The sequence below is a fragment of the Adiantum capillus-veneris genome, chromosome 15 (genome assembly GCF_014529385.1).
Source record: "Adiantum capillus-veneris isolate H3 chromosome 15, ASM1452938v2, whole genome shotgun sequence".
Classification (NCBI taxonomy): domain Eukaryota; kingdom Viridiplantae; phylum Streptophyta; class Polypodiopsida; order Polypodiales; family Pteridaceae; genus Adiantum; species Adiantum capillus-veneris.
The window spans coordinates 32,500,413-32,572,501 of record NC_140945.1 but is presented as its reverse complement, the minus strand read 5'-3'; the positions used below and the strand labels follow the sequence as shown (position 1 = coordinate 32,572,501).

Sequence of the window (72,089 nt, the reverse complement as noted above, 5' to 3'; positions counted from 1 at the left end):
GAGTAACAGAGGATCATTGTCCCTTGAAAGTAATGTCGATCGTTACAACATCTCCCATCTTGAAAGCTTGAATGCCCAACTTGGTGGCCACCTCCATTGATATGAAGTTGTGAGTAGAGCCAAGGTCAAACAAGATGAAGGCATCGTGCTCTCTTACCTTTCCCCAAGCATAGGAGAGAGGTGCACCTTTGCAATGAGCATCCTCTTTTGGAGCTTCGATGGTGGAAGCCCCAGGATTCTCATTGCGAACATTCTTTTTGGGGCAAGAACGATAACCATATCCTTGCTCCCCACACTTAAAATACTTATGGTCCTTGCGAAAAGCTTCAAGCTCTTTAGGAGAGAGTTTTTTTTTGCCTTTGTAAACTCCCTTCTCCTTGGACCGATTGTTGTTGTTGTTGTTGTTGTTGGAAGTGCCTTGGGAAGAATTTTGGGCGTTGATTTTTCCCTTGGCATCACCTTTGTCCTTATTTTCCATGGGCTTGACATTTTGTCTAGCCCCTTGTTGGAAGTTGATGCACAAAGCAACCATGGTGTGGTGGATTACTTCAGTGATAGAACCAGGCCGTTGAGAGTTGACATACTCGGCCATCTCTTTAGGTAATCCAACACAAAACTGTTGCTTTTGCTCGGCAAAGTCTATCTTTTGATAGACAGAAGCCTTGGGATGTAAATCCCAAAACTTGTCTACATACTTGTGGATAGACTCATGAGAAAGAAGCTTCAAGCTGCACCATTCGGTAAGCACTTTGTCCTTTGCATCGCTTGCAAGGAATTGCTTCATGATGAAAACTAGTAGAGTTTTCCATATCTTTGGGGCTTCACTATTGCTACGAAGGCTAGCCCACCATCGACGAGATGATTTTTTGGAAGTGCATAGCTACATGGTGTAGCTTGAAGGACTCTGTGAAGCCCTTGTCTCCAAAGGCTGCATCAAATTGCTGGATGAAGGCCGACACTTTGTCAGTAGCACCAAAGGTGCCATCATAGGTGAGAAAAGAGATATTCTTTCCTCCCTCTTTGAACTTCTTTAGCTTTTGTGTCCTTCGCCATGCAGGGTATGATTTGTGATGTCCTTACCTCCTGTATTCTCTAGGATATTAGCCATAGATTTCATCGAAAGAGGAGGAAGGTGAAGAAGAAGGAGAAGAGGGTGACCTCTTTCTTGCCCTTTTCTTCCTTTGTTTCCTCTTTTCCCTTTCACAATGACGAGGAGAAGGACTGTGTGTTGATCTTTTCCTCTTGGGAGGAGTTGGCAATCGTCTAGACCGCCGTCTTCGTGGAGCCACATCTTCGGAGGAACTTAAAGTTTCATTGCTTTCTTGCTCTTTGGATTCCTCCTCTCGTATAGGAGAGAGTCTTATTTTGGGGGTCTCTTCAAGAGGCCTCCTAAGCTCTCTCTCCTCTTGGAGAGGAAGGGAAATCCAATAAGCGCGAAGTTGTTGAGTAACTTTGGCTTGCGAAGCATGGTTGCCCATAGCTTGCTTCAACCTAGTAACGAGATAATTGACAAACATGGGGGCATCATTATTAGCACCTTCATGTGCAAAATCAAAGCTATCAATGTTCATTCTGTTAGGAAATATGTCGTACCTAAGTAGATAATTGAGTAGATTACTTAATGGAGAGAGATAATTTTTACACACAAGAGATTACAGAGTAGAGAGAGAGAGAGAGAGAGAGAGAGAGAGAGAGAGAGAGAGAGAGAGAGAGAGAGAGAGAGAGAGAGAGAGAAGAGAGAGAGTACACATGATATACGTGGTTCACCCAATGTGGGCTACGTCCACGGGAAAGCATCCACTCAATGGCTTTAGTACTTCAAAACAAGAAGTAGGTTACAAAGGGATTATACCTTTTTGGAGCTCCCACCTTGCTTCACGCTCACCACCTCACACCCACCTTGTTGCATCGACTTCACACTATGAAATGTGTGTAGCAATGGCCTCCTTTTATAGGCCAAAAGGGCTGCCCTTTCTCAAGAGAGGTAGCCATGGGAAAGCATCCACTCAATGGCTTTAGTACTTCAAAACAAGAAGTAGGTTACAAAGGGATTATACCCTTTTGGAGCTCCCACCTTGCTTCACGCTCACCACCTCACACCCACCTTGTTGCATCGACTTCACACTATGAAATGTGTGTAGCAATGGCCTCCTTTTATAGGCCAAAAGGGCTGCCCTTTCTCAAGAGAGGTAGCCATGTGTAGCCGCCCTTGTGTAGATAAGTCCAAATCGGACCCTCCAATCCGCCCATGTGTGGCCGCCCTTGAGAAGACAAGTCCTCCTTTGGAATCGGCCACCGGCCCACTGGCCATTGACATCCGACCACCGGCCACCGGCCATTGACTACCGACCACCGGCCAACTGGCCAACCGACTGATCGTTTTCCGACCACTTTCCGACCGCCATCTCCGACCGCTATCAGGCCATAATATTTTGGTGAAAATGAATATTCCAATTTTGATTTTCGGCGAGTGATTTTATTTTCGGGCGAGTTATTTTTCTTCACGCACGATGGCTTCTCCTCATAATGGGGGCCTTACAAATGTGCGTTTTTAACACAAAAAATTAGAAGGGGTAAATCACGCTCCATACTTAACAATCTCCCACTTGGAGACTGATCTCCAAACCAAACCTGTGAGACTGCTTTCCATCCTGGATTCTTATCCTTGAATGCCGATTGAAGATGAGCAAAAGCTCAACTTCTCCTTGTTGACCATCTTTGTAAATATGTCTGGAGGATTTTCACTTGTATGCACCTTTCCTAGCTTTAGCTGTCCCTCTTCCAAAAGAGTGCGTATGAAAAGATATCTCACCTCAGTGTGCTTTGTCTTTGAATTAAACTTGATTTTTAAAAAATGAGGTGATTAGCTTGTTGAAGTTTTGTGTGTTTTGTTACCATATACATGTGGTAGTGATGTGTGTGAACACACTTAGAACCACCGTGGCTTTTTTTCCCTCCCTAGGAGGTTTTTCCCCCCATGCATTGTATATACACCCATCACTCTAGGGCTATCTTTTCATTGCACACTAGTAAGTAATACACTCTCTGTTGTGTGCCTTGAGCTTCCTTCATCTTCTCCAAACTATGTGTGTTTTCCTGCAACCCTAATTCCAACAATTGGTATCAGAGAAGGTTGCATCCCCCTAGGCTTAGTCTGCTCATATTTTTTATTTGGCCTCATTTCGGCCTTCGTTTCCACTATAGGCAGTATTGCGCATACTATTTTGTCATTTTGTGCAAAAATTTTGTGAGTGCCATTTTTTGCATAACAGATTCTTTACAGTCTTCTATGGTTTGTGCTATATATCATATGTTGTTCCCACTTTGTTTCTCCTCTTTTCGGGCAATTTTCACATCAGGTTCAACATTTACCATGATCGACAACAACACATATGTGTTCAAGATGTTTGCTGCTGAGGATAGATTGGATGGGGAAAATTACCCTATGTTGGCTTAAATGATGCAACATGTCCTTGTGTCAAAGGGTGTCTGGAATATTGTGTACGACATTGATGTACATCCTGGTTCTGAGGATGTAGGCGATGTTGAGGATGTTGTAGGTTTTGGTGACAGAATTGCTGCTCCAAGAGCTGTTTTGCCTATGGATAAGCAAGCTCGTTGGGATGTAAAAGATGCATAGGCTCATGCATTGATTGCATTGTCTATGAAGCGCACTATTACTCCCCACATTCGTTCAGTGAAATCTGCAAAAACAGGCTTGGGATATTTTGGCTGGTCTTTATGCAAGTCGCAATGAGGGAAAAATTGCATCGCTGCATAAAGTGCTGGAGTCAAAGGTTATGCACGAGGAAGATGATGTGGATACTTTCCTTGCTAGTTTCAAGGATGTCAATGAGTAACTTATTTCTGCAAGAGAAGTCATTTCTGACAGTTCCCTTGTGTAGACTGTCCTTGATGCATTGCCAAATTCTTACCAGACTTTTGCTAGTACTTGGAGACTTATGACCCAAGGAAATCTAGAAGTTGTCAAGTTTGATGCATTATGCACATTGTTGTTGCAAGAGTCACTTTCCAAAAAAAACAGGACTAGACAACATGCAATTGAATAGGCCTTTATTGCTGCTCAAAGAAAAGGTGGTAACAGCAATGTAGCCACTTCTCATGCTTCTCATGCTTCTTCTACGAGTGGTAATTCACATGTTCCTAATGCTTTTGCCGGTAGCAATTCATCTGGTAATTCTTGTGAAAAGGGTAAAAAGAAGATGCATTGCCATTATTGTAAGATAATGATCACTTGATCAAGCAATGTCTGAAATTGAAGGCAAAAGAGGATAAGAAGAAAGAGGTTGGATCAACTACAGGGTCCAATACAAGTGCAACTATTGTAGAGTCTTCTATGAAAGGAGATTGTGATGCTGATGTAGATGCAAAGTGGGCTTTTAGTGCGAAGTGCACTTATGATCCTGCTGTCCATGATGCATGCTTGTCAGTTGCTATAGATTCACATGTGTGGTATTTTGACAGTGGTGCTACAAAGCACATTACCTCACATCATGATTTGTTTACCCCTCTTGAGTTTGTCCCTCATGGGAATTCGATCACTTGTGCCAACAATGCCTCTTATCCGGTTTACGGAGTTGGAAAGATTGTGCTTACTACTGCAAATGGCAGTTCTTTCACACTTGTTGATGCATTGTATGTACCCGGGATCAAGAAGAACCTTTTGTTTGTATCTGCACTTGCTAGACTTGGTCTTGTAGTCAAATTTGTGGATGGCAGATGTACATTACATGATCTGAGTTTTGGTGATGAAATTGTTGCATTATGCATTTTATGCCATGGGCTATATAAGCTCACTTTGTATGGCAAGTGTGAGTAGAATTTTGCAAATGCTATTGTGGATTCAAAGGCTATGTCAGATGCAAAACTTTGGTATACACGGTTTGGGCATTTGAATTTTGCCAGTTCGTTGCGTTTACAGAAATCTGATATGGTTGCTTCTTTGCCGCCTCTTGAAGCACCTGTCAAACATGTTTGTGAAGATTGTATTTTGGGTAAGATGCAGTATTCAAATTTTCCAAAGGATGGTTCAATTAGGGCCACATGCAGGTTGTAGCTTGTGCATAGTGATGTTTGTGGGCCCATGCAAACTCCATCCTTGGACAATTACCTTTACTTCATGACTTTCATTGATGATTACTCTAGGCATGCATGGGTGTATCCGCTTAAGGCGAAGTCCAAAGTGTTTTTGTGCTTCAAGCAATTTCTGGATATGGCTGAAAATGTCTCGAAATGTACTAAGGGCACCCTCCCTTCCGATCGAGGGGGGAGTATATGTCTCATGAATTTAATGCATATATGGCTAGTCGTGGGATAAAACACCAATGTACAGTTTCATATACACCTCAACAAAATGGTGTTGCTGAGAGGAAAAACAAGTCTCTTATGGAAATGGCAAGATGTATGGTCAAAAGTCTACCACATTCGTTTTGGCTTGAGGCTATCATGTGTGCCACTTATGTACTAGCATGGCATGATATAAAGCCTTCTATTGAGCACATGCATGTTTTTGGTTCCTTGGCATATGCTTTGGTGCCACAAACGCAACACAAGAAATTGGATGGTAAGGCTTTCAAATGCATTTTTGTTGGTTATAGTGTTGAAATTAAAGGTTACAGGTTGTATCATCCACAAACAAAGCTTATCTTGGTCTCACAAGATGTTTTGTAGATTCTATTCAGCCCTTGTTGTCATGTACTAGTGACAGTAATGTAAGCTCACAGGACATTTGTATAGCCTATGGGGTTTTTTGAAAATGTTACACATCAGCCTATTATTGATGCAGATGTACATGATGTACTTGATGAGGAAAGGGTTGAGAATGTGTAGGCTAGAGGTATGCCAAAATGGTTGGTGCATACTTTGCATGACAGTAAATTGGATGCACCTTTGTCTAGTTGTACTCGTTTGGGTTCTCGCCATGCATCTTATGCATAAGATTGTTATGCTTTGGCTGTGTTTAGTTCATGTGATGTGAGGAACCTCTATCTTTTGATGAAGCACAAAATTCATAAAATTGGATGGCTGCCATTGAATCAAAATATGAATCATGGACTTTATGTGATTTGCCTCCTGGAAAAAAGCCCATTGGTACAAAGTGGGTTTACAAGTTGAAACGCAAGCCAGATGGTGAGATTGATTGCTATAAGGCTCGACTTGTTGCAAAGGGTTATGCACAACAAAAAGGCATAGATTATGAAGAGACCTTTGCTCCCACTTGTCTTAAGACTACTGTACATTTTCTATGTGCATTGCTAGCTCATTTTGGTTGGGATGTACATGAGTCAGACATTGTTACTACTTTCTTGAATGATGACATATTTGAGGAAGTTTATGTAACACAGCCTCACAATTTTTTCATTAAAGGGCAGGAAGATAAAGTGTGCAAATGTAAGAAAGCTTTGTATGGGTTGACAGAATCTCCTCGTTCTTGGTATGAGAAGGTTGACACTCATTTGGTCAAACGAGGCTTTTGTAACACTCCAACAAAAAGCACATTGTATGTAAAGCATGAGGGTGATGTACTTCTCATTGTGGTTCTCTATGAGGATGATTTGTTGATCACTGGACCAAATGAGAGACATATTGCCGAACCTAAGGCTGATTTGAATGCTACTTTCAAGATAAAAGATTTGGGGCTGTTGCATCATTACTCGGGTATACAATTTAAGCAGTGTGATGGTGGTATCGCCTTGTGTTAGACAAGTTACATAGAGACATTGCTATGTAAGTTTGGACTTGAGGATTAAAAACCTATTTCCACTCCCATGGAAATAGGTTTTCAATTGAATCTTCATGATGTTGGTGGTCCTGCCAATATCACTCTTTACCAAACTGCAATTTGCTGTAACACGAGGCCGGATATTCAGTTTGTGGTCTCATAGGTCAGTAGATTTATGCATTGCCCATGGTCTAAGCATTGGCAAGCTATTAAGAGGATTTTCCACTACTTGAGTGGCAATTTACATCTTGGCTTGTTTTATCCCAAGGGGAGATCATTGCGGCCAGATTTACATGCTTTTTCGAACTCATATTGGGATGGTTGTTTTGACATGTAAGTGTCCACGAGTGGTTTTTGTTTCATGCTCAACAGTTCATGCATATCATGGTTGAGCAAGAAGCAACCTACTATGGCTACTTCCAGTTGTGAGGTTGAGTACAAGGCAGTCTTGACAGCTATGGTTGAGTGCGTATGGCTCATACGCCTTATGGCTGATTTGGGTGTTGGACAAGACACCGCCAACACTATCTACAATGACAGTCAGAGCGCATTGGCAGTTGCCAAGAGCCCAATTTTTCACGATTGCACAAAGCACATTGAGGTGCATTACCACTATGTTAGGGAGAGGCTCTCAGCAGGAGAGTTCAACCTTGCGGATCAAAGGCATTGTCTCGTGAGAAGTTCGAAGCTTTCCGCAAAGCTTTGGGCTTACTCCCCTTTGTGGATTGATCATGTCCTCACGGCATGGCACTTCCCTATACTCTATGTGCCAACTCTCATTCACCGCATCACTCCAAGGGGGGACTTGTTACCATATATATGTGTTAGTGATGTGTGTGAACACACTTAGGATAGCGGGGCCATTCGTTCCCTCACTTGAAGGTTTTTCCCCCCGTGCATTGTATATATGCCCATCACTTCAGGACTATCTATCTTTCCATTGCACACTAAGTAATACACTCTCTGGTGTGTGCCTTGAGCTTCCTTCACTTCTCCAAGCTGTATATGTTTTCCTGCAACCCTAATTCCAACCTGTGTGTGGGCTTGTGTGTGCATGTCCTTTATGTGGTGGGAGCCATCCCAAGAAAAAAGACAAAAGAGTTTTTTTTTTGTTTATTAAACCACTTAAGCCTTGGCCCCGATTTACCCGAATGGCTAATGTTTGTCATTGGTTGGTTGTTTGAGGGATTTTTGCCACATCTCACTTGTAGCCAACCACTCCCCCCACCCATTTCCAATAGGCCGGTCAACATCCCAACACATCATTGAGCTCCCTCTGCCCATCAACACCTACCTGCAAGCTATTACACAAGCGCTAACCCTTCATCTGTTGAACTGGCCCTTACACGCAAGCTCTGCACCTTGTTCACATTGATCCATAGGAACGCGATTCTTGTCCCTTGTTCCACGCTTGTTATATACCGCTGCCCCACACTGAATTTCACCATGCATAGTGCACTACCACAAACATGCCCGACCATCAGACTTGCACATTTTTTTTGAGGTAAGTGGAAGTTAAATTTTAAAAAGAAGGGAAAGGGGTGTCCCTATAGAAGGTGGATAAGGTGACGACAAGTAATACACTAGGGGACAAAGAACATGATTGAGGATGCTCTGCAACTCACCACCCATGTCTAGTACCGACTTGCTCACATTTTTTGGACCTACACTTGCTTCCCTTATGTGTTGCTAAACAACTCATCCATGCTACTATGTTGTCTTCCCTACCAAATAGGATAAATAACAAGCTACCTTCGTTGTCATTTTGTACCCATTGGCATGTTTTTAGCATTTTTGAGAGAGAGAGAAGAAAGAGAGGTTTCCATCATTGAGTAGGCCACAAGAGGAAAAAAGTGAAAATTCCATTGTGACAAAAGTTTTACGAATGGAGAGAACCCTTTAGAGGCATCTTCTTGCATGTTGACTAGGTTGCTCTCTACACGCTGTGCCATCCATAGCCCAACTTTCTTTTCTAGGTTGGGGGGTAGTGTGCCATGTGGACAAAAAGACAAGAGAGGGTGCTTGAGATTTATCCCAATCCTTGGCTGGCTGTCATCTACTGACAATACCTGCATTGACACACCCCACCATGGCTCTAAGAAAAACCTACCATCTATCGCCTAAGCCTCACATCCAACCCACCAACCCATCCTACTACCGTTACATAAACTAAGGTCTTTTAGGTCTAAAGGCTAAGTGATTTGCATGTCGCCCAGCCCACTTACTCATCACTATCCTTCTGATAATCAATTATCTTGATGCCCAACAAATAAGGAGCTACATTGTGAGTTGTTGTGATAGAAGGTGCTTGCTCCACCCACCTCTTTGGGATCACCCTTCTTTCTCACACTCTTTATAAACGCTCCCGGTTCCTTCAAGTGGTACCAAAGTTGGCATAGTTGGGAGGTTGTGAGTTTTGAGTTTGTGGGAAGGCATGTGTGTACAAGAGGATCTCACAGTGCATATTGTGTGAAGATTTAGCAAATGACAGCTTGAGTAGTAAATGTGTTTTATGCAAGAGAAGAAGAGGAGAGATCTGTGGTTTTGTCTTAAGAGTTGTTGATTTTCTCATATCTCTCTCATTTGGACTCGGATTTATATGACCTAAGAGTCTAATCCAAGGTTGTGGCACGCTTTGGCTATGGTTTTTGAAACTTTCATGAATGTGGAACAACCTACAATGACAAAGATTGAATTTTTGGCAATATCTCCCTTGTACTTGGACTCAAATTTTAATAAACGAGCAATCACCATTGAAGTTTTTGGGCAATCCAGATGCATTCTTAGCATCATAATGATGCCATTGTGTATTATAAAAAATGAAGCGATTGATGCACAGTTGGCTTCTTTGAATTGTTTGTACAAATATTATGCGTTTACGGTGTGGCTTTGTGCATTGCCTTATAGTTATGCACATCATTTATGCTCTAATGTTAGAGCCAAACAATGACAATCCTTTGACAATTCATTTGTGATCTCATTGTTTCATGGGTATGTATATCTCACATGTATGGTTGAGGAGAAGATTCACTTAATGTGGGAGTTTACAGTTTGCTTGCATTAGTTGGTGCATGTTTGTGTGCAATATCTGCTAGTTTAGCAAACGTTCATCTTTTTATATCTCTTGGTTTTGTATGTTGACTTTCGATATTGCCTTTGTACATTCATTGCCTTATTGGTGTTTCCATGCAGTTTAGTTTAGGCACGTGCAAAATTTTGAAATGAATATTTTTTAGCCTTTATGAGGGTTGTGGTGAGGCTTTTTGAAGAGTGTGGAAAGATTTGGTACCCACATTGAAGATTCCCTTTGGTATCCTTGCCATTGGTTTTGTATAGATTGGTATAGGTTCTTTGTTTGTTAGCCGTGTCATCTTGTCAGCATTTGTTTGCACTCAATTTAAGTAAGTCTATTCTCAATTTCTTTTACATATTTGTTATCTACTATTTTATGCTGACTCGTATGCCAGAATACTCCTGAAAATCTATTGTATCTCTGAAATATTCTTGAAATGGTTTATCTGTTAGCTTTATGTGTATTTCTATAATGTTTTTGCCTTAAGTATTCTCAAATACTTTGTCAAAATTGAGCCATCCTTTCTTTGTGGGCTTGCCGTTGTTTTGAGCTTGAATATGGTAGCATCAACATCACATAGGGAACTCTTTGACATTGAATGCTATCATTGCATGAAGAAGGGACAAGTGTGAGGATGGCAAGAAAGAAGATCAAAGCAAAGGCAAAGGTTGAAGATGTCAATGCAACAATTAGTGATGACAAGGACACCTTGTTTGCCTCTTCTTTACATGCATGTTACTTGACGAGCAAAGATGACTCATGTACCCAAAATTGGATCTTTGATCTTTGCACATCCATTTCATGTTACTCCTCAGAGAACTTGGCTCTCTACATTTGGTAGGAGCATTTTGTAAATGCATTCAATTTTGCAATGATTTTACTTGTGACATTGTTGATGTAGGAGATATACATTCAAGGCCTGTCAATGGCTTGCTTGCCAATGGCTCTCCACTTGTTCTTAGCAATGTCAGATAAGTGTTGAATCTCACCAATAATCTTACTTTTGATGGGCTATCATATGCTCTTTGACAATGGCATGTTAAAGACTTAAAAGGGATGTTTGGTCTTGGCTAGAGGAGATAAATGTCAAACTTTTAAAAATTACATGTTTCCTACAAAATTCAAGATGATGTTGTAAACCTAGGTTGCATATATTCCATCGAATAATGAAAGAAAAATCGATTTATTCAAAAATAAATGTGTTTTCTTGAATTATACGTGAATAAACAAATAAGGTAGCATTTAATCGATCGATAATCTCAATGAAGTTTATCGATTGGCATTCTCTCTCTCTCTCTCTTCCTCTCTTTCTCTCTCTCTCTCTCTCTCTAACCACGTACAGACACACACACTCTATGAAGTTTATCGATTGGTATTCTCTCTCTCTCTCTCTCTCACTCTCTAGCCATTATAGACACACACACACACACACACACTCTCTCTCTCTCTCTACCTACTTACTCTCTTTCTAGCTTATAGATGCACCCTCTCTCTCTAGCTACATACAACCACACACTCTCTCTAGCTTGCAACCACATACCCTCTCTCTAGTTACATGAATGTGATTAATTACACTTTAGATTGTAAAATTATAAAAAATTTCAAGCCATGTATACTTGTATACCAATTTGACGCATTTCTGGCATGTCCTACTTGCACATGGGGTGTGTAGAATAGATAGATACTACTTGCAAGGTTTGATTCACCATCTGATATGTCCTATCCTAGAGGTAGTTTAGGGGGTTGGGATTGAGAAATTACTATAAGTTGTTCTGATTCGATACAAACTCTTACTCCCATAGTAATTTAGGAAAAAATAAGATAACACACCTTGTATTTGACTCATGGGTCCTACTTGAGGTGTTGTTTTAGGAAACCATAGAGAGCATGTATGTTGTTTGATTTGCCCATGGTGTTTTTTACTTTGCGCAGTGATTTTTAGAATTAGCATAGCTCCAACCTACTATGAGCTATCAAATTACACGCTTCTTGCTGGATTCTGATCCTTGGTATAGCCTTGTTTCTTACAAAGAGAGAAGCGATGTTGCTACTCATAGTGACTTGCTTTTAATGTAACCTTTCCCAATGTTTAGATCTACAATTACTCCCTTGCTCTTACAAAGGGACTAAGAACCCTTGTGTTCAATCTTGGTAGTCGCTTAGGTATTTACAATGAGCAAGATTACATGATGTATCATTGTTTTACTATTTGTGTTTGCTTGGTTTTAGCTTGTAGTGACTTGCTTTCAATGTAATCTTGTCTGAAATTCAGTTCCATGGTTACTCCCTTGCTCTTACAATGGGGCTAAAACCCCATGCGTTCGATCTTGGTAGTGACTTAGTTACTTACAACACACAAGATTACATGCAATGACATTGTTTTATTATTTGTGCTTGCTTGGTTTAGGGTCGTAGTGACTTACTTTCAATGTAATCTTGCTTGGTGTTGGGATCCATAGTTACTCCCTTGCTCTTAGAATGGGGCTAAAACCTCTACGTTCAATCTTGATTGCAACTGAGGTTCTTACAACATGCAAGATTACATACAATGTCATTGTTTTACTATTTGTGTCTGTTTGTGTTTGAGGTAAGCATTTGACCATATTGTATTTGCTTGATCGCATTGTTGTATGGCCATAGTCTATCACATTAGCTTGTAAATTGTAAGCTTTCATTATGTTAACGAGAAATATTTTGTAGTTGCTCACATTTTCTTATATTTATGACTTTGTGAATGGGAAACATTTGATGCAAGTACTCCGTACATCATGTCCAACAAAGTCACAAAATCAGAGTGTCAATTTATAGAGGAGTTCATGTGCATAGAGCTTCATTCTGCTTGAGAGGATAATCTTCAATGCTCATTCGAAGCTTTGCGATTCAAGATCTTTCTCAATGCTATATGCCAGGATGCACATAATGCTTTGCTTTAGAGATGTGGCAAAGCATGTGGCGACATAGAGATTTCCACAGAAGGGTAGCTAACAAACAAGGCCATGCAAATTTTGGGACAAGTAGTGAGGGTTGTTGAGGCCCTTAATCCAGTCGTGAGGACTTGATTAGGCCGTATGGATTGCAAAAAGCTAGTTGGAACTCTTTTCAAAAACCAAAAGAAGAAGGGCAAGCATCCATGCTTTGCAGAAGAGCCTCGTCCTAGTGGAGAGGTGCAAGCACCAGTGGCAGGAATGGACATTGTTCCATCACTGCTAGATACAAGTAGCATTGTGCCTCATGTGCTCCGTATTTGGCACCATGCTTGCATCCAGTTCTTGTAGCTGCCAATGCTAACGAGGGTAGATCTGGTATCATGGTGAAAGTTAAAGTGCTTGAAGATGGATTTAAAGATGACGTCTATGTAGCAAAGACGTTCAAAGGACAAGCTATTGATGCTGCTAAACTTATGGCCTAACATGTGAGCAATATTATGCATGTCACACATGCAGGCATCATTTCACCATTAGGGATTTCCCCCCATCCTTCATGCCCATCAGTTTTGGAATTTTGCTTTTGGAATGGAGGCACCCTCAATGGCTAGCTAAAGAGGTAGAGCAACGAGATTATGTTTTTTTTGAAAATGGAAATACAAAGCCTCTTATATAGGCTCAAAAGAGGATGATATCATGGCTTTTATCACATGGTAACACATCACCATTTGCATCACTTGTCCTAGGTGGAAAAGTTACGTATGCTATCACATGGGTCTACACATGGTTTGTGCCACACATGCATTGATTGGACTAGGGGTAGTGCACACCTTGAGTTGGTGCATAGGCCAAATACCATATGCCCAATATATATGAATGGGGCTCTTATCATCAGTTGGTGCCCTACATAAATACTTGAGATGCCATGTGATATAAGCCAAAGAATTTATGTAGATGGCAGACCATATACACATGGAAACTTAGTTGGCCTAATTAATAGTAGTCAAGGAAGGAATGTAAGAATTTATTTCAAATTTGTGGAATGCAAAAATGGGCATGAACCACAATACATGAGTAGCGATGTTTCAAGATACATTCTTGTAAATGCCATTAGATCATTATGCTGATGATGAACTACTAGTGAACTATGGATTTCATAGACCAAAAAGAGCACCTCCACCTCTACATTGAATATGTAAACATGAAATGTGTCCTTGTGGAGTTTGTATCAAATTTCTAAAATTTATATGTCTATATTTGATACTATTTAGCTTTTTGCTTAATCAATTTGTTTCCTTCTTAACTGATAAGCACTTGTTACAATATATTAAGTTTGATTTCGTATATTGAATGCTTATAATCGTGTCTACGTGATAAGTTCCAGATTATGATATTGAAAACCAAGTGTCCCTACTTTCTCATGGCATCTCATGTATGTCAATTGAGTACATGGCATCTCAAGTATGTCAATTGAGTGCATGAAAATACTTTGTAAGAGTGATCCAAACAGTCATGATAATTTAAATAAACTTTATGGTTTCTATTTTGACAAAAGAATGATGTTTTTGATGACGATGATGGCATGAATGATTTTAGTGACATGTGATAAAGAAAGTTTTCTTAGAGCAGAAGTGCATGAGCAAATCTATGAAAGTTCAAATTTGTTACCGTTAATCACAAGTTTGTGTATTTTGAATCCTCAAAATTGTTATGTTTGGAGTAATGCATTCGTCTCAACACTTTTAAAGTAAATGCCTTCTCAATTGTCAATGTTAATTACGTTATTTTCTAATTTTCTAATACTTAATTTATATTTGGTGTTTCCTCCAAATGTTGTAGGCTACTATCTCAAAATTTTCTACCCTCAAACAACGTCCTTCCTACATTAAAAGGTAAGATGAAAAAGAGGTTGAGCAAACTTGGACTCGAATACAACACCATACATGCATGTCCCAACGATTGTATATACATAGAGACGAATACAAAAATGAAGAGAAATGCCCAATGTGTAAAATATCTCGTTATAAAACTAGGAGTAGACAAATCTCTTGTAAGGTGCTTTGACATTTCTATTGGCATACTATATGCAAAATATGTTTTGAACCTTAGATTTAACAAAACTTATGGAATGGGGAGCAAAGAATGCAAGTACAAATAGGATTATGAGAATTCCCTCAGATTGTTTTGCTTTTAAACATATCAGTTCAAAATTACCAGAGTTTGAAGATGAAATACGATACATTAAGATGGGAATCGACTTGGATGGTGTGAATTTATTCTCCATGCACTCAAGTTGAAAGGGCGGTGGTAATGCGTGGGCTAGTCTCCACCCGAACGTGCTATCTTATAGCCTCCCCCTAGCATACACACTATCTGGCCGTGTCGATGGCCTTGCCCATATGACCCATGTCCTTACATTACCCCCCCTTGGAGAATTGTTTTCGTCCTCGAAAACGAACGCAGAAAAAGGTTTCTTAAGTGCGGAGACATTCTCCCATGTAGAACCTTCTTCAGATCTATCCAGCCATCTTATCAACACCTGTCATCTGACATGATGTCTGGTGCAAAGCTCATGAGAATCCAAAATCTTCTCGGGCTCATGAGGAATGCTTGGCGGTTTGATAAGGTCAACTAACACACTTGTGTCAATGACGTTATCATTCTGTCCTAGCTGTTTTCGTAAACGGCAAACATGAAAAATAGAATGAACTCGTGAGTGCTATGAGAGAGATAACTTTTAGGCCACTTGACCGATACGTTTGAGAATGGTAAACAGTCCACAATAGCGTGGTGAAAGTTTAGCAACTTTTCTTGTCTTCAAACTTTCTGAATGCTGCGGAACTTTGAGGAAAACCTTGTCTCCTCCTTCGAAAGTAGCAAGAAGATGATGCTCATCTGCGTACTTCTTATATCGATCTTGAGCTTGCTTAACATTCAGTCGAGCAACTCAAAGCATGTTAAAATGGTCTTGGAGAAAATCCTTCGCTTGTTATATCTTCTCCTTAGCCAAGCCCACCGTAACGGGTGATCTAGGTTGAAATCCCTATAAAAGCATAAATGGACTAAACCCTGTAGTCACATGCTTTGAAACTATTATAAGCAAATTCCAATATAGGTAAGTAGTCTTCCCAATTGGTTTGCTTCTTGCTAACGTACGCTCATAGCATATCCTCTAGCACTTGATTAACTCTTTCTGTTTGACCATCCATTTTTGGATGATCAATCGTACTTAGATTAAGTTTAGTTTCCAGCTTTTGGAACACAGCTCTCGAGAAGTGATTATCGAACTTTCGATCTCTGTCACTAATGATACTAGCTGGAAGACCGTAGAGTGTATATATATGCTCTACAAATAGCCGTGCTAATTCCGGTGTCTTAACCGTAGTCTTAGTGGGAATGAATCGACCAATCTTTGTGAGACGGTCTACAATTACCCAAATGGCATCATGGCCACGATTTGTAGTAGGTAGTCCTACTACAAAATCCATAGAGATACTCTCCCACTTACCTTGTGGAATCTCTAAAGGATGTAAAAGGCCACCTACCTTGAGGTGCTCTACCTTATTAACTTGGCACTATTGGCAATTTAGTACGTACTCTTGATATCATGATGTAAGATGGGGATAAAATTGCTGTCGAACTAACGCATACGTCTTACGAATACCTGGATGACCAGCACTTGGACTATCGTGACACTCAAATAATATTTGGCACCTAGTGTCTGAGTCCTTTGGCACACATACTCTACCTTTGTGGAGTAAGTAGCCATCATCATGGAAAAATTCTTCCATCGCTTAAGCTCTTCCTGAGTAGCAATGGAGCTCTGTGTGTTGGAGTTTCTATCTGCGCGTGCAGAGACATGTTGATCTGGCTGTTAAGAGGCATGTGAGTGTGAGGGATCTCTTTTTAAAACTGCACTCCACACTTTAGCATATGATTGATCTTGTGCACACCTGCCACATAATGACTCCAAAAATCCACTCTTTAGTTCCATGAAAGCAAGTGAATTAATCTGAGGCATCTGACTTAGTGCATCCACTACTACCTTATATCGCCCCTTGCAATATCGTAGCTTACAATCATAATCTTGAAGGATTTCTGCCCATCTAGATTTAGGGTCCTTCAAGTCTGTTTGAGTAGTAAACCATTTGATACTCTCATGGTCAAAAAATACTTCAAACTCGACACCATATAAATAGTGTCACCACTTTCGTAAAGCGTGAATTATGGCATAGAGCTCTCTCTCATAAACAAAATAATTCTGTTGAGCTCTATCTTACTTTTTACTTTCAAAGGCTATAGGTCTTCCCTCCTGGAGAAGTACCGCAAGGTTGCTTTATCACTAGCATCAGTGTCTACCACAAACGTCTTAAGTGGGTCGACGATTGCTAGGATGGGAGCAGTGGCTATAGCTACCTTGAGCTTTTCGAAACTGCGTTTTTAGGCTTCTTCCCAAGAAAAGGTCTTACCTTTTGCTTTAAGTTGATCCGTCATAGGAACAACAATTTTGGCATAATCATGGATGTACTGTCGATAAAATCCAGCCATGCCTAAAAATATTTGAAGCTCCTCAACCGTGTTGGGATGTGGCCATTGAAGAATGGCAGCGACCTTGTTAGTGTCCATCTTAATGCCAGAATAAGAGATCACATGACCGAGGTAATGCATCTCTGTTTTAAAGAAATCTCACTTGTTTTGCTTAGCATACAACACGTGAGCTCGTAGCTGTTCGAACACTAATCGTAAGTGTTCTATGTGTTCATCTTCAGTCTTACTGTAAATGAGAATGTCATCAAGGAAAACCATAATAAATTTTCCAAGATAGGGACGTAAGACACTATCCATGAGTGTTATAAATGTAGCTGGAGCATTGGTTAGACCAAAAGGCATAACCAAAAATTCAAAATGCCCGAATCGTGTTCTAAAGGCAGTTTTGGAGATTGTAAAAGAATATGCACCTGGTGGTATCCTGAACAAAGATCTATCTTTGTATAGTATCTTGCCCCATGGAGTTGGTAAAAAAACTCACCTACTCTTGGCAGAGGATACTTGTTCTTGATGGTTATGGCATTTAACCCGCGATAATCTGTGCACATGTGCATAGTACCAACTTTCTTTTCTACCAATAGAATTGGTGATGCCGAAGGCGAAGTGCTAGATCTAACGAAACCACGGGCAAGATAGCCAACCAACTGACTCTCAACCTCCTTGGCTGCTTTAGCACTCATACGATAAGGTGGTTTACTCACCGGTTTAGTGCCTAGCAAGACATCTATGCCATGCTGCACATCACGTGTAGGGGGTAAACCCAGTGGTAAATCACTTGAGAACACATCACTATACTCCGTGAGTAAGTGAGTCCGCTTTTGCCGTGCAAAAGGAGAAAGTAAACTAGAGTTATGCTGGGATGGAGAATCTTGTAATTCTTGTGATGTTTGTTTTACAACAATTGCACGTTGCTCTATAGAATTAAAATTGAGAGCACTTTGCTCGTTAGATTTGTTAACACTTTGTTTATCAGTAGAATTCATTGCACTTTGCATACCATTACTAGAATTCACTGCACTTTGCTCTTGAGAATTCACAAGACTTGGAGACAAGCAGTAACACAAAAAGACTTCATCTATTAAATCTACTTTCTGCAAAATAGAAAGCTCGGTTGTACATATAAGAGGTGCAGATAGTATATTTTTCTCACAAAGCAAAATCATGTTTACCATTGGCCATAAAGGATAAGGAGTTGTGTTCATAACTAGTGTGCAATGTGTTTCCTAAACCATGCATGCACTCTCATCCTAAAACTACATCAGCACGGTCCATGTTCATAACTTGGAAGTCAAGGGTCAATGTATGATCTTGAACAATAATCTCAACCCCTTGAACTACCGTGTCACATACTTCTTTATCATTCCCAGACATCTGCTCCACCACATACTTGTGAGAGTAGGGAGTCTGTGTAAGCTTCAATTTCTTGACTAGCTTGTAGTTCAAGAAGTTATGAGTTGCACCATCATCCACTAAAATACGAACACGTTGTCCGTTAATAGTGCCATGCATGCAAATCAAAACATGGGGCCAGAGGTGGGCTGCCACATTGAAGCAGGCACACAACACTTGTGCTTTTCTTCCATATGAAGAACCTCTATAGCATAATATTTAGGAGATGAGTCTAACGTGAGGCGTTGCACCATGTGCATGGCCTTTTTTTTGCCTTGGAAAAGAGGACAATCTTTCTTGTTATGTTAGTCCGAAAGACATCTAAAACACAAATTGTGTTTCTTTGCACGCTCAAAATCAGCAGTGCTGAGAGACCCACGTGAGTATCTTGTGAGTGCTTAGTCTTCTTAGCCTCTTGTGGGCATGGAGAGGTAGATTGTCTCTTATTCCTCTTGGAACGTGTGGGAGATCTACCTCACCATTGGCTCTTAGCCACATTGCTCTTAGCAAAAGTATTCATAGAGTAGGGAACATTTCCTTTCCTCTCTTGGTCATCATCATATCTTTGTTCATGACTGATGGCTTCTTCCAAAATTTTTGGATGTTGGGTCTTGACATGAAGACGACAGTCTTTGTCAAGACCCCTATTGAAACCCCGTATCTTTTGGAATTCATCTAGACCTTCTAGTTTTAATAAGATTTCTCAATGCTTTGAAAGGTACTGTGTGAGAGAGAGGCCAGACATGCGGCATGCATCCCATGCTAACCAATTCTTATCTTCTTCATTGGAGTCCAAAAACTCTTTGGAGAAAGAAGCTTGAAACGCAGCCCAAGACGGAGGACGAGCATCTATTGAAAATGTCATCCACCACTTATAGGCCTTGCCTTTAAGAGATAGACTTGTTTCCACAGCCGTCTTTATATGCGGGGTGTGTCTCAATCTATGGATATCACTCCATTTGTGTAAGAACGTATTGAACGCATCCTTGTTGCGATCACGCTCTTCCCCGTGAAACTCAAGAATGGTGATATTCATAAGTAATGCATTGCTACCTTCTACATCTTCTGCAGCACTTCTCTCTTGGACTCCTTGAGTTGTGCGAGCTTGGTTTCCTTGAACCGTTCCAAATGTGGCTCCTTGAGTCATCTGTGAATTCATAAATTTCACAAGTAACTCCGTAAGATTGGTAACATTTGCATTGAGTGCAGAGAGGTTGCTTTCAAGTACGCTTTGGCGATGTTCCAAAGTCTTGAAAGAAGCCATATCTACAAGCCCATGATCTCCTAGATAATCATCATCATGCATATTAGTGTCAGCAGCACCCGTGGTACCCTGATTTTGATCTACGTGCTCAAAATCAAACATGTGTGTAGGTGGGATATCCTCACTGGCCATGGTAAACACACACTAATGCAAAGAGAGAAAAAAAAAACGACAACTTGTACCTTGTGAAATTGAAGTCTTTGTGTTTTGTATGCTCCGCGATTTGCGTTGCATGCGAACCTCGCCTTGCGAAAATTTGAGTGCTTCACTTGTCGTTCGTTGTAAGAACACCTTTGTTGATTCTTCACAAAAACCCGTCATTTTTGTGAAGGTTTTTGTTCACTTTGAAGCTATCTTCTTGAGGAAAAAAGATTTTTTGGAGGAAAACTTGTCTTCCTCCAAGAAGGAAAAGGAAGGGTGAAGCTAATTCTTGAAGTTTGAAGCTTTCCCTTTCCTTTTAGTTTTCCTTTCAATACAAGTAGTCTACCTTTCCTTATTATAAACAAAAAGGGTCAATAGGTTGATGGTAAAGTGTTGGCCTCTTACCCTCATGGGGTGGGTTCAACCCTCCTTCATGTAAGGATTAAACGGGCCTTCCTATGCGTGCAACCAACGAAAGCCTTCGTAGCCTCAGTGCTGTCGAGTTGTTGGTCGGATTAACCTTGGTCGTGCGTTGTGGATGGCGTAGATGAGACGGACGCTATCACTGTCTGTCCACACGTTACGCACAAGAAAGCGTGCCAGTCTTCTTTTGCTGCACAACGGAGACGTCGCTGTCAGCGAAACGTGGGAGAGAAGCAGAACGCCGCACGCACATGCAACCCGCTTTTCACCTCCTCCTAGAAATAGCTATGATACCAGTGAAAGGGCGATGGTAATGCGTGTGCTAGTCTTCACCCAATCGTGCTATCTTATAGCCTTCCCCTAGCGTATACACTATCCAGCCGTGCAGGTGGCCTTGCCCATAGGACCCATGTCCTTACACAAGTAAATGGTCTACTTGGCGAGTAGTTTGAGTTAACTACAATTTGCCACCCTTTACTAGTTTAAAAAAAGCATTTATTTTATCGGAGATGTCGCTGTCAGCGGAACGTGGGAGAGAAGCAGAATGCCGCACGCACATGCAACTTGCTTTTCGCCTCCTCCTAAAAATAGCTCTGATACCAGTGAAAGGGCTGTGGTAATGCGTGTGCTAGTCTTCATCCAACCGTGCTATCTTATAGCCTCTCCCTAGCGTACACACTATTCGGTCGTGCCGGTGGCCTTGCCCATAGGACCCATGTCCTTACACAAGGAAATATCTACTTGGCGAGTAGTTCGAGTTAACTACAATTTGCCACCCTTTACTAGTTTTAAAAAAAGCATTTATTTTGTCTCTCATAATTTTAGAAAAACATCAAGGCCGGTGGCCTTGCCCATAGGACCCATGTCCTTACACAAGTAAATGGTCTATTTGGCGAGTAGTTCGAGTTAACTACGATTTGCCACCCTTTACTAGTTTTTAAAAAAGCATTTATTTGTCTCTCATAATTTTAGAAAAACGTCAAGTTAAAAACATGAGCCTATATTTGACACCTTTAATTGATGACCTCCGAGAGTTGTGGAGAGACATAGACGTGCTTGATATGTCAAAATAAAAAAATGAAAGAAGATTTGAGTTCTTGGAATTTTAGCATGGATTTTACATGATTTTTTTGCTACAAAATTTGTGTCATTACTGATTTATGTTTAAGTAATACATACAAATATTTTTCATTCATTCTATTTCTTTGTCATCTTGCTAAATATTTTACTATGGAAATAGGGTGCTCAACCAAAGGTGATTGAAAAACATATATACCTGGCACATAGACGATTCTTACCCGAAGATTGTTTACTACGCCAAAGCACACAAACTAGATATTTCATTGAAAAGGTCAAGAATGGACGATGTCCATTACAAATGACACCTACAAATATGTAGCAAAAGTGGACCGAATGCCCCATCATCGATCCAACGTCAGAGCTTGCAATCAATAGATATAATGAGCGATATCGAGGACGATCTATTCTAACTCTCTCTATCTATGTAAAGTTTTTTTTGGAGTATTGGAAGGATTTGAAGATCGCTCATCTTTCTCGATCCTATGCCTACATTCAAAAATATGACCACTCTTTGTGAAAACATCTTACTGGCTTGAAGGACATGAAAGCAGCTCAAAATGACTTAAAAAAGAAAATTACAAACGCAACTTGTTGCCCCATGCTGATGAAGTGACAGGTAAAAAAGAATAATACATGTATCCTCCCCGTACCATTGGTTATCTCTGAAGAGATTGATACGATTAATCATGGAATACGATCTATCTGCACATCCATGGGATATAGTGCCTCATTGAAGAACGTATTCATTGTGGATAACACAAGCCTTTGGAGCTTAAAGACACATGATTGGCATAATTTGATCAAGGCAATTCATTCTTTTAGTATCGCAACAAGTTTTTTTCCCAATCAAATGATGGCTAATTTGATTGTAAATTGATATATGTAGCACGTTCTCCCCCTTTTTATTGATGGTTGCTTAACGAGTGGTATCCGAGATGTTATTTATCATTTAGAAAAGTTAGCACGGTATGTCTATAGCTCATGGATATTTATCTATGTGCTTTTAATAAAAGTTTAACACATTGTCCTTGTAAATTTTTTTACAAATGGATCACGTTTAAGGAATTTGATACATGGTTAATGCTCCAAAAGACAAGGGAATGCATTGAGCTTCTTGGCTTGATAGAGAAAGAGCTACCAACTTCATTTTTTGCTATTCAAGTTCACGTACTCATCCATCTCGTGGATGATATAGAGATTGCAAGTGTTTTTAACCCTTATTAGATGTTTTGAATTGAGAGATTCATGAGAGTTTTGAAGGGGCTTGTTTGCCAAAGAGCACAACTAGAGGGTTCAATGGCCAAGGGTTGGATGCTTGGAGAGTGCATGCATTAACTCTTAGAGTATCTTGAGCGTGTTGACAAAGTTTCTCCTCATAGATGGACAATAGAAGAGTTTCTTACACTTTAAGATGAGATGTTATTTGGCTAGGGCATCCCTACAAGCTCACATCTGCAGAACGCTTGAACATTTCTATGTTTGTTATTTACAACTCACAGTGTATGGAAAGATTTGAGTACCAAGAAGTTTGTAACCTACAAAGAAGACGAAGAGGTGACAAATCTACCAAGAACCTCCATTTATTCTTTCACATTTATCTAAATGTATCAGGGATGGAATTCTAGAAAGGAAAGATATCATTGATGAGCAAAGAGAGATTGGATTTAGTTGTGATAGAAAAATAATAGTTCTTCTATGAATGTATATCTACAAAATTGTTTGAATTTCTCTATAAATGTATATAACGAAGTTGTTTGAATTTCTAATATTAATGGTTCAAGTGTATGTACTAGGTTTTGTATTATCCATGTACAACAACATGTGGATGTATGGATTACATCTTCTAGTCAATAAAATTGATCAATGACACGTAACTCAAGATTCTTGCATTGTTTCCTCTTTTAGACACCAATCACGTGCAAGTACAAGAGATACAAACCCTATCAATGAACGAGCTTGGATATGTGCCAACCATAGTTGGTATGTATGAACTGAACTTCGTGTTTGCAAGTGGGTAATAAGAAATTTTAGATATATAAAAATATTTGACACTATAGACTTTGAAGTTTCTTTTAAGGCATTTTTGATATCTTATATTAAAACAGATTGTATTGGAAATTGATTAGTTTTGTGTTGAGTAGTTTCAATAAATTTTAATGAAAATAATATAGTAGAACAAGGCTAAGTGAGGGTATAGAAAACCCTCACCCTTGTTAAATAGGCACCCCATCAGCCAATGGAGTCCACCTCAGCAGCTTTGAGACCAGCAAATCAATAGCCATCGCCAGCAGGAGGATCCTCAAAGTCTGCATAGAATCGAGTAAGAGAATCCATATTCCACCATAGTATGCAAGGGTATGTAGACAATGGCAGGCAGTTGTATGAGTATTGCCATAGCATTGGCATAGGGGAGATCACCCATATGCAGGGCCAACTTGGGTACAAAGAGATAAATTACCACGCGGCGTTAGAGAAAGAGATAGATATGCATAGAGGGGAAAGGAAAAGGGTAGAGATCAAGAGGAGTAAAAAGTTTGGCCATGACCCAACGCGAGGTGTGCAGGGAAAGGGTACACAAGAATGAGTCAATTATTTGGGAGACCCAAGGTCAATAAATATACTAGGTGGACTTGCAAGGGTGAATTCCCATAGATGTTTAGAAAGTTTAAGGGTTAAATCCCATCACATGCCAAGAATGAAATATGAAAATGGAAATTGCCCACATGAAAATAATATCACCTTTATTATGCTCAACATATGCTAGATCCCATAAAGGGTACACATGTTAGGTGTACTATAAGGGTTAAGTAAGTGCACACCTAGGGCTAAGTCCCACATAGGGTAACCATGTTAGGTGCACTGTAAGGGTTAAATCCCTTCAACTTCAATCTACCCAAAAGATTCAGATCCTTTCGTTGAGACTAAAGCAAGGGTAAAACTTTAAGAAATTTTCACAGGATAAAAGAGCCAATACCTCTATTAAATCAAAAAATTTCATTCAGTAACTGCCAGATAGCAAATTACACACACATGGCAATCACCCAGGCAGTAATGTCCAAGTAAGCCATTATAGGCACTTAAGTCGAGCCCGATAAAATGTTTAGCCAACAAGTGAGTCCTGGTTTTAACAAAAGTAAATCATGCTTGTGTGTGTGTGTGTGTGTGTGAAGGATAAAGCAATCATAGGCAAGTACAGTGACTGTGTGTGTATGTGTGAAAATCCCCTCATATTTGAACCATAGACAATTTCATTAAATAACAATACCTTAAAACAAGAAGTCTCAATATAGTCATCTAAATACAAATTTTGATCTTTGACTATTACAGATAAGCATCTTGTTGTTGTAACTATATTTGTCCATCCCTTGGGATGAGCCTTCACTACACCTACAAGGAGAAGGATCCAGCTGTTACCTGCATCCATACAAAAACATTTAGTTAGAAGTGGCTAGGTTTATGCGTGTTGTAGGTGTCGACAATGGACCTAGTTGGTCATCCATGTCACACTTGTAGTCCTAGTTTATAGCTATACCCTAAGGATTGACAATTAGTTGAATTTTAAGTAAGAAAAGTAGAACTTAAAGTAAGGTAAAGCCTGTGTGTACAATCATAAGTATCTCAAAATTTCCTGAGAAGAGAAGTTTGTTTTTCCTACTGATTATAATGCTTACCGTAATTTGAGGTAAAAGACCCGTATGAACATCCTACAAAAATTTGGCAGCATCTTCTTTGTATTTTGGACCACTTTTCCAAAAAATCCCAGCTTATGCCATCTCTCAATGAGACCCTCCATGGGAGGTCTATGGCTTACCAACATTAGCCTGTATATCAAACTTTCCCTTCTATGTAAATACACTTTGTTTTATTTTAAAATATCTGTACAATAGGATATACATACCTAGAATTCCTTTCCGTATTTGAAGCAAGAGTTATCACAGTCCTTTATATTCTATTACTTTTAGTAGTGCAGTTAAATCATAATAGTGCAGTTAAATCATAAGAGTTATCACAGTCCTTTATATTCTATTACTTTTAGTAGTGCAGTTAAATCATAATAACATTTAGTCTATCCATCACGACAAAGGAAAATCATTTACTTGTTTCCTTGTTCATAGCCAACATTGTCAATTTTGTGCATGCACCCAACAATCATCGACGAACTATCTATCAGTTGAGACTAGATTTATGTGTTTATGATATGAGTCACCGTTTTATTAACAGTTTGAATTAGAGTGAGCAAAATCTCAATAGGTAAGGTAAAAAACAACTACTACTTGCCTGCCCAAAATCAGGCAGCATCTTGTTTGGAATTCGAACCATTTTTTTAAAAAAACCGTATATGCCAGTTCTAACTGAGACCTTCATGAACATTAGCTAGGTGTCAAATACTAAAACTCAATACCATTACCATTCAATGATGTCAAGAAAAAATGTATCATTTTTGAATAAATTGTACAATCAAACTGACATTACAGAAGTTGACATGAAGACGAATGCAGGTAACATAAATGTACTTGAGCAGTGGCTCCTAGACCCTAAGTTCAACGAGCTGGATTCGATCGCTATTGGGGCTCGTTGCATGATCACTGAAAACATCGACTTAACAATCGGTGCAACAAATAGTGCAACATGCACTGTTGATGCCATAACACATAACGTCGAAGGTCAACTTACATGTATCACTGTTCTCATTCTCTGTACTGGGAAAAAGATGGCGCTTCGTCGAACAAAGTAGAAACGACCTTCGGTCAATGACACACGGTTTCACAAATCCATATTCCCCTTGACACTTGCATACGCCATGACTCAACACAAGGCACATGGTGCCAAAATTTCTAGCAAAGTTCTTCTTATCTTTAAAGATGTATTTGCACGGGGGCTTGCATATGTCATGTTATCACGAATCACAGATCGTCAAAATCTCCAAATTCTCAATCTACCAACTCCTGATATATTTCAACATGTTCCACTTCATATTGTACACGAAATTCATTAGGAAAGTTTCGGTGGCCACTTGATCATATGACATAAAATCTAATATCTAACCAACCCAAATGATTTTCTCATATTAAATTGATCACTTAATGTGGGAGAATAAACACGAACAAGTGTTAAGATATAGATATGTGCTTATAGATCTATCTCAACAGGGGGCCAATAGTAAAGGGGCCCAAATGGGAGATGGTCTATCAAGAGCAAGGCTAACCAATGGAGCATAAGACCTTAGGGTTAGCTTCATTGAAGACCTCCAATAATGTGTGTAAAAGTCCTTTGACCTTAGGTAAGCTAGGGCTGAGCTTGAGGTGGGAACCCGGACTAAGCTCGAGGTGCTTGACCTGCTTGAGGTGCTTGTCGTGCTTGAGGTGCTTGACTTGCCGCTTGATTAAGGTCCTTGAGGTGCCTTGACATGCTTGCCTGAGATGCTTTTGGGAATACCCCCTAGTCCAAGTGCTTTGTCATGCTTGATGACTAAGGTGCTTGAGCTCCTAAAGTCAAAAGCATCCCTACAAGAGGGGGGGCGAGCCCTTTTCCTAGGGATTAGAGAGAGAACACACACTCACACTCACAAGGGAAGCCCCAACTTGAAGAGGCAGCAAGGACACATGTCAGGTCCCTACCCATGTTACGTTCATGTGTTGTTTGAAGCCTATTGGCTAGGCTTCAAAGGGGTCCAATGATAAATTACTTGAATTATCTAATTGTTTTTGCATTTATCAAGTCCTCTCTCTCAAAGGGGAAAGGGGGACACTTGTCCCAAGGCTATCCCTGTTGCTTGTAATGGCTTCTGCTTGTGATTGGCTAGGCCTGGAGGGGTCCAATGAGCTTCAAGCATGAGCTACAAGGGGGGGTCGACCCAAGCAAGCTAGGGGGGTGCTTAGGGGGTATACTCACCAACACACACTCACAAGCACTCTCATTGTGTGCTATGCAAAGTGGAAGAGCTCCCTCTCCAAGCAAGTAAAGGTTGAGAGCCTACACCAACACTCTTGGCTATGGAGTGCAAATCCAACCAAGAGCCATGCTTCAATGCTTAAGCTTGCCATCTCCTTCTTCTTCATTACTATGCTATTATGTATGTTAGCAACAAGAGTATGATAAGTGAGGAACTAATTCTTTCTCCTACGAAATGTTTCTTCTTCCTCTTCCCTACCCTCATTCCCTGCTAGCTCTCTCCACCTTCGAAGGTGTTTGAGGTCTTGGGACCGAGGCTTGGTATAGTTAAAGCTTTCTTCAAGTTTAGGTTATGCTATGATGGTGATGCATGAAGCTTTCCATCTTCATTGCTTCACCTAGGTCACAAGGAACACAAAGAATGTATTGTAACAAGTCTCTTTATGGGAGAAATCATAATACAAATGCCTATTGGAGGGGGGACCGGCTCCACATAAATCCGGTCCTCAACTGTTGTCATGTTCTCTAAATTCTCTCTCTTGCAAAAGTATTGTCTATGCCAAGTTAACTAATTGCTATAATTATGTTGCTATCTTCAATTATGTCTACCCGCTATGCTCACAAAATCATTTCTTGAAAGTACTCTCATTAAATTCCGCTACTCTCAAATTGAATAGGCAAATTCCATTACATTGGTATCAGAGCATTTGGTTTCTCTTTTCTTGCTTAAGAAGAGAGGTCCTTAAGTAGCCTATAAATGGTTGATGTTGTTAATTATAATAGAGTAAGTGGAACTGGGATCTAATATCGGTTTTGTTAAGCCCACTATGTGGGGGATGGTGCACACCTCGGGAGCTTTGGACTTAATAATGGAGTCTTTTTAGACTTGCCTACGACTTTACCATTATTGAGCCATAAGAAGTCCGAAAGGAGCTAGCCCTTGGCAACTCTGCTATGTTAGACCTACTCCTCTACTCTCTATAATTAACCACTTTGAGCCGTGGGTGTAGATACTTAAGAGCCGATTTTCAAAGGCTAAGAGGAGTGGCAACTAAGGTTTTGTATTGCCAAAGCATACACTAAGTATAAACATAAATTTTGTTAACATGGCTGACAATAATCAAGAGAGTAGAATGAACATTGATAGCTTTGATTTTGCACATGAAGGTGCTAATGATGATGCTCCCATGTTTGTGAATTATCTCGTCACTAGGTTGCAACAAGCTATGGGCAACCTTGTTTTGCAAGCCGAAGTTACTCAACAACTTCGTGCTTATGGAATTTCCCTTCCTCTCCCAGAGGAGAGAGAGCTTAGGAGGCCTCTTGAAGAGACCCCCAAAAGAAGACTCTCTCCCATTCGAGAGGAGGAATCCAAAGAGAAAGAAAGGAATGATAGTTTAAGTTCTTCTGAAGATGTGGCTCCACGAAGACGGTGGTCTAGACGATCGCCTACTCCTCCCAAGAGGAAAAGAGCAACCTATAGTCCTTCTCCTCATCACTCTGAAAGGCAAGAGAGGAAACAAAGGAAGAAAAGGGCTAGGAAGAGGTCACCCTCTTCTCCTTCTTCTTCACCTTCCTCCTCTTCCGATGAAAGTTATGGCTATTCTCCTAGAGAATACAAGAGGGGAGGACATCGCAAATCATTTCCTACATGGCGAAGGTCACAAAAACTAAAGAAGTTCAAGGAGGGAGGAAAGAGTATCTCTTTTCTCACCTACGATGGCACCTTTGGTGCTACTGACAAAGTGTTGGCCTTCATCCAGCAATTTGATGCGGCCTTTGGGGACGAGGGCTTCACAGAGTCCTCCAAGCTACGCCATGTAGCTATGCACTTCCAAAAATCAGCTTGTCAATGGTGGGCTAGCCTTCGTGGCAAAGGAGAAGCCCCAAAGACATGGAAAACTCTACGAGTTTCCATCATGAAGCAATTTCTTCCAAGTGATACTAAAGATAAAGTTCTTACCGAATGGCGCGGCTTGAAGCTTCTCTCTCATGAGTCTATCAACAAGTATGTAGACAAGTTTTGGGATTTACATCTCAAAGCTACTGTCTTTCAAAAGATAGACTTTGCCGAACAAAGACAACAATTCTGTGCGGGATTACCTGAAGAGATGGCCGAATACATCAACTCTCAACGGCCCAGTACTATTACCGAAGTAATCCACCACACCATGGTTGCTTCATGCATCAATTTCCATCAAGGGGCTAGACGTAATGTCAAGCCCATGGAAAACAAAGATAAAAATGATGCAAAGGGGAAATCCAATGCTCAAAATAATTCCCAAGGCACTTCCAACAATAACAATCGGTCCAAGGAGAAGGGAGTTTACAAAGGTAAAAATAAACTCTCTCCTGAAGAGCTTGAAGCTTTTCGCAAGGACCATAAATGTTTCAAGTGTGGGGTCATTCTTGCCCCAAGAAGAATACTCGCAATGAGACTCCTAGGGCTTCCACCATCGAAGCTCCAAAAGAGGATGCTCATTGCAAAGGATCATCACTCTCCTATGCTTGCGGAAAGGTAAGAGAGCATGATGCCTTCATCTTGTTTGACCCTGGCTCTACTCTCAACTTCATATCAATAGAGTTGGCCACCAAGTTGGGCATTCAAGCTTTTGAGATGGGAGATATAGTAACAGCTCATGCATCTTTCAAGGGACAACAAGCCTCCGTTATTCCCTTGATTGGGAAGTTGAGGCTTCATGTCCAAAGCTATGTCGACAAAGAAGACTTCTTCATCTCTCCTCTCCAACATCAGGATGTTATCCTAGGGGCACCATGGTTTGATCGCATGGCTGCCAACATGAAGTTCCCTGAAAGGAGAATTTACTTCACCTATAGGGGAAAGAACATGTATATAGATGCTAGTGAGCGTGGTCGCACTATTCCACTTGTAAATCCTCTTTCTTTTGATAAATCAATGAAGAGCTCAGTTTTTGCGTACATGATTTATGTCAAAGAGTCTCTAAAAGCTAATAATGTTTCATCAAATGAAAATGATAGGAATCAAGAAGAGTTAGACTTGTCTACTTTTCTAAAAGGATTCCAAGATGTGTTCATCGATGATATCCCTATTGACCTACCTCCAAAACGAGGGGATGATGACCATCGTATGGAGCTCCTTCCAGGAAGCTCACCGCCTAACAAACCTCCTTATCGAGTCTCACAAGCTCAACAAGAGGAGATTATGAGGCAAGTACAGGAATTGGTAGACAAAGGGATGGTGAGGCCTAGTTCCTCTCCCTTTTGTTCTCCAGTCCTTTTAGTGCAAAAGAAAGATGGTACATACCGTATGTGTGTGGACTATCGAGCACTAAACCATATCACTATCAAAAACAGATTTCCCGTGCCTCGCGTAGAAGATCTGTTTGATAAGCTACAAGGCTCTACCTACTTCAGTAGGATTGACCTTAAGAGTGGCTATCATCAAATAAGGATAGTGGATGAAGATATCCTAAAGACCGCGTTTCGCACAACATTTGGTCTTTATGAATATCTAGTCATGCCTTTTGGCTTGACTAATGCACCAGCTACTTTCAATCGTCTCATGGAGAAAATTTTTAGACCATATCGTAAATTCACTGGAGTGTTCTTTGATGATATCATCATCTACTCCAAATCTTTGGAGGAACATAAGCAACATCTCCAAGTGATTTTTCAAGCCTTGAGGGAAAACAAACTTTTTCTCAACCAAAAGAAAAGTGAATTCTTCCTTCAAGAGATTCAATATCTAGGTCATATTATCTCTCACGATGGTATTCGTATGGATCCATCAAAGTTAGAGGTAATAAAATCATGGCCTAACCCAAGGAATCTACATGAGCTAAGAAGCTTTATTGGTATGTGTGCATACTATAGACGCTTCATAGCAAAATTCTCTCAAGTAGCAGGACCACTACACGACTTAACAAAGAAGAACGTTAAGTTTGTATGGACTGCTAAGGAGCAAAATGCTTTTGAAAAACTCAAAGAGAAGCTTACTTCCCAACCAGTCCTCGTGCTTCCGGATCTCTCAAAGCCATTTGAGGTCCAATGTGATGCGTGTGGTGATTGCCTTGGAGCGGTTTTGCTTCAAGAAGGGCATGCCATAGCATATGAGAGCCGAAGGCTCAATAGTGATGAACGAGTCTTGGGCATTTATGAGAAAGAGCTTTTATCTGTTCTACATGCCCTAGATACATGGAAGCACTACCTATTGGGGGCTCCATTTATCCTACGAACCGACCACCAAAGTCTCAAGTATTTCATGACGCAAACCAAACTTTTCGACAAACAAATGAGGTGGGCAAATTTTCTTTCGCAATTTAATTTCCATATTGCTCACATAGCTGGTAAGCACAATCAAGTTGCCGATGCACTTTCACGACGACCAAAAGTTAATGCGGTGTCTATAGCTACTCACAATGATCTATCCTCTATGATAGATGAGTATGCTACTGACTCTGACTTTAGAGACATAATGTCAGCCCTTGCTTTGGGGAAGAAAGAGGAACCATTCACCTTGCAGGATGGTTATCATCTCCACGGCAATAGGCTATGTGTTACCCATTCCCTTCATGAGAAGGTTATGTATGAATCCCATGCTCCTCCATATGCAGGGCATAGAGGTATTCAACCTACTCTCCGAGGAGTAGAGACGTATTTCTATTGGCCTACCATGAAAGTGGACATACAAGAGTATGTTTCAAAATGTGTAGTATGCCAAAAGACCAAGTATGATAGAGGGAAGCAACCTGGATTACTCCAGCCATTGCCTATTCCAAATTCACCATGGGAGAGTATATCCATGGATTTCATCTTTGGATTACCCAAGTCTATCCATGGGAATACAGGAATATGGACAATAGTCGAAAGATTTAGCAAACAAGCACATTTTATTCCTGTCAAAAAGACTATTAAGGCACATCAAATGGCAACTCTCTTCATATCTCAGATTTTCAAGCACCATGGATTACCCACATCCATCGTGTCAGATAGAGATCCGAGAATGACCAGTAATTTCTGGAAAGGTCTCTTTGAAAATCTAGGAAGAAGATTGAATTTCTCTTCGGCCTATCACCCACAAACAGAAGGCCAAAGTGAGATAGCCAATCTTACGATACTCGATCTACTCAAGACTTATGTTACCGAAGTAGATCAACGCTCACAATGGGAAAAGTATTTACCTATAGTAGAGTATGCCTACAATAATACTGTACATACTTCTACGGGGAAAGCACCTTTCGAGATCATAGAGGGAAGACCTAAAAGTCCCTTGCTACTCAAAGTACATGGGAAGATCTTCGCCGCCGATGAATATAGCCACGACCTACAAGAATCTTTTCAAAAGATTAGGGAGGCTATAGCCATCTCTCAACAAAGGCAAAAAGCTGCTGCTGATAAGCACAGAAGAGCCTTAATGTTCAAAGAAAATGATTGGGTCTTACTCAAGTTTCCTAAGGCTCGATTAAGGAAAACGACGGGCAAAAATCCTACGGGCCATCAAAAGTATTATGCTAAATTAGCAAAAAAATACTATGGTCCTTTCCAAATCTTGAAGCCTATCAATGAGACGGCTTATCAACTCAAGTTGCCCAACCATTGGCTTATACACAATGCCTTTCATGTAAGCCTACTTAAGCCCTACAAAGGAGAGCCACCAATTGAACCAATTATTGAAGACCCTCCCGAAGTTGAAGACCAAGAAGAGGTGCTACAACCCGAAGCTGTCCTTCGGCATGAAGACAAGGTACTACGACATGGTAAGATAATCCGACGGTATCTTATTAAGTTCAAAAATTATCCTTTTGAAGATGCTAAATGGATGCAAGGAGTACAACTTAAGGATAGTATGAACCTTGTCAATGCTTACAATGCTACATTAGAGTAAGCAAATGTACAATTCTCTTTTAAATGACTCATGTTTTTGTCTTATAAGACTAATCCTCTTTTTAATTGTGCACAAATTTAACTAGTATGCATGCTTAGAATCATGTTTGTGATGACGACGTCTCTCAAACACCAAGTAGAATTTGTCACTCTACTTTGGGAGAATGAAATGGACTAAAGAGCAGACATTCTTGCGGCAGCTATGTCTCCCAAGCACCAAATGGATTAGTCATCCATCTTGGAAAGATGTCGTAGGGTAAAAAAGGGATCCTCTACCCGCTAAGTATGATTGACTAATGACTAAGCCTTTATCTCTTCTACCTCATAGTCGAGGACGACTATGATTTCAAGAGAGAGGTAATGTCATAAAATCTAATATCTAACCAACCCAAATGATTTTCTCATATTAAATTGATCACTTAATGTGGGAGAATAAACGGGAACAAGTGTTAAGATATAGATATGTGCTTATAGATCTATCTCAACACGGGGCCAATAGTAAAGGGGCCCAAATGGGAGATGGTCTATCAAGAGCAAGGCTAACCAATGGAGCATAAGACCTTAGGGTTAGCTTCATTGAAGACCTCCAATAATGTGTGTAAAAGTCCTTTGACCTTAGGTAAGCTAGGGCTGAGCTTGAGGTGGGAACCCGGCCTAAGCTCGAGGTGCTTGACCTGCTTGAGGTTCTTGTCGTGCTTGAGGTGCTTGATTAAGGTGCTTGAGGTGCTTGACTTACTCCATGCTTGAGGTGCTTGACTTGCTGCTTGATTAAGGTGCTTGAGGTGCCTTGACATGCTTGCCTGAGATGCTTGTGGGAATACCCCCTAGTCCAAGTGCTTTGTCATGCTTGATGACTAAGGTACTTGAGCTCCTAAATTCAAAAGCATCCCTACAAGAGGGGGGGCGAGCCCTTTTCCTAGGGATTAGAGAGAGAACACACACTCACACTCACAAGGGAAGCCCCAGCTTGAAGAGGCAGCAAGGACACATGTCAGGTCCCTACCCATGTTACCTTCATGTGTTGTTTGAAGCCTATTGGCTAGGCTTCAAAGGGGTCCAATGATAAATTACTTGAATTATCTAATTGTTTTTGCATTTATCAAGTCCTCTCTCTCAAAGGGGAAAGGGGGACACTTGTCCCAAGGCTATCCCTGTTGCTTGTAATGGCTTTTGCTTGTGATTGGCTAGGCCTGGAGGGGTCCAATGAGCTTCAAGCATGAGCTACAAGGGGGGGTCGACCCAAGCAAGCTAGGGGGGTGCTTAGGGGGTATACTCACCAACACACACTCACAAGCACTCTCATTGTGTGCTATGCAAAGTGGAAGAGCTCCCTCTCCAAGCAAGTAAAGGTTGAGAGCCTACACCAACACTCTTGGCTATGGAGTGCAAATCCAACCAAGAGCCATGCTTCAATGCTTAAGCTTGCCATCTCCTTCTTCTTCATTACTATGCTATTATGTATGCTAGCAACAAGAGTATGATAAGTGAGGAACTAATTCTTTCTCCTACGAAATGTTTCTTCTTCCTCTTCCCTACCCTCATTCCCTGCTAGCTCTCTCCACCTTCGAAGGTGTTTGAGGTCTTGGGACCGAGGCTTGGTATAGTTAAAGATTTCTTCAAGTTTAGGTTATGCTATGATGGTGATGCATGAAGCTTTCCATCTTCATTGCTTCACCTAGGTCACAAGGAACACAAAGAATGTATTGTAACAAGTCTCTTTATGGGAGAAATCATAATACAAATGCCTATTGGAGGGGGGACCGGCTCCACATAAATCCGGTCCTCAACTGTTGTCATGTTCTCTAAATTCTCTCTCTTGCAAAAGTATTGTCTATGCCAAGTTAACTAATTGCTATAGTTATGTTGCTATCTTCAATTATGTCTACCCGCTATGCTCACAAAATCATTTTTTGAAAGTACTCTCATTAAATTCCGCTACTCTCAAATTGAATAGGCAAATTCTATTACATCATATATTCCAATAGTTCACGAAATTTCCATATGACTTTGTTTTGCAGCATTTGTGCAACAAATACTCTCTACATAAGTAACTAGTATCTCAAGAGTTCTTTCTCTATGTTGATCTTTCGGAATCATTATTAACTTACATTCCACTCTTTATAACATTGTCCTGCGCTCTAATTTCGTCTCAATTCTTATGAACACTTTCTCTCGGTATGAAATCTAATCATGTCACAATTGCAGGCAACGTAGATAACTAGCAGAACAACATGAGCAATTTGAAGGTATACTGCTCTATAAAACATATCACATTATGTTTCTTCAATGTACACAAATGCACATACTAATCACATTTGTATAACCTTGTAGAGACTTGTTAATCTTTTTAAGCAAAAGATCACCTCGAAGAAACACCCCCAACTCGAGCCACGTCAGTATCCGACAGAGAAGCAAATGCACTTGCTTAACCTAGCAACAAGTTGCCGCCCGGATGCTTACATCAAGGGTTTTGCAAACTATACAGAGTTGCGATTGTTAATAGACAGATCTATAAAACACCTCGAACAAAACAAGAGCATGGGTATCAAAAGAGCAACAGGTTAGTTCTATAGACACATCAACATGAGTGTAATTTTACCTTCTTTTCTTCTTGTCATTGCTTTGTTATGTACAATAAACAATAAATAGGCTTTTTTACAAGGAAAAAATCCTTTGTTTATCGTTTCTAATACTCTTTTTTTCCAGGTCTAATGAAAGAGATCATTGACAAACTAAAAATAGAAATTGACGTGCTCGAGGATCTCATGACTGTCGAGGACGGTAATCGTTTACTTCAAATTAAGACACCAATAAAGCCCTACATTCTCGAGATGTTGCACTATGGCTACGATGTTGTGCTCGAGGATCTGTTAGATACAACAAACAATGACCCAAGCAAGATCTTGGCAAGCTTTAAGAAACAGTGCAATGACGAGCCACCATCAATCACAAAGCAAAAGCTGACATGGCAACACAACAAGGATGTTTATAAAGCACGATTCGGAAGTTCTGATCCGTGCAATTTCATCAACATCGACAACCAACCCATAGGTCGCACCACCTTTTTAAAAAATTCACCAAATATCTCACTCACCAAATATATAGAAGGGAGTTTATAAAGGCAAAAATAAACGCTCTCCTGAAGAGCTTGAGCGTTACAAGGATAACCGCTGTTTCAAGTGCGGGGAGCAAGGGCATGCATACCGCGCTTGTCCCCAAAAGAACACTCGCCATGAACCTCCTAGAGCTACCTTGGTCGAAATCCAAGAGGAGGAAATTCACCACAAAGGATCTCCTCTATGCCATGCTTGGGGAAAGGTACTAGAACATGATGCTTTTATTCTCTTTGACCGTGGTTCTACTCACAATTTTATATCTATAGAGTTGGCCACCAAGCTAGGCATACAAGCCTACGAGATGGGAGATGTCCTACCCCCGCAGACGGCGCTTTCAAGGGGCAAGAAGCTTCAGTCACTCCCTTAATCGGGAAACTGAGGCTCCATGTCCAAAGCTATGTGGACAAAGAGGACTTCTTTATCTCTCCTCTCAAGCATGAGGATGTAATCCTAGGGGCACCATGGTTTGATCGCATGGTTGCCAATGTTAAATTCCCTGAAAGGAAAATCTCCTTTAAGTTCAGGAAAGAAGATATGTATATAGATGCTAAGGAAATGGGTAACACTATCCCCATTGTACATACACCAGCTTTCGACAAATCAATAAAGAGCTCTATCCGTGTACATGATTTTTGTTAAAGATTATCAAAATGAACCTAATGTTTTAGCAAAAGAAAATATACACAGTCAAAAGGAATTAGAGTTATCCAATTTTCTCAAGGGGTTTCAAGATGTTTTTATTGACGACATCCCTTGTGAGCTACCTCCTAAACGAGGCAATGATGACCATGCAATTGAATTTCTTCTAAGAAGTTCACCACCTAACAAACCTCCTTACAGAGTTTCTTAAGCTCAACAAGAGGAGATTATGCGGCAAGTGCATGAGTTAGTTGAGAAGGGCATGGTTAGGCCTAGCTCATCTCCATTTTGTTCTCCTGTGCTACTAGTGCAAAAGAAAGACGACACATATCGAATGTGTGTCGACTATAGAGCACGAAATAGGATCACTATCAAAAATAGGTTTCCCGTTCCACGGGTAGAAGACCTATTTGATAAGCTACAAGGGTCCACCTACTTCAGTAGGATTGACCTAAAAAGTGGCTATCATCAAATAAGGATAGTTGATCAAGACATTGTAAAGACCGCATTTCGCACTACGTTTGGTCTTTACGAACACATTGTCATGCCTTTTGGCTTGACCAATGCACCAACCACATTCAACCACTTGATGGAGAAGCTATTTAGGCCTCACCAAACCTTTACTGGAGTGTTCTTTGATGATATCATCATCTACTCTAATTCATTAGACGAACACAAGCAACACCTCCAGGTAATATTTCAAGTTCTAAGAGAGAATAAACTTTATGTTAATCGAAAGAAAAGTGAATTTTTCTTGCAAGAGATTCAATATTTAGGTCACATTATCTCTCAAGATGGCATCCAAATGGATCCATCAAAGTTAGAGGTAAGAAAAGGATGGCCTAAACCAAGAAATCTTCATGAATTAAGAAGCTTTATAGGTATTTGCGCATACTATAGACGCTTCATAGAAAAGTTCTCACTAATAACAGGACCACTACATGACCTAACAAAGAAAAACGTTAGGTACACATGGTCTACCAAAGAGAACAATGCTTTCAAAAAGCTTAAAGAAAAGCTTATCTCTCAACCTGTGCTTACACTACCGGATCTCTCAAAGCCATTTGAAGTCCAATGTGATGCTTGTGGTGATTGCCTTGGAGCTGTTTTGCTTCAAGAAGGGCACGCTATAGGCTATGAAAGGCGAAGGCTTGACCCTGTTGAGCTAGCTCTAGGCATACATGAAAAGGAACTCCTCGCAGTTCTACATGCCTTAGACTCATGGAAGCACTATTTATTGGGGACTCTTCATTCTGTGAACGGATCACCAAAGTCTTAAGTACTTCATGACGAAGACGAAGCTCTCCGACAAGCACATGAGGTGGGCAAATTTCCTTTCGCAATTTCATTTTCACATTGCTCACATTGCTGGCAAGCGTAATCAAGTAGCCGATGCACTCTCAAGACGACCGAGAGTGAATGCAGTTTCCATAGCAACTCAGAATGATCTATCTTCCATGATAGATGAGTATGCTATTGATCCCGACTTTAGAGATGTGATTTCAGCCCTTGCACTAAGGAAGAAAGAGGAAGCATTTACTTTATAAGATGGTTATCTTCTCTACGGCAATAGACTATGCGTTACTAGCTCACTACATGAGAAAGTAATGTATGAATCTCATGCTCCTCCTTATGCAGGGCATAGAGGGATTCAGTCTACCCTTAAGGGGATTGAAACATATTTCTATTGGCCTACCATGAAAGCAAACATACAAGAGTATGTTTCTAAATGTGCTATACGCCAAAAGACGAAATTCGATAGAGGGAAGCAACTTGGATTGCTTCAACCTTTGCCAATCCCTAATTCACCATGGGAGAGCATATCCATGGATTTTATTTTTGGATTGCCTAAGTCTATCCATGGGATATGGGAATATGGACGATAGTAGACAGGTTCAGTAAACAAGCTCATTTTATACCTGTCAAAAAGACTATCAAAGCCCATCAAATGGAAACCCTCTTCATTTCACAAATCTTCAAGTACCATGGCTTGCCAATGTCCATAGTGTTGGATAGAGATCCTAGAATGACCAGTAATTTCTGGAAGGGTCTCTTTGAGAATTTAGGAACAAGGCTAAACTTCTCTTTGGCCTATCACCCATAAACGAATGGCCAAAGTGAAATAGTTAACCTAACAATCCTCGATCTACTAAAATCCTATGTAGCTAAACTTTTCTTTGGCCTATCACCCATAAACGGATGGCCAAAGTGAAATAGTTAACCTAACAATCCTCGATCTACTAAAATCCTATGTAACGGAAGTAGATCAAAGATCCCAATCGGAGAAGTACTTACCCTTAGTGGAGTATGCCTACAATAACACTGTACATACTTCCACGGGAAAGGCTCCTTTTGAGGTAATTGTGGGAAGATAAAAAAGTCTCTTGCTACTTAAGGTGTTAAGTATGGAGCCTGATTTACCCTTGTAATTTTCTGTGGTAAAAGTGCACATTTGTAAGGCCCCCATTATGAGGAGAATCCATTGTGCGTGAAGGAAAATTACTCACCGGAAACCAAAATTTTCATGGACAAGAATCAGGGGCAACTTTAGAGGCCATGGGGGCGGAGGCCCCCGAGACTTTTTTTTGCCGGAATATTCCTTTTTGTCATAATATTATGGCCGGACGGCGGCCGGAAAGTGGTCGGAAAACAACCGGTCGGTTGGCCGGTGGCCGGTAGTCAATGGCCGGTGGTCGAAAGTCAATGGCTGGTGGTCGGTGATCGGAAGTCAATGGCCGGTGGCCGGTGGCCGAATTCAAAAGCGGACTTGTCTTCTCAAGGGCGGCCACACATGAGCGAATTGGAGGGTCCAATTTGGACTTATTCTCACAAGGGTGGCTACACATGGCTGTCTCTCATAAGAGAGGGCAGCCCTTTTAGCCTATAAAAGGAGGCCATTTCTACACACATTTTATAGTGTGAAGTTGATGCAACAAGGTGAGTGTGAGGTGGTGAGAGTGAAGCAAGGCGGGAGCTCCATTAAGGGTATAATCCCTTTGTAAACTACTTCTTGTTTTGAAGTACTAAAGCCATTGAGTGGCTGCTTTCCCGTGGACGTAGCCCACATTGGGTGAACCACGTATATCGTGTGTACTCTCTCTCTCTCTACTCTATAATCTCGTGTATATAAATCTATCTCTCTCCATTAAGTAATCTACTCAATTATCTATTTAGCTACGTCTTATTTCCCAAAGTGTTTGGGTGTGAGGCTTTCATGCACATAGATAGAAGCCTAAGATCAAAGTTAGATGCAAAGTCCAAAAAGTGTTTCTTCATTGGCTATGGAGAAGGAGACTTTGGGTATCGCCTATGGAATCCTAAAGATGGTAAAATCTTAAGGAGTAGGAATGTAATTTTTAACGAATAAAATATGTACAAAGATTACTTGGAAAGAAAACAAACAAAAGAAATAGGTGATGAGTACATGGAGCTTGAGGACGGTGAAGACTCAAGGATTGCAAACGGTTACAATGTGCAACAACGTCAACCAAATGAGGAGCCTCAACCTATTCCCCGAAAATCTACAAGAGCAAGTAGACCTCCAGAAAGGTTTGTTCCTTCCTTCAACCATCTCTTGATCTCAGATTCTGGAGAGCTGGAATCATATGAAGAAGCTATGCAACATGAATCCAAAGAAGAATGGACGAAGAGCATGCAAGTGGAGATGGACTCACTACATCGCAACCAAACATGGGAGTTGGTTGAGTTGCCTAAAGGTAAGCGGGCACTTCAAAACAAATGGGTGTACAAGCTAAAGGAAGAAGAAGGTGGGAAGAAAAGGTACAAGTCTAGGCTTGTGGTAAAAGGTTTTTCTCAAAAGAAAGGTATCGACTTCAATGAAATATTTTCTCCTGTTGTAAAAATGAACTCAATTAGGCTTGTCTTAAGCCTTGTGGCTGCTCATGATCTAAATCTCGAGCAAATGGATGTAAATACGGCATTCCCTCACGGTGACTTAGAGGAGGAAATCTACATGCTTCAACCAAAGGGGTATGAAGTAAAAGGTAAGGAGAAAATGGTTTGCAGATTAAAGAAGAGCTTGTATGGTTTAAAGCAAGCATCAAGACAATGGTACTTGAAGTTTGATCGATGGATGTTGGATCATGGATTCACAAGATGCAACTCGGATCACTGCGTCTACACGGAGAATTTGGGAGATGGGAAATTCATCATCCTAATGTTGTATGTTGATGACATGTTGATTGCAAGTGCTAACATGCAGGACATCAAAGACCTAAAAGAGGAGCTGTCCAAATCTTTTTCAATGAAAGATTTAGGTGCTGCAAAGAGGATACTTGGTATGAAAATATCAAGGGACAGGACGAAGAAAACAATAAAGCTATCTCAAGAAGATTACATCAAGAAGGTACTAGAAAGGTTTGCAATGCAAAACCAGTTTCTACACCTTTGGCTGGTCATTTTAAACTAACGAAGGATATGTGTCCAAAGACACAAGAGGAGATAGCCTATATGTCTAAAGTTCCATATGCTGCAGCGGTAGGTTCTCTAATGTATGCTATGGTTTGGACAAGACCAGACATTGCACATGCAGTGGGAGTTGTGAGTAGGTTCATGGACAACCCAGGTAAAGAGCATTGGCAAGCTGTGAAGTGGATACTTAGGTATCTAAAAGGGACAACAACAAATGCTTTGTATTTTGGAGGAACTGATATTTTTCTAGAAGGGTATGCTGATGCAAATATGGCAGGTGATAAAGATACTCGAAGGAGCACTATTGGCTATGTGTTCACGGTTGGAGGCACAACAGTAAGCTAGGCTTCAAAGCTGCGGAAAGTGGTTTCACTTTCTACCACGGAAGCAGAGTATGTAGCAATGATGGAGGCAAGCAAAGAAATTCTGTGGCTTCACAGATTCTTAGAAGATCTTGGATTCAAACAAGACAATTGTGTCTTGTACAGTGATAGCCAAAGCGCTATCCATCTTGCAAAGAACTTAGTCTTTCATTCAAGGACAAAGCACATTGAGGTGAGATATCACTTCATACGCACTCTTTTGGAAGAGGGACAGCTAAAGCTAGGAAAGGTGCATACAAGTGAAAATCCTGCAGACATGTTTACAAAGGTGGTCAACAAGGAGAAGTTGAGCTTTTGCTCATCTTCAATCGGCATTCAAGGATAAGAAGCTAGAATAGAAAGCAGTCACAGGTTTGGTTTGGAGATCAGTCTCCAAGTGGGAGATTGTTAAGTATGGAGCCTGATTTACCCTTGTAATTTTCTGTGGTAAAAGTGCACATTTGTAAGGCCCCCATTATGAGGAGAAGCCATCGTGCATGAAGGAAAATCACTCACCGGAAACCAAAATTTTCACGGACAAGAATCAGGGGCAACTTTAGAGGCCTCGGGGGCGGAGGCCCCTGAGACTTTTTTTTTCGCCGGAATATTCCCTTTTGCCAGAATATTATGGCCGGACGGCGGCCGAAAAGTGGTCGGAAAACAACCGGTCGGTTGGCCGGTGGCCGGTAGTCAATGGCCGGTGGTCGGAAGTCAATGGCCGGTGGTCGGTGATCGGAAGTCAATGGCCGGTGGCCGGTGGCCGAATTCAAAAGCGGACTTGTCTTCTCAAGGGCGGCCACACATGGGCGAATTGGAGGGTCCGATTTGGACTTATTCGTACAAGGGTGGCTACACATGGCTGTCTCTCATAAGAGAGGGCAGCCCTTTTAGCCTATAAAAGGAGGCCATTTCTACACACATTTTATAGTGTGAAGTTGATGCAACAAGGTGAGTGTGAGGTGGTGAGAGTGAAGCAAGGCGGAAGCTCCATTAAGGGTATAATCCCTTTGTAAACTACTTCTTGTTTTGAAGTACTAAAGCCATTGAGTGGCTGCTTTCTTGTGGACGTAGCCCACATTGGGTGAACCACATATATCGTGTGTACTCTCTCTCTCTCTCTCTCTCTACTCTATAATCTCGTGTATATAAATCTGTCTCTCTCCATTAAGTAATCTACTCAATTATCTATTTAGCTACGTCTTATTTCCTAACATAAGGTACATGGAAAGATCTTCGCTGTAGATGAGTATAGCCGAGACCTACAAGAATCTTTCCAAAAGATTAAGGATGCTATCTCTATCTCACAGCAAAGGCAAAAGGCTGCTGGTGACAAGCACAGAAGATCCCAAGCCTTTAAAGAAAATGATTGGGTCTTACTCAAATTTCCCAAGGCTTGATTAAGGCACACGACGGGCAAGAATCCTACGAGACACCAAAAGTACTATGCTAAGTTAGCAAAAAGGTACTATGGTCCCTTCCAGATTCTTAGGCCAATCAATGAGATGGCCTATCAACTCAAGTTGCCCACCCATTGGCTCATACACAATTCTTTCCATGTGAGCCTACTAAAGCCTTACAAAGGAGAGCCACCTCAAGAACCAACTATTGAAGATCCACCGGAGATCGAGAACCAAGAAGAGGTGCTGCAGCCCGATTCCATTCTCCGACTTGAAGACAAGGTACTACGAAGCGGTAAGACTATCCGAAGATATCTTATTAAGTTTAAAAATTATCCTTTTGAAGATGCTAGATGGATGCAAGGCATACAATTAAAGGATAACCTAAACCTTGTCAATGCTTACAATGCTTCCCTAGAGTAAGCAAATGTAAAAATGTTAAAAGTGAACAAAGTTTTTGTCTTATAAGATTGTCTTTTTCTTTATTGTGCACAAAAAGGAATTAGTATGCATGCTTAGATCAAGTTTGAGGAGACGACGTCTCCCAAACACCAAGTAGAGCTTGTCACTCTACTATGGAAAGATTGATAGGACTAATGTGCAGACATGCTTGCGCGGCAGCTTAGGCTCTCAAGCGCCAAATGGACTAGTCATCCATTCTGGAACGATGTCGTAGGGTAACATAGGGATCCTCTACCCACTAAGAAAAGGACTAATGAATATGCTTTATCTTCTCTACCCCATAGTCGAGCATGACTATGATTTCAAGAGAGAGGTAATGTCATAATAATCAATATCTAATTCTCCTAGATGATTTTCTCATGTTAAACTGATCACTTAATATGGGGAAGTGCCAGGGGAGAGAAAGCTAGAAATTGGTTAAGCTAGCAGACCGGCCACAGTAGGGATCCAAAGGAGGGAAAATAGGGATCCAAAGGGGGGGCCATCTGTAAAAGAGCCATGTGCAACAATGGGCTTAAAAGACCCTAAGGTTCAGCCCATTAAGACTTCCAAAATGCTAAGGTTCCAAAATTCAAAGGTTGTGTCCAAAAGTCAAACATGGGCGAATTGGATGCTTTTTGTGTGTCCCAAAAGTCTTTATCAATCCCTACATAGGAGGGGGCGAGCCTTGCAAGTAGGGGATGAGAGAGAAACACACACACACACACACACACAAGCTCCCTTTACACAAAGGGAATGAGGGACACATGTCAGCTCCCTAGCCCAGATGCCCACAAGGTGTACCCAATTCCTATTGGATGGCCTTGGAGGTGGACCAATGAGAATTAAGCTAGAGTAAATCTAGTTTAATTAATTTAAAAACACTTAATAAAAGAACCAATAAGACTTAAGCTCTCTAGAAGACTATTGGACAGTCTCCCAAGGGGACCAATGAGCATTCAGCAGCCCAATGGCTTGCCTGATTCCTATTGGCCAGTCTTGATGGAAGAAACCATAATACAAATCCTTTTGGAGGGGGGACCGGCTCCATGCAAATCCGGTCCTCAACTATCGTCAATTGCTTAATTTCTCTCTCTTTTGAAGTATTGTTCATGCTATCTAACTAGGTGTTATGCTTTTTGTTGCTCTCTCCACCCAAGCACTCTTGTTATTCTCATTAGGAATCTATTCTAATGAAATGCTCACTATGTTCATGCTATTTTCCGCTACACACAAGTTACTAGACCATTAAATGTTACATTGGTATCAGAGCTCAAGGTTTCTCTTTTCTTGCTCTAGAAGGGAGGTCCTCAAGCTAGCTATAAATGGTTGGTACTATTAATTGCATGTGAGTAAGTAGAATAGGGATTTTTCAGCCTTGAAGTGCGCCTGCCTTTGTGCAGTTAACGGGGCATCACCGTCGAGAGCTATGGTCTTAATAGTGGAGTCCCACGGGGCTTGCCTACGGCTTAACCACTATTGAGCTATTAAAAGCTTGACAGGAGCCGGTGCTGTTTTGGTGTTGAACGACCCTCTCTTCTATTCTTTTCAATTAATGGTGTTCGAGCCACGGGTACAGTAGCTTGAGTGCTTTTTCTAAAGGGGTAAAGAGGAGTAGCAGCTAGGGCTTGAAGTGCCAAAGTACACCTAAAACGTTTACACCTAAAAGCTGTTAGAATGGATGACAATAGTAAAGAGAGTGAAATTAATGTTGATAACTTTGATTTTGCTAAAGAGCAAGCTACTAATGATGCCCCGATGCTTGTTAACTATCTTGTTTCTAAGCTTCAACAAGCCATGGGCAATCCATCCCTCCAAAGTGAAGTGCAACGGCAGCTTCGTGCTCATGGGATTCTCCAAGCTCCCCACCATGACAAGAGAGCACCTAGGAAACCTCCTTGCGAGACTTCCAAAAGAGGTCTCTCTCCAATTCGGGAAGAAGAAGAGGATCCCTATGAAGGGCTCAGAAATTTTCTCCTTGATGACGCATTTCCTTCTCGAAGGACAACTCAAGAGCCTACACCGAAGGAATGAGAAAGAAGTGAGTCTCCGCCGAGGTTCCCACTACCTCGACGGAGATGGCTCCACGAAGACGACGGGCTAAACGCTCTCCATCGCCTCCAAAACGGAGAAGACCATTGCATACTTCTCCACACCATACTTCAAAGAGGGATGACAAAAAGCAAGAGAAGAAAAAGGCGAGAAAGAGGACACCCTCTTCTCCATCTTCTTCATCCTCTTCCTCTTATGAAAGTGATGGTGAAGACAACGAAGATTAAGGCAAGAAAAAGGCGAGAAAGAGGTCACCCTTTTCTCCATCTTCCTCAAATTCTTCATCTTGTGAAGAAAGTGATGGTGCAACCTTTGAACCATCAAAAAGAAGAGGCCATAGGAAATCCTATGCCGCGTGGAAGAGGTCATCCAAGATCAAGAAGTTCAAAGAGGGAGGAAAGAGCATCTCTTTCCTTACCTACGATGACACTTTTGGTGCTACGGACAAAGTCTTGGCCTTTATCCAACAATTCAATGCGGTGTTTGGAGATGAGGGCTTCACGGAGTCCTCTAAGCTACGCCATGTAGCTATGCACTTTCAAAAGTCCGCCAGGCAATGGTGGTCTAGCCTACAGGCCAACCGCGAAGCTCCACAAACATGGAAAGCTTTAAGAGCTTCCATTATAAAGCAGTTTTTGGCCACCGATGCCAAAGACAAAGTACTCACCGAATGGCGAAGCTCAAAGCTCTCTCCTTACGAATCCATTCACAAATATGTAGACAAGTTTTGGGACCTACAACTCAAAGCCACTATCTTCAAAAAGTTGGATTTTGGAGAGTAAAAGCAACAAATTTGTGCGGGCTTAACTGAAGAAATGGCGGAGTATTTCAACTCCCAAAGGCCACGCACCATATCGGCGGTTATACACCATACTATGGTGGCCTCTCGAATCAATTTCCAAACGGGGGCTAAAAGAAATTATAAGCCCACGGAAAACAAGGGTTCCAATGAGCCTAAGGGGAAGGACAGTGTCCAGAAGTCTCCTAAGGGCAACTCCAACAAAGCTAAAGAGAAGGGAGTTTATAAAGGCAAAAATAAACTCTCTCCTGAAGAGCTTGAGCGTTATTGCAAGGATAACCGGTGTTTCAAGTGCAGGGAGCAAGGGCATGCATACCGCGCTTGTCCCCAAAAGAACACTCGCCATGAACCTCCTAGAGCTACCTTGGTCGAAATCGGAAATGCACCACAAAGGATCTCCTCTATGCCGTAACTTCTTCTTTTATTTAGCAGAATCTCCACATATTTCCTTGCTTCCCTGGTCCTTGCTCTTAAGTTTCTCCAAAACGAAGCACGGGTGTTCGAACTCAGACACACAGAGAGTTGGCTTTGTTGCATCCTGTTCAACCACTCAAGTTGGCCTCGTTCGCTGCTCACAAGCAAGAGCTATTTGCTATAAAAAAGTTAACCCTCGTCTACTACTAGTCCTGCTCCTCAACCTACCTATGCGCCATCTCCCTCCTGCACCTCAGCCTATCTGCGTATCCTCGTCTCCTTCTCCTGCTCCTACTTCTGTTGCACATCGTCGTCACCACCTCGCTCTCGTAGCTCAGCTTGAGCTTGACACGCGCGTCATAATCTCCTACCCACCTATTTTAACGGGTCCAAAATTCTCATTAATGGAAACTTTTCAAAAATCATAGAAACGTACTCATATCAATCTCTAATATTTCATTTTGAAAACAACTTTGTATCTATAAATAATAAAAATAACAGTTTTACAATCATTCATAAAATCTCTATTGATTGAAGCACTGAACTATGTCTCCTCTCTAAAAAAAAACAATAGTATTTTCCAGATGTATGTATGCCTTTCACGCAATGCCGTCATTGCCAAGTTAATCACGCTGCTATTTCCTTCAGTGCGCGATGTTAAATGTCAATTTGCATATATTCTATAGATGTTACATACAACGAGGCCCAGCAAGCAAGACTAGTTCAAATTTGAGGTTCCACAAATTACGGGGGTACTTTGGTAATTTTCCCTAAAATGCAACGAAGAGAAGGCGAAGGCGTTGTAAGAGCAGGTGCAGGAGAATACAGCAAGGGCAGATGCACTGGCGATGGAGAAGAACTTTTTAGAGGAAGAGAACCATAAACTGGAGCTTGAGGTAGTGGCAAGCAAGGAGGAGCTAGCAAGCTTGGGGGCAGAGAATGCTATTCTTATTGCAGAGAAGGAGGCTGCGCAGAAGAAAGATCTGCAGGAATCCTTTTCGGAATTTGAAGCCAGGCACAAGAATGTTGTTAATCAATTGGAGGAAACACAAAGGGCTTTCACTTCCGCTGAACAGAATGCAGATGCTCCCAATGTGGAGGCTGCTCGACTCCGTGAGGAGGAGGAGGAGGAGCTCTCTAGCAACATAAAGGCACTGCAAGCTTCAAAAGAAGACGCCCAAAGTTCTGTCAATGAATTGCAAGAGAGGAAGACTTCTCTTGAGGAGAAGCTTGCCTCTAAGGAGAGAGCAGGCTTTGCAGCAGATTGCAACTTGGGAGGCACAAAGGGAGGTTAGGGTTGCACGTGAGAATAGTTTGCAGTCGCAATTGAAACACCTTGAAGATGAGCTTGCCCATGCTCGAGTGGAGCACGAGAATACACATGCAGCAGTGAAGCAGGAAAGAGAGGACAAGGATTGCGCAGAAATGTGCTGGAGGTTGTAAGCTCCAAAAGCAGGGGCCTTGACCTTAGCTTGGATTCTCTGAAGAGCTCGTTGACAAAGCTTGATCGGGTCCAATGTCAGATACTAGGTTGAGATGAGAGGAGAAGGAAGCAGCTTGCAAAGAGAAATCTATACTCAGATCTACAATGGCCTCTCTGTGAAGGCGTACATAGCTCGCCTGTTCTCTCTTGCACTTACATGTGATTGGATAAGAACACACTAAAATGCGATGACACACAGGCATTGCTGTAGTCCCCATAGATTGTGAGCAATCTACGCATCCAATCTCCATACCTTTCTTGATTGTGATTATTGGTATCATCATCATGCCGTGCTCGGAAAAAACCTAGGCTTAGTGTAATCCCACCTACAAATTTTGAGATTTACCTCTTAATTTTAAATTTGAAGGTGAGAAATCCACAAAATTTAGAGAAATGTAGTGTAATTTGACGTAAGAACCTTCAAATTTACCTCTAAATTTTCAATTTGAAGGTGAGAAAACCTACAAAATTTAGAGAACTTAAAGTGTGATTCAAGGTAAAAACCTTCAAATCTAGTCAATCTGCCTCTAAAATTTCTAGTATAGGTTTGCCAAAGTTTTGGAAGAAAATTGTTTTCGAGCACTGTTGGTATGCTGGCATTGCCTCTTGATTTGTCCCACACTTATGATGCAAAAGTTGGAAATGGCATTCATCACTTTGCTCATCAATGGTTTCAGTGTTCCAAGAATTTAAGATGCATGAATTTTGATCTCCTTTGCTTGATTGAGCTTTTCAGTGAGCCTTTATTGGGGATGGGGTGCCGACTTACCATTTTCTTCAATGGGTCGCTCCTTCCTAGCACATTTCTACAATTCTATTGTTAGGTTTGGTTTAACTTGGTTGAGCTTCTCCTTGGAGTAATCTTGCCAATTGGTTTGCAACCCCAACCTAAGGGAGCTCTCTCTCTCTCTCTCTCTCTCTCTCTCTCTCTCTCTCTCTCTCGCGTAGCAGCCCCGAGCAAGGCGAACCGCATTGGACGACTCTAGGAGGCCTTGGACTGAGTCATGGAAGAAAATCGTGACCTCAAGGCTTGCCTTAGCAAACTTGAGGCACGTGAAGCAAAGGGATTGACCACACATGACATCACCAAGGAGATTGACACTAAGATACATGAGGTCTTACAAGAATGTCGGCTACAAGAATCCCTTGGCCTCAAGTTGAAGCAAAGGCCACACACAACATCACCAAAGAGATTGACACTAAGATATAGGCGGTCTTACAAGAACGTCGGCTACAAGAATCCCTTGGCCTCAAAGTCATGATTGGGGGACTTCCCTCACCATGGTGCACCGATGACGAAACCCTCGAAGAAACCATCTCCAAGCTCAACAATATTCTTCAACTAGTTAACATAAAGCCCCAAACCATCTCCTAGATCAACAACACATATAGACAAGTGCTACCTAAGCACTGTATCCTCACCTTCAAGGACAAAGATGACCAGATGTGATTGCTATGCCAATCGTGCCTTCTCAAGAGAGAAAATTTTTGGATCGCCAAAGAATTAACTATGGTTCAACTGAAGGCTAAAACAAGCCAACTCAAGAAGATGCACGAAGCACGCAAACAAGACAAAGGGCAATCTATCGAGGCGGTAAAACCATCATCCAAGAGTTTCAAACTCCCAAACCAGCCTCCCTCGCATCGGACCTCTTAGTTTAGTTCTTGTTCTTTTCTTTTTTCCTAGCCAATGGACCCTCAATCTTTAATTGATATGTACCTGACGCCTCCACTTAAAAGCAACGCTGTAATGTTTTGTTGTCATATGTGACCTCCATATACGAAAAATCAATCTATCTATCTCTCTGTGCAACAAAATGCTTTGTTGAGGATCACCACATTGTCGACTTCTCTCATTTGAGGAGGTTTTCCTCCTGGCATGATACTCTTGGCCATTGGACACAATTTTTTGGCTTTATACCTACTCAATGCCTTCATGCTTTATCTATCCAAGTTTGTACTTACTAGACCATTATTGGGCATCTTGAAGGATCTCAGTGATAGAACCATAGGTCCGTTTGGGTGGAGAGAGAGAGAGAGAGAGAGAGAAATGAAATGAAATGAAATGTTATATTAACGTCTTCAAAAGGCCAAAATGACCTATGAGACCAATCAGTTACAAAATAGTGAATGTAATACCATGTCTGGGTACAAAAGAACTAGAAAAGAACTAGAAGTGGAACAAAATACTACTACTACTACTACAATCTAAAACTACGTGGGTGTAGCAGCTGATACAATAGGTACCCGGTAAACTGGATGTAACAGTGTGTGAAACAAAGATGGAAGAAATGGTGAGGATCCATCCTCATCTGAGAGAGATTTCATTATCATCCTCGGAGGTCACGTACGACCCATGGGACCAAAAAGAGAAAAAAATATAGCCATTTAAGCCCTGCTATATCTCTTGGCTTGAGAGAGAGAGAGAGAGATTTCATTATCATCCTCGGAGGTCACGTACGACCCATGGGACCAAAAAGAGAAAAAAATATAGCCATTTAAGCCCTGCTATATCTCTTGGCTTGCAATTTCGCTCACATCGTTCCGTCTGTAGCTTGCTTCCTAAAGTGGTACCTTCATGAAACATACTGGTCTTGGAAACTCGGAAAATTTGTATTGAAGACATTGCAAGTAAGCGATGAAACAAAAGGGCTGTGGGAGGGAGATACATTCACATGAAGAGGCTAATGGGTATTGTGTCCTTTACCCTGCATCTCTATCACAGAAGACATGTGGATATGCGTACAACACATGGACTCAGCAAACATGTCTGGCTGCATTTCTTTACAGTAACACTTTCCCCCCTTAAAACGCAATTAAGCGGCAAGTACACTCATTGAAGAGCTTGTTTGTAGCATATCTCCGTTGATGACAGAGCCCCCAAATACGCCCCTCTGCTGTTGCTGCGAGGAGAGGTGTGATGCCACCACCATATCCGCTTCCTCCAAAGAATGAGGTCTATAAGATTCTCCTACATCCAGAACATCCTCCTCCTGGGCATTTCCTCCCTCTCTGTCAGTAACCAAGGCATGTGCCTCTTCAACAACTTGGGGGCTGTTATCAACTGCATATAATATTTTCTGAACAGCCATGACTACCTGCATGATAACCAAAAGCTCTTACCTATTTCACCAAAATGGCTCTATACAGCACAAAACTGGAAAGTGGGAAAAGCTGGAAAGATTCTCTTACATTCTTGAAACCACACAGGAGAAATGACATACCGGTAGATTTTCAAGTTCCGGACTTTGACACAAAATCTCGATATCTCTCAGCTTCCCAAAATAGAAGTCCCTTTCCTTCTCTAGGTTGTCTACCGTAAGCTTCAGGGATGCAACCTACAATCACAATGCCCAGAAAAATAACAATCGTAAGAAATGAAATATCAAATCTAACCAAAATGGGTGCCTCGCTTGAAAAGAAAATTATGCAATTCTCCCTCCCTCCCCTCAATAAAAATTGTAAACAAAGAAACACCTCACCTTTCCTTGGATACAAATAAACTACTTCTCTTAACCAATTTTCATTCATGAACCCATACGCCTAATTTCAATGCATTTGCAAATGATCAAACACCAGCCATTGGCAAGTCTTTTTCATACTGCTGCCAGATTGCTGATAATGGATATTATGATCCCTAAATTCAAAGGAATTTTCAGAGTCTCCAAACTGTCCATTTCTCTGTTTGTAAGCCCTTCCCCAGGAACTCAGTGAATAAATCTCCGATATTATTTCAAACTCCAATTTCACTATGTTTATGCAGACTTCTAGTTTATGCCTGTGTCTCAAGATTAAGAATGCTAGTTTTTAATATGAAGCATACCTGCTCATTCAAAACTTGCATTTGTGATGAAGAAGACCAGGTGGAGAATGAGAGTTGTTTTGTGAGTTTGTTTCCTGCAAGTCCCATTGTTCACAGATGCTCATTACAATCTTGGCTACTAATAAAAAGCAAAAATATCACATGAAGATAAAACTAGGATTTTAACTATAGCCCACACACTGCGGTTTTCAGACTTGCATCTTGCAGACATTGCTCGAACTCTATTTCATGACCTTACAAAACGAAACATTCCTGCATTCCCGTAATACCCTTCCGTCTCTTTACACGAGAAACGATACTTTCGACATGCACAGAGAGGCACAAAGAAACTTATTGACAATTACTCTGTACTAAAAGCGCATTTAAAATGCAAACCTTAGTCTTGTCCTGCCTTTAAAATATGTGCTGCTATACCTAAAGAAAATAAATGCCCCATGTTTGTCAAAAAAGAGTGGAGCTATGATCTATCCTGCCTCCAAAAATGTACACCCAGTTGTTAAAGAAAATGGGTAAACCAAGTCTGTGGTAAGCTGAAGGATAATGGGACTGAATCCTGAATCGGACACAGACATGTAATGTTTGCAATGCAGTCTTTTCCGATGTGCTCATCTTTAGAATAATAGACCACTTAAACTGGCTATTGCGGAAATTTCCAACTCGGGACCCATTGCGAAAAAGTTTTGATCAAGTACAACAAATGCTGCCTAATAATGGCCTCAATTATACGGCGGAAAGCAAAACACCTCCTTGACCTCTTTTGTTGTCATTATCTTCGCTTTTCAAGACATTTCTATGACTATCATTGTACCACGTTGGACCCATCTTTACTTTTTCAAGAGTCCATCCTTTTTAAGTCCAGGCAAAACAGACCTCACAACCATGAGGATATAAGCATGATTTTACTCTTAATGCATGCCCATCAATCCTTCTCTCCATCCTGACAAGGGCATGGTACGTTAAGGACGCGATATTTGACACACCTAGCCGAGAAGCAGCCCCCATTCTAATTTTGAGTCGAAACACCTGTCCAGCTAACCTACCAACTACAAAAATCTTTGAAAGACAAACAAAATAATTTCTCTCTGCTCGCTCTATTCTATTTTACCTGTTGAAATAGGACCCCTAGTGGCTTCTTCCACGCGCCGTATTGAAGATGGAGAGGTAGCAGTCCCATTGGCAGTATTTGAAACAGCATCAGTTCGGCGCATAGATGGCAAGGAAGTCAGTTTTGAGATTCCAGAAGCACCCTTTCCTGAGGAAGAAGGCTGGTGAGCTCCACTTCCTGTGATTCCTCTTCTAATCGCTTCCTTGCCTCCTTTGCAAAGTTCTCTTCGGTCTAGAGGATTATAGCTGCTCAAACAACAATTAAGTCAGACAAATTATTTTCTTGCAGCACAAAAGAGCATCTTTGAAAGGATAATGAAACTCTCTTTTTAGTTGGAATATACCAGACCTCATCATGCCAATCAACATAAGCTTACCTGTCATATACACCTCCATTCACTGAGTCACAATAGCGCTTCAGCCACTGCAGAAATTCCAGATTGTCCAAAGGCCGGCCTTTGACTAGTTTATTAACTTCAATGTGCTGTTAAAAATTTTCTTAATCAATGCAAGTATTACGCAAGAAAAAAGAAAAAAGATCAAAAGAATAAGAATGGAGCAGCTTCGTAATCCGGGAAAAAAGTCTCACCTTCTCGAGTCTCAGCTTGGTGAACACGTCTTGAAGAACCTTGTAATTTTGTATCTTGTCATACTCCGTCTTTGCCTCAAAATTGACCTGCATCTCAGCTGAAAGTTTGAGGATATAACCATTGAGTATCCTAGAAAACATGCTGGTATCATAGGTGTACCTTGTGCATCGGCACGACTCCTGGATGGGTCGCATCAATGAGCTGACACTGAACAGCACCAGCTGCTGCCTACAAACCAATCCTCTTAGTTAACAAGGAGCTAAACAATTCGGAACCATGATTTTGACTGACAACATTTGATTTATCTCAACAGTCTCTTTTGCTAGTCTAATTGAGCAAGCCGGACTTGTTTGCAATATATTGGTACACTACAGTATGGTTTTGACTAGGTTTCTAATAGCTATATTCATCCAAAATGCAATGTCATAATTTCCCTTCAATTCCTTTTAGAACAACCAGTGCTTCAAATTTTAAGCTTTCTCAAAAACCTTCACAAAATTGCTTGCCATAATCTTGGAGGATAGGTAATCTAGAATTGAGAAGAGTAAAGTTTTTTACCTGAAAAATCTATATCAGTGATTGATATTGATGTAAGACAACTGCAGAAATTTTGTTTCATAATAAATACCATTAAAAATGTACAAGATTCACAGTACGCACCCCTCTGTTCAGAGTTGTTTCTTTCCAGCTCTCAGAAAACACTCTCAAGAACTTACAGATCGTGTGGCAATAGGATTTCAGAGGACAAAAGGCAATCACCGTTTTGCCACAGAAAAGCTATTAGTAAACCTTCTACAGCCACCTCCACATAACAGCCTAAAGACGGTACATTAGAACCTGTTAAATTTTTTTCACAAACTTTCAACATTTCTCTGCTGCAACAAGAATTCTTGCCAGAGAACATGGTATCATTTTCAAGAGTGGTTACACTTCCACTCAATCTGAAATCACCTGTTGCTTCAAATCAACAACCACGAGGACTCCTCGTGATGGATTCCAAGAAGCATGCAGAGCTTTAAGATAGGTCAAGGGTCAAAAACCTCTCATTTACTTTAATCCGGGAGCTTTTAAAAACTTTCTGTCCAAACCATGTTGGCGAACTTGATTTTGAATTCAATACAAGCAAACCTTGCTCTGCCACATGCACATGGACTCGATGTGCCGCATGGACATGCTACTAGACTCAAAGCCATATCCTCGACTAGAAAACCCTAGGGAAACATGTTCGGATACTTATTCGTGCAAGATCTGCATGCCCCGACAGTTTCATTAGAATAGCCCTCCATTACACAAATAGTTGTATGAGGCACAGTCGGTCAATTGCGTGTATTCATTGGCCCGTCAAATAGGAATCGCAAAGCATGATATGCACAAACATGTGTGTTGCTAAATTAGCTTTATCTGAAAGAAATATGATTCATACAGAATTATTGGAAGTAACTAGGTCCATAAGTGAGAGGGTTTTTTTGCTAGAGACATCAGAGTATAGATATTTCTGTCATTCAGAGAAATGACGAGAGCACTGTGAGCAGGAATATCTGTCAGGCCACCAAGAACGGATACTTCGGATGCGTCACCTCGGATGGGTGACAAAAAGCATCGAGAAGGAATACTCAACCATCTGGGACGAACATGTCTGATGCGTCATGGGATGGGTGACATAGAGCATCGCAAAGGAGTTGTTCCATAAGTTCGGTGAGTAAGGTCAGTTGCATCAGAAAAAGCAAGGCGCCAGCTCTCAGCCCATGCTGCTGCAGATTTCAGCCATGGAGCTCCTGTTGCCGAGGAACCCTATGGCTGCTCAAGTGTATTTGACGATGCCAGGACCGAGTAGACAAGCTCCATCGCCAAGAAGCACCATTGGAGTTTGTTTCCATCGCCATAAGTTTCTGATTATCACTGTTTGCAGCCCATAAACGTCATAGACAATGCTGATCTACGAGAAGGAACCCAAGAATACACCGTTTCAGTGTGTAGATTTTGAAGGAAGGTCCTTTGCAGAGATCTTTTTAGAGGAGTAGCTTTCCAAGTTTCGAGTCTGCACAGGTGATGCTTTCCATGTTTAGATACTTTGATCTATGTCATATGAGTATTTGTTTGCAAGTGCACTCCCTTCGCACCAGGTAGTAGGAGTAGAGGAAGGCAAGAGCCTCCGTAGGAGAAAGCACTTTGAGTAAATAGAGCCAGATCAGCCCAAAAGGGTTCCATGCCCTAAGATTGGGAATAGATCTCCAAATCTAGGAGTTGTAGACGCTCAAATCAGCATCCAAGAGTATGGATTCCCAAGGAAGGACTTTGAGTCTAAAATAGCAGAGTTGATGCTAAGATTTCTACTAAAGAGGACTCTAGGAATAGAGTTGGAATAAAGTTAAAAGGATGCCATGCCCTGAGACTTGAAGGTGAGTTCTCGAGTTGAGAGCCTTGGTTCTCGAGGATTCTAAGTAAGGATCACAGGTTCTTGAGATTAGGGTTCTGCCCTGAGATTAGGAAGCAAAGGCTTTCGAGTTCCATTGAGTTTGAGATCTAAAATGGATGCGGAAATACGTCCGCTTCAAGCACTTGTATGATGACTTCTCCCCATCGACTTGGTCTCACTATTGATGTCAACTATGAGCTACAGAGAGGGTGTTAAAGTTTTGGCATCTCAAGTAAACTGCCCAATGTGATCCCATTGTTTAGTTTGTCTTTTAGGTATTTATTTTACTTATTTGTCAAAGCCTTGGGTAGGGCAATTTACTAAAATTGCTATAAAAGCAACCCCTTGCCTCCATTGTATACACATTCAGTTATTCATTGCCAAGGTTGATTGGTTGATTGTAACAGAATGCGTTATGCAAAAGAAACTCGATGAGGCAGTAGCTCCTCTTTAAATAAGACTACTACTCCTCCTGAACCCCGGCTACCCCGTAGAGATCTCTTGTCTGGTCGACTAGCTGTTTCCCATAAATAACCCTTCACATGTGGCATACGCTATCCCGGTATCTGGTGTGTCTCTGAGTAGAAAACTATGTCTCTGTCTCTAAAGCTGTCTTTAAAGGCACCTACATCTAGCCTATATGATCCATTACAATTCCACGCCGCTATCCGGAGCGTCGCCCCATAGGTCTCGCACCGTCATGCTGAGCGCTTTTCCAAAACCACTACTTTCCCTCCTCTATAAAAGGCGATTTTCCCCTTTTCTCTTGCTGCCCTGATCTCTGGCATCAACTCTTGCATGTGTGCCACTTGTGCCAATGTAAGGTCATCTCCCAGGAAAATACCGGTTTTCTTAAGAGTTGGCCTCTTCTTTAGAAATTCTTTCCTTATTTCTATATTCGGGAAGCGGAGAATAAGTGCCCTATCCTTTACGTTTCCCTTCTCATCGATTCCTTTCTTGCCCACTCTCCATGCACTTGTGTGAGTAGGCTTTGTGATGCCCATGCGTTGTAGCAGTTCCTTCACTTCTTCATCTACATTCTCTTTGTCTTTGACTCGTGTGACCTGTACATGAAGAGCCCGATTCTTCCTTTTCTGCTCTTCCTCAATGGTCATATTAACAATGGTAGAAGTAGGTGTGGTCTTGAGCATCTGGGCCTTCCCTTTCTTCGCATCCTCAATCCATTTCTCTGCTTCATCAACCTTTCTTGTGTCTTAAAAAGACGTTCCGTCCATGAAGATGCCGTTTTCAATTTCTATTCATCTCCTTCTCGTAGAGCTTTCATCTGATCCTTCATGTCCTCGAGCTCCTTCAGCACCAAAGGTTGGTCGTCTCCACTACTACAAATTATCAGGAAAGATGAGCAAGCAAGGTATATGTGGGTGAGAATGAGAGCCGAGACAGGTAGATTTCTATATATCGCTATATGCTACTTCCCTCCAAGTACCTCAGTCTACTCCTCACCTAAAGGACAGTCCCCTTGCTCCATATTGAATAATGACATATGGGAGTTAGAGATGGAGACATCGTTCTCTTAGGAGACTTTAATGCCAGAACGGCCAACTCTCAAGCAGTCTTCTATGATACTTCTGAGGAAATGCTCAGAGAAGTGGATTTATCACAGAGGGGGCTTACTAGAAACTCACAGGATAAAGAACACACTGAATATGGGAGACATCTCATGGAGATGGCAACTATACATGGTTTGGCCATACTTAATGGTATAGAGAATTTCCCGTTATCTGGGGGATTCACATGCTTCTCGCACAGGCATGGGGCCAGTACAGTGGATTATGTCATGACTTCACCAAGCTTTATTTCTAGTATCGAGGACTTTAAGGTGGGACCCAGATCGGTGGGGATTGCAGTGGATCCTGCTCTCTTGACCTTATCAATCTCCTTCCAATACGATGCCTCTCAAGTACAAAGGAAGAAGACACACACAAGATATACTTTCACGCCAGAGACTGATTCAATCTATGTGGAAAAGATCTATAATAGGATGTGGGCAGCCGAGCCAGTACATACTGTAGAGGAGATTACTTCTCAGTTAACCTGAGAGTTTTGCAAGTTCCGACCGAGGGGCCTAGAAGAAAAAAGGAACAGAAGAAATCCCCGACCAACTTACACATCAGCCGCCGCCGCTGAGGGGCCTAAAAACCCTAAAAGTCAAAGAAAACCAGTTTAAAGCACCCGGAAGTGGCCAAAACGAAGTCGAAAAAGTTTATAGATATGATGATGTGGAACCACAAACATCCTGGAATTTGCGGTGGATTTTTAAGGGAAATCCCAAAATTTTAGAAAAGTGTTTTTTTGTTGTCAGCTTTCATATTTGATGCTTTTTGGCTTTCAATATGCGCCTTGGGGCCCTCTCTAGCATTCTTTAGCACGCAGACTGCAAAGGAGGTACTCCTCAACTGTTGTACTGTACGGTGCAGTGGAAGTGAATGTTGAACTTTGCTCAAGATGCGTGCTCCGAACTATGCTCAAGGGTTTCTTTTACTTGTGGAAGGGAGAGCCTTCCGTTCCTTTAGTGAGAGAGTGCAATGGACACAAACAAAGTGGTGAACACTGTGAATAAAGGTGCTGAGACTGAGAGATAGAGAGAGAAGAGTACGGCCACCAGAATGTTGTCAAACCCTCCTCCGAAGGCCCCACTCTCTATGGCGAGAGTGGTCTACTATTAATTGTACAAATCTCTACAATGCTTGGACTTGCCAACGATGTCGACGACGATGAGGACGACGACGAGACGGACTGAAATCTAGAAATGCTAATGACTGAAATCTGCAAATCTTTATCTGCTGAATTCTGACTCTAGGTCGGTGATGACGACGATGCAACGACGACGCGCTGAAAACTCAGATGCTGAAATCTGTGTTTTCCTGGCTGAAAGTGTAAACTGCGCTGGATTTGACCGTGCGGTGAGGATCTGCTTAGCATGAAGGTGAGATCTGCGAGGTTTGGGGGTTCTACTGCGGAAACTGACTGCTGAAAACTGAAAACGCTGAGTCTAGGGCTGATTCCGTCGCGAAGATCTGCAAAAACGCTGAGGCAGATTTGCAAACCAAAAACGGGTCTTGCTGCAAACACGTTGTGGATCTGCTGGTGCAAACCACTAATGCTAGTGTTGATCTGTCCTTTGCTGTCGCCAGGCTGATGCAGATGCAAAAACGTTGGCTGATCTGGGTTCTTGTCCAAAAACGCTAGCTCATCTACTGTGATGCAAAAACACTAGAGAATCTTGGGGTCCTGTTGAGAAGTTGCCTGTGAGCAAGCGCTCTTGCTGCCTCTTCTGCTAGAAAGTGCTAGCGCTAGGTTTCTATATATACAAACTTAGCAAAATTGCCCTACCTAGTTTCCAACAAAAGTCACTTAAAACAATAAGTGAAAAATGTCAAAAATAGGGGAAATAGGTCTATGCACTGTAAAATTGCTCTTGATGGGTTCTGATAGAAATCTGATGGTCATGTTGTGTGCAACTAGAGAATATGCATCTAATCTAAGTGTCTTGGACATGCACGGTCTGCGAACAGACTACAAAAGTGCCAGATCACTTCCTATTCTAGACTGACTTGACTGAACTGAACCATGGTCATGTTGTAGCTTGTCCACGGACACATAGGGTTGGATGTGTAACGTGACATCCCCTCCTTTTCAAATTGAGGTACTAGTACCGAACTGTATGACGTCGAGGGAGATCCCCAACAACATCCGAAATCCTCGAAAGGACTCTTTGTCAACCCACTCTAAGGTGTGGGTCGTGCGATACTTGAACTTCATAAAGGTCTGCAATGCTTGCTTCTTTGGGCCGCGCCGAAAGCGACACAAAGTCATTTGTAGCTCCTTCAATGCTTCAGCTTCGTCTATAGTCATGCGTCTACCTTCTTCAAGAATCTCCGAGGATGAAAATTCATGAAACCACTTCCAACACAAAAGCATGAACATACCCATTCCATGTAAAGTGACTGGAAAGATTCTAGTCTTCCTTAAAGACTGTGCATGCAATGTAGATAAACATATAGATGGAGTGCCAAACCGTTCATGAAACATACGCAAACAATGGGATCGAATCTTGACTTTCTAGTCTAAATCAATCAACTGTGGCAAAACACAATGGAAATGCCTATGCTTGATGCTCAATCTTTCTTGTGCTTTTTCTGAAATTGTGTCGTGCCAAGGAAGAGACATGGAATGTGACTTCCTTGAATGCATACTTTTCAGCTTTTCATGAGAAATCCGCATACATCCGTGCTCATTCATGAGTGAATCGTGCTAAGGTACAATATGGCATGCCTATGAAAAGGGATCTCATAAAGACGCTGACTAAAATACAGGAAACGATCACGAATGAAACACTCGAACAATGCGTGCTGATTAATCATTTGAACACATAGTACTTCCTGTGAGAATTCTTTGGACCTAGGCTCGAGAGCCAAGATTGGTTCTTCGTGTTTGATCGAATCTTCCTGTGGGGGTTCTAAAGGACCTCGACTCGAGAGCCAAGATCGGTTCTTCGTGATTGATCGAATCTGCAATGAGGTTAGCTTCACTAGAGAAAGACTCAACTAACACATCATCCTTGTGAACAATCACATCATCTTCATGCAAATCATCATGCTTGTGAGAATTTACATCTTGATAATGCAAATCATTATGCTCATCATTATCATGCAATTCATCATGCTTGTCATTATCATTCAAATCATTATGCAAATCATGTAATTCCTGTGTCTTGCAAGAGACTGAGAGAGTCTCCTTTTCCCGAATCTCTTGCATCTGTGCCTGCACTTGAGAAAAGAATCGGAACAAGGCGGCTTTCCTTTCGTTGTGCTCATGCTTTATGGCTCCCATTCTTTCTTCGTGTTCACGTTGTATTTCTGCTTTTCTTTCTTCGCATTCTAACTTCCTATCCACAAACATCTGCTCCAAAACCTCCATAGGAGTTAGTGCAATCCTTGGCGTAGATGGGGAAGGGGGAGGGTCGGAAAAAACTCCTCGTGGAGAAAACTCTTCTTTACCACTCCCATGCTCACCACCTCCAAGCGAAGTATCCATTCCGCTTCGCGTGATGACCATCCACTAAAGTCTTGGATTCTTAAGTTCACGAGGAACTTGGGTTCTTGTGGGTCTTGGGTTCTTGGGTTCTTGAGGGTCTTGAGGTTCTTCTTTAGCTAGCAATCTGTGTTAGAGAAGGATCTTCTCTTCACCCGAGCTCTTCTCTTTCCCACGGGTGCACCCCTTGGCGGCCTTGCGCTCACACCAAGGTTGCTTTTTCCCACCTCACATCGATTGGCCGGCCGCTAAGTGCACGGTCCGCTCTCAATGAGTAAAAAGAGAAACAAGGGGAGGCTGGACAAGCCCTTCTTTCTTGGGTTTCCTATTACTCTTCAAAAAGACAATTAGGAATCGACACGCCTAAGAGGACTTGGATTATGTGCGACCTCAACAAGCAAAAAAAATTATGTGGTTCTTTCCTTGAGTGATATAGAACACTGTCAAAGCTCTAATACCAATGTAAGGTGCAGCGGAAGTGAATGTTGAACTTTGCTCAAGATGAGTGCTTCGAACTGTGCTCAGGGGTTCCTTTTACTTACGGAAGGCTCTGCCTTCCGTTCCTTTAGTGAGAGAGTGCAATGGACACAAACAAAGTGGTGAACATTGTGAATGAAGGTGCTGAGACTGAGAGATAGAGAGAGAAGAATACAACACCAGAATGTTGTCAAACCCTCCTCCGAAGGCCCCACTCTCTATGGCGAGAGTGGTCTAATATTGATTGCACAAATCTCTACAATGCTTGGACTTGCCAACAATGTCGACGGCGAGACGGGCTGACATCTGGAAATGCTAATGGCTGAAATCTGCAAATCTTTATCTGCTCAATTCTGACTCTATGTCGGTGACGACGGCGATGCAACGACAACGCACTGAAAACGCAAATGCTAAAATCTGCGTTTTTCCGGGCTGAAACTGTAAATTGCACTAGATCTAACCGTGCAGTGAGGATCTGCTACTGCGGGAAGGTGAAATCTGCGAGGTTTGGGGTTCTACTGCGGAAAGTGACTGCTGAAAACTGAAAACGCTGAGTCTAGGGCTGATTCCGTCGCGAAGATCTGCAAAAACGCTGAGGCTGATCTGCAAATCAAAAACGCTAGGGCTGAAAATGGGTCTTGCTGCAAACACGCTGTGGATCTGCTGATGCAAACCACTAATGCTAGTGTTGATCTGTCCTTTGCTGTCGCCAGGCTGATGCAGATGCAAAAACACTGGCTGATCTGGGTTCTTGTCCAAAAACACTAGCTCATCTGCTGTGATGCAAAAACGCTAGAGAATCTTGGGTCCTGCTGAGAAGTTGCTTGTGAGCAAGCGCTCCTGCTGCCGCTTCTTCTAGAAAGTGCTAGCGCTAGGTTTCTATATATACAAACTTAGCGAAATTGCCCTACCTAGTTTCCAACAATAGTCACTTAAAATAATAAGTGAAAAATGTCAAAAATAGGGGAAATAGGTCTATGCACTGTAAAAGTGCTCTTGATGGGTTCTGATGGAAATCTGATGGTCATGTTGTGTGCAACCAAAGGATATGCATCTAATCTAAGTGTCTGGACATGCACGGTCTGCGAACAGACTCACAAAAGTGCCAAATCACTTCCTATTCTAGACTCACTTGACTGAACTGAACCCTGGTCATGTTGTAGCTTGTCCACGGACACATAGGATTGGATGTATAACGTGACATGTACCTTGTGAGTCATCAATAAAGAAAGAAATATCGAAAGGGACGCCAAGGTTTTGGGGCCAATCCAGTCTGGGAGTGGAACTCCGCTTCTCTCTCTTGAACAACAACTGAGTAAATGGGCAGAAAATGAGGGCATACGAGCAACAGGACAGGCTGGGTTCAGGAGGGGTTTCTTTACTCTGGACCATATTCTTACACTCAGAGCCATTATTGAGGAGGGTCGGGCACATGGGAGACGGATGTATTGTTGCTTTGTGGACTTCCGCAAGGCATTTGACACAGTGCCGAGGGCCAGATTGATGCACAGGCTACTGAAGTTGGGAGTACCCACAGAGATCATATGGGGGATCATGGCTTTATACGGCTCAGTGACTGGCCACGTACGCACTCCTGAGGGGATTTTTGACATTGTTCATTCCACTATTGAAGTGAAACAAGGGTGTCCTTTGTCCCCTACACTTTTTGGTATGTATGTAGATGAGGTCTCTTACTACATTGACAGAGAGGGTGACAGAGGCGCTCAGCTGGCAGGGACATGGATCCCTTTATTATTATATGCTTATGATATTGTGTTAATGTCAGAGTCGCCAGAGGGCATGCAAAGACATTTGGATGCATTGCACAACTTTGCAGAGGATAGTGGACTGTCTGTGAACCTTGGTAAAACCAAGGTTATGGTGTTTAACACCACACCACAGTGGGTCAAGAGATCAGCACCTACACTCGTATATGGCCAGGACACTGTGGAGTACACAGATGAATATACATATCTGGGGGTGGTATTCATGGGACCGAGGTTTACCCTGAGGAGAGCAGCAGAGACTAGACTATCCAGAGCCTATGCGGCATTAGGAGGGCTAGAGAGGATGTGTTCGTAGGTTTAGTTTCAAGAACCACGAACAAAACTATGGCTCTTTGATACTTTGGTTGCTTCAGCTATGCTTTATGGGGTCCAAGTTTGGGGACCATCTGTGAATCATGACAGTTGGAGGAACATGGAGAGACCCTTGGTATTTATGATATCCCGGATGATTAGAGCCAAGGCTTCTGTACCACATGAGATTATTCGAGCGGAGGTAGCCGCCCCTTCTATAGAGATTGAGGCTCTTACCAGATCAGTGTCCTTTATGTACACTCTATGGGATACACATAGAGGCAGATATACTAGACTGGCTCTTGAGTCCTCTAGACAGTTAGCGATGCAGGGAGATGCATCATGTTGGTATGCACAGATGACCTCATGGTTTCAGAGACATGGTTTCAGCATGGATAGATTGCCTCCCTTTCAGTATTCCCTGGACGCACCCTCCCTGCCAGTCACACGGACGGAGATCACTAGACTCATTCGTCAGGATCTTATACAGTTGGACACCAGGAGGACATGGGTAGAGCCGATACATGAGTTGGGCACGAAGATGGCTTTCTACAAAGAGCACCTTCTCCAACTTTCAGGGGATGGGTTTGTGACTCGTCCGAACTACATGGACACTCATTTATCTCATGGTCTGCGATGTGCTATTGGTCAGATTCGCACATCCTCACACCAGCTGAAGATTGAGATGGGTAGATTCAGAGGGATACCACCAGAGTCTAGGATATGTCAACTATGCGGTAGAGAGCCACAGACAGAGCTACACTACATATGCCACTGCACTGTGTATTATGAGATACGAGGGCGCTTCCATTGCTTATTCAGGGAGGGTTTTGGACCCCTAGATAGAGTCATGAGATATCAAGACCAGAGATGCCTTGGCTTATATCTACTTGAGCTACACCGACATAGAGACAGTCTGTTGGGGAGACATGGAGTACGACAGTCGCAGAGACAGATCACAGATTTCTTTGGATCGAGGGAGCCAAGAGACCAACCACCAACACAGGGTTGTACCCGCATTCATACCAGAGGCACCCTCATTGAAAGGGCGATTGAGCTCGGGAGATCGAGACGACCACGATCGAGATGCAGGAGCACACTACATCGACGAAGACTCCAGTAGAGGATCAGAGGCATTCTAGCACGACACCCAGATTGTCATTGAGGGCCTATTCTACATTTTCACATTTCACATTTCACACTTCATTTCAGTTTTCATTTTTATTTTTACTTTCAGTACTTTTTGTACTTGTACTTCAGACATTCTATTAGATTCACCACTTTGTATCTGATGGTCTCATAGGTCATTTTGGCCTTTTGAAGACATTAATATATCATTTCATTTCATTTTCTCTCTCTCTCTCTCTCTCTCTCTCTCTCTCTCTCTCTCTCTCTCTCTCTCTCTCTCTCTCTCTCTCTCTCTCTCTCTCTCTTACTCTTATTCAAGATGTTCTGAAGTGAAACGGTTGCAAAGTTTTGCACATTGTAGTTATCTTTGTGTTTCCCTCCGACCACTTGCCGAAAGAGATTACAGACAAAGTGCCAAAATCCTATGTTTGTTGGGCATAGGGGCAGATGCATCGAGGGTACCTTGAAGGGGTGGAAAAGTATTTCTGCTAGCCTCAGCTCAAGAAGGACGTGGACGAGTTTGTGCACACTTGTTTGGTGTGTCAAAAGGTAAAGTTTGACAGGCACAAATCGAGACGACTCCTACAACCTTTACCTATTCATGACCAACCTTGGGAGAATATAGCAATATATTTCATCTTTGATCTTCCCAAGACTTAGAGTGGGCATGATGGTATTTGGACCAACAGATTCAACAACCACGCTCACTTTGTATTGGTAAAGAAGACAGTGAAAGCCATCCATTTGGCCAAACTGTTTCTCACAGATTTTTAGACTACATGGCATGCCTACCTCTATAATGTCAGATAGAGACCTCAGACTCACCAGTTTGTTTTGGAGAGCAGTGTGGTAGAATATAGGCACTCAACTTAACTTCTCTTCCTCTTTTCATCCACAAACACATGGGCAATCAGAGATAGCCAACTAAAGGCTTTTGGACTTGTTGAAGTCTTATATCTCCGACAACAATGCCGGTGTGTGTGTGTGTGTGTGTGTTGGGGGGGGGGGGTGGGGGGGGGAGGGAGGGATGTATTTGCCTTTGTTGAAGTTTGCTTACAACAATTGTTCACATATCTACGGGGAAAGCGCCATTTGAGATTGTCAAAGGTGGCAAGAGGTTCCACCGATTTTGTGCACCAAGGACAAGGTTTTTGAGGCAGATCAGTACACATAAGATTTGGAGACTACTTTTGCCAAGGTAAAGGAGGCTTTGCAGAAGTCTCAGGCACGGCATAAGAAGGCAACGGACAAGCATCGACGCAAATTGCAATTGAAGGAGAATGATTAGGGACTACTTCAATTTGAGAAAGCACACCTACGAAAGAGGAAGGGCAAGGAGAGGCTTTTCCCAAAGCTTAGTATGCGATACTATGGGCCCTTCCCAATTCAAGAAAAAATAAATGATGTATCCTTTCGACTGAAGTTGCTATATACTTGGAAGATTCACAATGCTTTTCATGTGAGTCTCTTGAGACCTTTCAAAGGTGAGGTGCTAGACGACACGGAGGCAGAGGAGCAACCAAAAGTGGAAGGGATTAAAAAGATTCTCATTCCAGAACAAGTCCTTGCACAAAAGGAAAGGAAAGTGAAGGGTAAGCTGGTCCGCCGATATTTGGTTAAGTTTAGGAACTATCTGGCTCTTGATGCAAAGTGGATGGAGGACTTAGTAGATTCTCCTCTGTTAACTGGAGTTGTATCTTGAGGCTTTTGGTTTAGCACGGTCTATTCCGTAAGTGCACGTCAAATCAACGGGTAACCACACAGACAGATGCACTAAAATAGCAAAGCCATTAAAGACCCCAACGAATAGCACCTTACCTTGCCTCATGTACAGCAAAAATCTCTCAATTACACCTCATACTATCATAGAGTGATTCTCCTTTATCACTCATCCATGCTCCCCCTAGTGCAAGCTGGTTATCTCTGCTTTGACTGAGTCTAGAGCATAGTTTGTTTCGAACTCCTTTGAAAAGTTTTACACACGATTGAGACATTTGACGTTTGAAATGACATTTCAAACTTGACCATAATTAGGTCAAAACAAAGCGCTTTTCTTCCAATGGTCGGAGAGAGAAGCCCAGCAGACTACCTAAGGGACAGAGTAATGATAAAAGATTTTATGAAAAAGTCGTACCACCATGTCCCAATAGGACAAATCCTGCCTTTATCTTGTATATTATTCTCCTAAGACAAACCACTCTCACTGCCTATATCATGTATATCATTCTCCTACGACAAACCACTCTCACCACCCTGACATATACCCATGATTGCACACCCTCACAGTAAAGTTCGTTCAAGAGTCCATAAGATTTTCATAATCTTCCTACCTTTTGCTTTCGTTACACAAGAAGGCATAAATGTAGACGGCACACCAATCCCTATTAATCCTTGCAGACATGAATAGCTTCTAGATTGAACTAATGCATCCTCAGACAAGCAGTTGTAGAATAAAGGCAAATAGCTGAACATGTAAATTCTGATTGGATCTTTCTGTTCAATGATCAAATCGCTGCTAAAATATAATCTAGGTTCATTAATGAAGTATGCTTTTTCTCATCCTTGGCCATCGATCCGCAACAGATTAAAATTAAATCTTAAAACACACAGACAGGCATCGGCAACTTTCACTCTTTGACAAAGCTTACATCTTCCACTTTGGATAGATTCAGCTGCAATGTGGAGTTGATCCAAGATAAGATTTCATTTCGACCCACAAAATAAGCTCCATCCATCATTCCAATGTTCGCTGCCGCCATGTTTCTGATCAAAAAGTACCCTGCTTGTGAGAAAGGCGACCACTACACAAGATGCAAATATGATCGTAACAAAAGTCGTTCGTTAAGATCTAGTGGGCTCACCCAAATGACAGTTCAGAGAAGCAGCCTCTCTACGCAGCAGACAGTTGCAGGGCACGTATTTGTATGTGTGTATTGTGCGACACTATGTGCGCGCATGTGTGTGTGTGTGTGTGTGTGTGTGTGTGTGTGTGTGTGTGTGTGTGAGAGAGAGAGAGAGAGAGAGAGAGAGAGAGAGAGAGAGCGCAACCCAGAGCAAAATGTAGCTGTGGCGATTGGCTCTACCGTCTACGAAAAGAGGAATTGCACAAGGCCGGCAGGGGTTGTTTGGCATGAAAGGAAGCCCAGCAGTGAAGGCAGGAAACAGATGCCAAGATTGGTTGTTGTTGTGAAAATGCCCCTCGCTTCTTCTTTTTCAAATTTTGGAGTCCATGTTAAAACTCAAAGAGTGGTGGTCCACCCTCACCAATGAGTCACCATACACCCAACTTGAGAGAGAATGGCGTGTTGTGGGTTTTAAGGAAAAGGACTCTCTCTCTCTTTCTCTCTCTCTCTCTGGATAGTTTCCTACGAATTCTCTCTCTCTCTCTCTCTCTCTCTCTCTCTCTCTCTCTCACACACACACACACACACACACACACAGCCAGTTCAGAACAAGTTCACATGGGGCGAGGTTGCAAACTTATGCACGTGAAAACCCTAGGCAATTGCAAAAACGCCTATTTTTATTGAGTTGCCACTTAATAATCATGTAGCGAGCTTGGAAAAGTGAACGAGGAGCTTGTCGTCTTCCCTTTACGGGCTTGGAGAAGTCAATAGGGGGCTTGTCTCTTTTGTGGTTGTGTACCCACTCCACCCCTCCACGTGGAGCAGGGTTGCAACTAATTGCCAACCAGTTGCAAGCCTTTTCGTTGCAACCTCTCACAAAAACCTGAAAAAGTTTGCAATTGGTTGGCACCCAGTTGCAAATCCATCGTGGTGCATGTGACCAACCGATTGCAAACTTTTCAGGTTTCTGTGAGAGGTTGCAACAAAAAGGCTCGCAACTGGTTGGCAACCAATTGTGAATTCAGTGTGCATGTGACCAACCAATTGCAAACTTTTTCAGGTTTCCGTGAGAGGTTGCAACGAAAAGGCTCACAACTAGCTGGCAACTAGTTGTTGCAGCCCTGCTCCATGTGGAGGGGGTGAAGCGGGTATGCAACCACATGACTTCTCAAAGCTTGCGAAGGGAAGACGACAAGCTCCTCGTTCACTTTTCCAAGCTTGATGCATATTTATTAAGTGCCAACTTAATAAAAATGGTATTTTTGCAAGCTGGTTGCACATAAGCACAATCTCGCCGCATGTGAACTTACTCTTTCTCTCTCTCTTTGTCACACACTATATATAGGAAAGGATCAAGCAGATGGGTTATGCAAGCAATTAAAAAGGGGGGGATGCAAGGGATCCCACATGATGGGGCAAAGTAGAAAAGCTTTCTCTCCCCTTTTGGAATCACACTCGCTTGCTTCATATCCGATAACATGAAACAAACCAATTGGAAGGACTATTTGGGTAACTGAAGACAATGAAAGAGGTGTAATTTGAAGTTAATGTAAAAGATAAAGTGCAAAAGAAAATAAATAAATAAATAAATATATATATATATATATATATATATATATATATATATATATATATATATATATATATATATATATAATCCGAAGCAGCATCAATACGGCTCTCAATCATACAAGAGAAAAACTCATAATCTAATAAATATATGTGCTTTTGTCAAAGTTGAGATCAGAGGGGAGTGGGCCATGCAACTCTCCACCCAACCTCGCTCTATATAGATTAATAACCGGCTAAAATATAGCACCCTTGACCGTGTGTCCGTCCTGGCCCTTGGCCTGTCCGTCTTACCCTAGGAATGACTTTACTCTTCCCTTGGAGAAGCGTTTTCTCCCTCGAAAACAAAAGTGGTGATATCTTCATAAAAACACTAATGTTTTTTGTAGTGACATCTTTGTGATCCAGCTATTCATTGGACCAGAACACGATTGAGTAGGAGGTTTAATGAAATCAAGAAGAGCATCTTGATTTTCCACATTGTCCCTTTGCAACCGTCTTGTAACCAGCCCATATCCAACATAACATATAGACTCCATTCAACACTCACTTGAGTATGCTAAACGAGTTATCACAACTAAGCTGTATCTAAAAGAATACCTCTTTTCACTTTCCATGAAAGTAATTGGATGACGTAACTCATCACCAAAGTATAAGTCCTTGACTTAATATCATTCTTCATCCATAAACAACCTCACCATAGCGGTGTTCAAGGTTGAGAAACCAATTTAAACATGAAGAGGCTAAACTTAGTCGCCAACATGCTTTGTCATATGGTAAACAAACTCCAACTAGAGAGATATCCTTTTCGATTGGATTGCTCAACTTAGTCGCAACATGTTTTGCCTCATGAAAGCAAATTCCAACTAGAGAGATAACCTTTCTAATTGGATTGGTAGGTGCTAACGTTGTCAAGAAGTGCGCAGTGCGACTAGGAAAGCGGTGGGTCTCTGACTGTGAGGATTCGTAGCAAAATCAAGCAAGGCGTAGATGGTTTGAAGCTAAAAACACACTAAAAAAGAACAAAACTCAAGCCATGAAAGATCCACTTTGAAAAAGAACCAATACTAACTTAAAACTATTGTGTGTGTGAAGATTAGGTGTAGCCTCGCTACCAATTACACAGATGCAGTGCTCATTCGACCTGTTAAAACCCCTGAATTTACGCTTTGATTCTTCATCGTGACCATTTCATGGAAGCTTCAGAACTTCATTGGAGAAGCCCAAGTAGTTATTTGATGAGGGGAAACCCTAATTGGAGGCCTCACAGCCTCAACCATGTAGTGGAAGCAGCACGGGACTGCACTAGCACCCTGTAAAGGAATGGTTGTATCTCCTTGCTCATATGCCCAAATGAGCTCATTCTTAGCTCTAAAATTTCCCACACAGCTTGAGAAATAACGCCACTATTGTTGATGTGGAATTTTGAGCTATTTTTATGCTATTTTTGACCATTTTAAGGCCATTTTAAATCATTTTTTGCCAAAAAATGCCCCCTTTTTGTCCATAAAAAGCCCAAACGAGTTGGGAAAAATCCCTAAAATTGTGGAAAACTCCATTGGGCTCAAATTTCATGTTGAACCTCCTTTTCCCACTCGGTAAGCACTTTGGACATGTCTTTTACGCCAACGCACGGAACCTGCTATTTTTAGCCAAGATTGCCCGCATTGAACTTTCTAGGCAAAACGAGCGTGCCACTTCAAAACACTTGACATTTGTACATTCCTAAAGAAAATTAGGCATATATTTATGTGAAAAAGCATTCAATGGCGCCACGTGTAGGGCCTCGCCCGCCCGGCAAGGTATGTACACGGCTACAACCGTGGCATTCATTTGCGCATATATCACACTATATACATTATAGCATTTGATCCCACACATCATAAACATTAAGAGTGAGGTAGATATTTTAATTTCACATTATGGACATGCCATGGCACGACATCCACCCCCTCTAAACCTGCACATCCTCCGGCATGTGCCACACATATCTTTTGCAGGTTCCGTCTTCATTTAAGTCAACATACATATCAATTTCCTCATCACTTGCAACGAAATCTAATGCATCATCCTCTTGTTCTTCATCCACATCCATAGCATTTTCATTAGAGACTTCATTTTGACCTTCCAGTGAATCAAAGGGATCTGTATCACCTCTTCTTTTGAATAACTTGATTCTTTTCCCTACGATGGGAATCTTCATTTTTGTCCCATCTAATTCATGCAAGGTATAAGTCGCATTCCCATGTACATGCTGAACCACATAAGGACCAAACCATCTCTTTGAAAGCTTTCTTATTGTTGAATGTTGGTTTTCAAGACTCTTGTCATACACCAACACCCAATCACCTTCCTCAATAGCTTTAGGTCTGAGCCTATGCCTCTTATCAAATCTGTCCTTATTCTTTAACCTTGCATCTTTCAATCGTACTATTGCAATCTCAATATCTTGGGGCCTTCTTTCTAACTGTTGTATGCGCAAAGCAAGAAGGTCTTCCCTACTCATTCCATCTTCCCAAGGCAATACA

At 41.6% G+C, this 72,089-nt stretch overlaps 1 protein-coding gene across 1 annotated transcript; it reads right to left on the bottom strand.

Annotated features, from left to right (window-relative positions):
* Window positions 1-50,954: 50,954 nt before the first annotated feature.
* On the bottom strand, window positions 50,955-68,352 carry LOC147440496 (microtubule-associated protein RP/EB family member 1B-like). The gene is made up of 9 exons (XM_086530215.1): window positions 68,008-68,352; window positions 67,795-67,909; window positions 54,152-54,220; window positions 53,992-54,078; window positions 53,780-53,886; window positions 53,404-53,648; window positions 52,299-52,372; window positions 51,700-51,813; window positions 50,955-51,573 (listed from the first exon to the last, which is right to left on the bottom strand). The coding sequence occupies exons 2-9, from the start codon at window positions 67,903-67,905 to the stop codon at window positions 51,292-51,294; spliced, it is 1,089 nt and encodes a 362-aa protein (XP_086386341.1). The 5' UTR covers window positions 67,906-67,909; window positions 68,008-68,352; the 3' UTR covers window positions 50,955-51,291.
* Between the last annotated feature and the right edge of the window lie 3,737 nt (window positions 68,353-72,089).

Excerpts from the sequence above, each read along its gene's own strand:
- LOC147440496 (XM_086530215.1), bottom strand. The coding sequence starts at position 67,905 with ATGGCGGCAGCGAACATTGGAATGATGGATGGAGCTTATTTTGTGGGT. Across the intron at positions 53,649-53,779 it reads AATGGAGGTGTATATGACAG|CTATAATCCTCTAGACCGAA; the intron begins GTAAGCTTATGT and ends TTGTTTGAGCAG. Across the intron at positions 51,574-51,699 it reads CGGAACTTGAAAATCTACCG|GTAGTCATGGCTGTTCAGAA; the intron begins GTATGTCATTTC and ends GTTATCATGCAG.